Below are 55,533 nucleotides of genomic sequence, written 5' to 3'. Positions count from 1 at the left end.
GGGTGCTCCATAGTAGACTCCTGCAAGGACATCCGCTTTATTAGCTTTTCCCCTAATCTTTACGCAGAGGCTCTCAACCACGTTGTCCCCAGCTGCAAGCGCTGTACGGTCCAACCCCTCCTTTACATACAGCACTGCCCCTCCGCCTCGCCTGCCCTGCCTCTCTCTCCTGAAGAGCCTGGAAGGGTCCGTCACTGCACTCCGGCCACAGGACTCTTCCCAACAAGTGTCCCTTAGGCCAGTGATGTCGTTGCTCTGGGACCGAGCCAAGGCCTCTAGCACCTCCTGTCTCTTCCTCGCACTGCGCGCTTGAGCCTACAAACGTTTCAAATGCGCTCCAGTGTCCTTGGCACATTGTGAAGCAGAGCAAAAGCTCCATGCACCGTTCCTCCAACATTGTCAGGCCATCGTTAGCTTATCAGTAGTAAGCCTGATTTTACCCCTTCCCCGCTTCAAACCTAGTTTAAAGCTCCTTCAGTCAGCCCCGCTCGGTCGTGAGCAAAAATACTTTTCCCCCACTGAGAACGGGGGATCTCGTCAGGCCCCAGCAGGCCTGGTGTCGCGTAGAGCATCCCATGGTTGAAGAACCCCCAATTCTGGCAGTGACGCTAGCCTCGGAGCCAGGTGCCGATACGCTGCGTCCGCCTGTGTGTTTCGATGTCATTCCCTACAGCTGGGAGGACAGAGGAGAATACTACCTGTGCTCCTGATCCCTCTACCAATCTCCCCGAGGCCCTGAAGTCTCTTTTGACTTTGTTGGTACCCACATGAAAAAGCAAGAGCGGCTAATAATGAGGGCCGTACAAGGCTCGGAAGTTTCCTGGTAACACCTTCAACCCGAGCCCCAGGGAGGCAGAAGCCTTCCCAAAAAGGCAGGTCTGGTCGGCAGACCAGGGCAGGAGTGAATGAATTCTTTACATTGCTTTGCCTGGGCGTGTAGCTCGTGCTTTACTTACTGAACTGTCCTCTCTCAACCCGCAAGCTTTCCCACTTTTACCCTCCAGATTCTCTCCACCGTGCCACTGCGGGCAAGGCATTGAGTAGCTGCGTGATGATGCCAAGCTGCCTGCTGGCATTACCCCACAGCACCTGGGAAGCCAAAGCCCAGTGAATCACTGAGACCAGAGCCCACTGCACCAGCTCTTCTGCAAGACGCTCCCCGACGCCGTGGCAGCTGAGCTGTCAGCACCCTATGCCCGCATTCCCCGACCCAGAGATGCACGGACACTCACGGACACAGCCTTTGTCCAAACAAGAGATTTATTGACATCTTTGCGCACGGTGGATCTCCCGGAGGGAATGGACTCTCTCAGAGAGGGAGGGCGGTCGCTGTCCGCGTGGTCACAGGCATCTCTGTCGCAAGGCTCCTTGCAATGGCCCCTTCGGCTGCATCGGGTCCCACTCCGCAGCGTGTGCTTTTGCTGTGGTGGAATCCTGCGGCAGCGATTCCCACTGCCAGTTGAGGAGCGTGTTCTCCATGTCCAGCATGCTCAGTTCTGCAGCACCAGCTCCTCAGGAAGTGTCTGGCATGGGTGCTATCTCCATCCGGACTGCAGTGAACACACAGAGGCACATCAGCGCTGCCTTGCGCTTGGTCCCTGCACAGCTGGAGCTGCCAGGAAGAATTTCTGCGCCCATGTGAAATCGCCACCATGGCCGCGACTGTGAGGGGAAAGGAGGATGGACGTCGGCTTTGTAGCCGCCATAGTCACCACTAGCTGCCGCGCTGGGGAGGCTGCCTAGAGGAGCACGCTGACACTCTTGACAGAGGGCTGCTGTACAGGGTTTTCCCTTTACTTTCTGTGTCCCGCATTCTTCCCTCTTTTTCCCTGTGGTATGAGGTGGTAGTCTGGTATGATGAGGTGGTAGTCTGCCATCAGCTGTGAGTCCCGCAAACACAGCTCTGTGCGTGAAGATCTCTTTCAGCGGCCGGAGCTCAGCAGTCTCGTAAACCGTTGTTGCAGATGCCTATACTCACGCATTGCCTCGGCGTGGGTGTCCGGATCGTGCACCAGGTGGTGGAAGAGGTTGAGTGGTTCAGCCATTTGGAAGTCTGGGGGCAAGATTATCTCCTCAGGCACCCTCTCGTTGCCTAAGAAGAAGTGGTCGAGGCGTCTCTCCTCCAGGCAGCGGAGCAGGTATTGCATAATATCATCCATCCGCAGCACGAAATGCCTCCTGCGCCAGCCTGACAGGGGTATGGTGTTCAGGAGGTGCATCACAACTGTCTTCAAGGTATAGGTGGAAAAGCCTGTGCCCACCAGGATGCGGGCGTAGGCCTGCAGGCATCTGAGGTGGAAGCTGTCATGCGGGACCTGCCCGGCCATATGCCTGAAGAACTTCGCCTCTGCCACAGTGTAGCTCTCTGGCCACGTCGTGCTTGGGGTGAAGAGGGCCTCTGTATTCTGGCTGCTCACAAAGATGTCCGAATTGCCTTGCTGCACTCCAAACATCATCTCAATAATGTGGGTTTTGTTGTTGCCTTCTGTCACCCGGAATTTGCAGAAGTGGATAGAGGGCAGCATGGTTAGACGCCATGTGGATGACTGAGGCAAAACCACCCAGGCTTCTTGCACCAGTTGATAGAACCAGCGGGCAGTTTTCTGCACATCTAGGTAGGAGCCAGTGCACAGGGTACGTAGGAGGCTGGGACCCTGATTCCTCCTAAGCTCCTCCACAGGGTGGTGCAGGAAGCACAGCATCTCTTGTGCCAGCTGCTCCCTCATGCAGGTGCACACCAGCTCCACGCGGACGTAGGAGTACCATGCTGGCGTGTCCCCCCTGTTGCCCAACTCCAGGTGGAAGGCGTGCCCACGGGGGGGCTTCAGGGGCACGAGCAGGCGGTAGATGATGTCTTCCTCGCGGGGACTCCAACCTTCGAAGGCGCTGCCCACCCCAATGGCGGGTTCCAGCACTGGGAAGAAACTATTTGACAAGATCTCTTGGAAGACAAGGATGAAGTTGTCAATGAGGTCCTTTACCACCTGACAGTCCCTGGCTAGGTTCTGAACTGGCCACTGTATGTGCTCCGCAAATAACCTTCCCAGATCATTGTCACTGTCACTGTCGTCGTCTTCTTCCACCTGCTCCCTGTCACTGCTAGAGCTCTCCTCGTCACTGCTGCTGTCCACCTCATGGCTCCTTTTCCTGAGCCGACAGCAGAGCCCGAAGAGCAGGAGCAGGACTCCAGCAACGGCCCAGAACTGCCACTGCCGCAAGGCAGCAAAGAGCAGGGCTCCCCAGGCAAAGCCGCTCTGCTCCTGGGTCCTCTGCACCAGCTCCTGCGTCCCCTGCTCCAGCTCCTGCAGCAGCCGAGTCATCACCCGGCTCAGATACTCCTTGCGCTGCTGCATGCGCTCGCGTGTGGCCTCATCCAGCTCATCACCGACGATCTGAGCGTTCCAGAGGATGCTTTGCACAAGCAGGGTGAAGAATTGTATGACAGCCATGGCCTGCAGGAGGAGGGAGAGAAGGGGTTCAGTGGGGCTGGGAGGGAGGGAGCTGGCGCCGGGGGGAGCAGGGGCGGGAGCCGCAGGGAGCTGGGGGCAGGTAGGAGAGGGGGCGAGGCAGCCGGGAGGCAGCAAGGCCTGCGCCCAGCCCCGGTGGCGGCGGCACCGTGCCCTGCCCAAGGTGTTCCCGCGAGCAGCTGGGCCCTCGATGCAGGCTGAGAACCCACCCCCCCGGGGGCCCTCGTCCAGCCCAGCCTCCCCCCGCCTGCGCACTCACCGCTCGCCCAGGCTGTACTGGGGCAGCGCTGCCACCTGGTGCCTTTTATACCCACCCCCCCCGCATTGTGACTCATCCCCTCTGATGTCACAGGTGCCAGAGCGCATCACAGGCACGCCCGCCGGCCAGCCCTGGCCTTCGGCCTCACCCCGGCTCAGCCACTCACAGCTGCCCTGCTGTACCGGTGAAGGCTGGGCTAGAGTTGGTTTTCTTCACGGGAGCTTGCGTGCCGCTTTACGTTGGATTTCTTGCCATCTGCCTGCCAACGGCAATCTCACAATCACGGAACATCCTGAGTTGGAAGGGACCCCCGAGGGTCGTCGAGTCCAACCCCTGACTCTGCACGAGGCAACCTCAAATAGGTATCATAGAATGAGACTATGTGCAAATGCTTCTTGAATACCAACAGGCTTGGGGCCGTGACCCTTTCTGGGGAGGGGCTTGTTCCGCTGCTTGACCACCCTCTCGCTGAAGAACTTTTTCCTAATATCCAATCGGAACTGCCCTTGACGCAGCTTTAAGCCATTCCTTCACGTCTTATGTCACTGAGGCTCAGACAATGTAATTAAACATTTTAAAATCAACGTGTTTGTTCTTCAATCAAGATTGTCTAGAACTCCAAGAGCATTAGTAAACCAGCGGTTCAATGATGTTAGGGGAAATCAATACTACACAACCAACATTAGTGTAAAAGGAACTAGGCCTTAAGCCTCATTGTTTTACAACTATTCATATTGGACATATAACTAATGATTAGAAATTGGTTTAGATATGATTAATAGAATGCGGGTGCTTATAAAACAATATCTATGAGCTGCTTAATTGTTGTATGGGACTCCCTCTTCATGGCTGGCTTAAAATCCAGTCAAGCTGAATCAACAGAGGAAGGATCATACACATCTCAGACCGAAGACATGGGAGTAAGTGATTAACTTCAGAACAAGATAAATTAATGAAATAACCTGAGTGGTTTCTTTGGAAATTCATAGGCACCTTTGAAGTGTAAGAAGATAAGTGATGATGGTGACCGGAGACCTTCTGCCTATGACCACCAGTCTCAGAAGAACATGAGAATGGAGAATGGGGAATGGATGAGATAAGACGATGAATGATAACGATAGGAGAACAGAAAATCGGCTGGAAAATTACAGAGACTTCGGCTGGAAAATTACAGAGACTTTGGATTGGGACAATGGGTGGCCAAAGGGTATGTGAGGTTTGGAAACTTTTGGAAGTGCGCCATTCACTGCGGTGGTGGCCCAACTCGGAGTTGTTAATAAAGCAAACCTAGAGAAACCCGTGACTGAAAATCCTTTCACAATTAGAATGCTTAAGCTTTAGAAATAGTAACCCAACATGCTCATGTCACGGACGCTCACGGACGCAGCTCTTGTTCAAAGAAGTGGTTTATTGACATCTTGGCTGCTGCGGCTACGCCCACCCTCATAAAGAGTGTGGGGAGTTTCGTTAACGGGGGTACATTAGATGCTCTTCAGTGGTGATGCAGCTAGGGGTTTCTGGGGATCGGGAGTGTTTCTGACGGAGGGACCTGGGGACGATCAACCGATAACGTCCCGAGTAGCCTATCGGGCTGGGGGTGCGGAGCCCAAGGAGAGAGGAGAATCCGTTCCTGTTCGGGTAAAGGCATTGTCGGGGTTAACGGAGGGGGTGCAAAAGGCCTCCTGTGTTGGGGTGATGTATGTTTGCGGGGGCCGGTCTCTTCTGTCAGGTGGCTGGAGGCAGGGCGAGAGGAAATGGCCTCACGTTGCGGCAGGGGAGATGGAGGTTAGATATTAGGAAACATTTCTTTACTGAGAGGGTTGTCAGACATTGGAATAGGCTGCCCAGGGAAGCGGCTGAGTCACCATCCCTGGAGGTGTTCAAAAAGCGAGTGGACGGGGTACTTCAGGACGTGGTTTAGTGGGCATGGCTGGTGGTCGGACTCGATGATCTGGAAGGTCTCTTCCAACCTAAATGGCTCTAAGATTCGATGACAGGGGGCAGGCAGCGAGGGATGGCGCCGCCCACAGAGGTGGACCCCCGCCACCTTAGACCTCTTCTCAGAGGGCTACGGACGCTTTGAAGAGCCTCCGAGAACGTCCCTCAGAGAAAGGGCTGAGCGCAACCCGCCAAAAACCGCCACGAACCGCCCGGCCCGCGCAGGCGTCGAACTGGGCGGAAGCGTCCCACAGCACCGCGGCTCCCGGGCGCGAGGGCGGGTGGGCGGAGCCGGAGGGCGGCGCGGCGGGCGGCGGGCAGGTCCGGCAAGGCAGTCGCAAGCCCCGCCCCGAACGCCGCCCCGCCCCTGGCGCGGGCCTGACCCCCGTCCCCGGGGCGGGCCGGGTCGGCGGGCCGATCCCGGAGGGGATGAGCGGCGGAGAAAAGCCGGCAGCCGGTGGAATCGCCAGAGGGCAAAACTGGAGACCGAAGGGAGACGCCGGCACCCGCACCCCCCCCTCGCGCGGCACTGCGAGGGGGACGGGAAGAGTGAAGAAACGCGGAGCTGCGGCGTGGGGTTCAGGCCGCCCCGTCCGCGCGGTGAGTTCTTCCCAGTGGTCTGCTGATGAGGAGCCTCCTACACTCTTGGTTCCTGTGGGTCCAAGACGGGTAAGTTCAGAATTCCTGCCTGATACAGGGGCCCGGAGTAGTGGCTTACAGAAACAACTAGCTGATGAGCTAGGAGTCAAACCCTCAGGAAAGTGCCAGGAGCGGCAGAAAAACGTCCCGTAGCTCAAACTGAACTCGGGCTGCCTGGGGAAAAGAGAGGGACGGCTGTGGAAGTGGCTGTGAGCTCTTACAAGGGAAATGTACTGGGATTCGATGTGCTGGCAGGCAAATGATGGTATCTACGCAGTGGCAGGGTGTGGAGCTGTGGAGGCAGAGGGGCAGAGGCTACCCACGTGAAAACTTTGTAGGTTGCTCCTGCGCTACCGCCACCTCAAGTAACCCATGTCTCTCGATACCCGCTACCAAATGGGGGATTTCAGAAGTAATTGGCGACCTCGAGAAAAGACACATCATAAGTCGCACACATTCCCCGTATAATTCTCCAGCTTGGCCAGTCCGTAAACCGGGTGGGAGGTGGCAATTAACAATTAACAATTGATGGCTGAAGCCATCTGGAATCTGTTGACCAAGAATGGGCTAGACATGCCGCTTTCTAAATGTCAAGGTCCCGGACAAGAAATTAAATTCCTAGGAGCTTGGTGGAGAGCTGGAGCAGTCACGGTACCTGGTGACACTCTGTCAGCTATTGAGAAGGGACAGACTCCAGGCAATAAGATGGAATTACAGCAGCTGCTAGGTGCCTTGGGCTACTGGAGAAAACATATACCCGGGTTCTCAGTGATTGCCCGCCCTCTGTGTGACTTGCTTTGAAAGAAAAGGAAATGGGATTGGAGTCCGCAACATACAGAAGCTCTCAATATCCTGAAAGATGAGCTCAAGGCTTACCAGAGGCTAGGCCCGTTGCACCCGCGAGATCCTTTAAGGGTGGAGTGGGGATTTGCTGCGCATGCTTTGTGCTGTGGCATGTTCCAAAAGGGACCATGAACACCAGCTAGACCTTTTTTGTTCTCTTCCGCTTCATTTAAGGAGGCTGAGCAACGGTACTTGGACTGGGAAAAAGGGGTCCTTTCCCTCATTAGAGCGGTTAAGGAGGCTGAAAAGCTGCGCACGGTACAAGATGTTACAGTAGAGGGCCCTCTTCCTCTCCTAAACTCAGTCCTCAATGGATCGCCTCCTCCCAAGGGAGAAGCCCAAAAGGCCACAGTTAGGAAATGGTATGCATACTTAGAAGGGATTAGCCAGTTGCCTCCACTAAAAGAGGGTCCGCTTAAGGCCTCCAGGCTACAACAGCCTGTAAAGCCCAATCTGACCTTCTTGGGTCGACCCTACAAACCTTCTCCGACTGAAGAGGCACCTGAATTTGCGGCAGGCTCCGATATGCAGGGACTATGGTTCACTGATGCATCTGCCCATCCAGTGGGATGAAGGTGGCAATATAAAGCAGTAGCATTAGAAATTGGTACCGGGAAGACAGTCAAAGAAGAGGGCGAAGGTAGTGCACAAGTAGGAGAATGACGGGCTCTATTACTGGCCACAGAGAATGGTGCTACTGTCGTTTATACCGACTCCTATGCAGCCATTAAGGGCGTTAGAGAATGGATATGTCAGTGGGAATCCAGTAAATGGGAAATAGGTCGTACAAAGGTATGGAGGACAGAGGACTGGCAATGTCTCCTGGCAATAGGGAGGTCCCGGCCTTTAAAGGTGGGATGGGTCAAGGGCCACGCACGGGAGGGACCCCCCCCTGCAAAATGGAACCACCAGGTGGACCACCTGGCCCAAATCAGGACGGTCACCAGTGAGAAGGAAGATGGGGATGGATTAGCTGAATGGTTGCATATCAAGCGAAGCCAACAACTTGGGGCCGTGACCCTTTCCGGGCAGGGGCTTGTTCCGCCGCTTGACCACCCTCTCGCTGAAGAACTTTTTCCTGCTATCCAGTCGGAACTTCCCTTGACTCAGCTTTAAGCCATTCCTTCGTGTCCTATCACCGGACCCCAGGGAGAAGAGATCGGCCCTCCCTCTCCGCTCCCCGTCCTGAGGAAGTTGTAGGCAGCGATGAGGCCAGCCCTCGGTCTCCTCTCCTCTAAGCTGAACAAACCCAGTGTCCTCAGCTGCGCCTCATCAGGACACGTCCGCTAGTCCTTTCACCGTCTTCGCTGCCCTCCTTTGGACGCGTTCCAATACCTTTACATCCTGCTTACACTGTGGAGCCCAAAGCTGCACGCAGTACGCGAGGTGAGGCCGCAGCCCTCCTGAGCGTGGTGGGTCAATCCCTTCTTTCCACCGGCTACCTCTGCTGTGCCTAACGCGCCCCAGGAGATGGCTGGCCCATTGGGATGGCCAGGCAGGGCTGTGGGGATGGGGCCAGGCCGAGGACTGGCTGGGATGTTGGCCCGCTGGTGGGCCTGGCTCGTCGGGGCCCGCGGGCAGGCTGGGCAAGGCTGGGGGAAGCTGGAAACTAACAACCTGCAGCGTCACTGGGCCAGGGACTGACAGCCCTGGTTTGAGCTGGAGGGGGATCCTGGGCCATGGACAGGGTGGAGTGAAGCCCTGGGGGGCTGGTCAGGGCCCAGGCAATCATGGAGGCAGTGTTGATAGCATATTTCCATGCATTCTGTATGGTATATCTAAACACTGTGATTGAAACAACAGGCAAAAGTATAGCCAAGCAATTAGCTAGCAGAGGTGGTTACTCGTAAGTTTTGCATTTCTTTGCTCTTACGGCTAGATGTTCCTGTACGCTAGACGAGAACAATGTTGAAACTGACCACGTGTGATTGAAACTGCCTTAACCTTCAAGGTCAAAGAACAAGGGCAAGAATAAAGACTTCAAGGAGAGCCAACGAGAACTTCAAACGGGTCGGTGGTCGTAAAAGCAGCCCTTCGACTCAAATGGATCCTTCATTGCGCATGATCGGATGTAGGCAGTACTATGATAATCGGTTGCAATTATTTTTATGTATATGTATACTAATCTGATTAATGTGCAATTAATAGTTATTCTATGTGCAATATAGTTATTCTGTAGAACCTCTTTGTGCTAAAGCTGTGGTATGCACGCTAGGTGGAACTATCCCCCATGCATCCAGCGCTGCAATAAAGGAACGCTTGCTTTCTAAAACTCCAAAACGAGTCTTGGAGAGTTTCTTCGACCGGCTTTTCGGTACCATTTTGGCGACCCAGATGGGACAAGGCTTCTGAGGCTCGACAGACGTGGGATCGCAGGACCTCCAGCCGGCACCGAGATTTCTCGGAGAGACCCTTGATCCCTGTTCCCCGGGCTCACAAGCCAAGGCCACTGGTAAGGTTTTATTTAAAGGCATTCTTTCGATTAACCTGGTTCTGGTATTCTGGTCTGGTACTCTTACCTGTAAGCCTGACTAAGAGAAGTCAGCAAGGAAGAAATCTAAAAGGACCCTTAAAAATCTGGTATTCTGGTAGAAGTACTTCTCTGGTAAAGGGTATCCGTCTCGCTGGTTGAAGGCGGAGATACTGTCATGACCCAGACTGGACAGCCCAGGGAGTTGCGTTTAATTCGAAATTCCCTCGGGCTAAATTCAGGTGAAACGACACCAAAGGATCAGTTAAAGATTTTATTCATGACAGAAGCAAACTGAACTGGGGAGGCGTGGTAGTAGGTGGCAGGGTTTCTCCCAACAGGAATTGGCATAAGACTACTTCTGTAAACTGTGTAACCATATACATCGATTCAGGGAATAAGGAGATCCCTCCCGTTGAGTCACGAGGTTCAGAGCAGACCCCCTTGCTTTCCAGACTCCTCCTCAGAGAAGGGTCTAGGGGCGGCTGGATCCACTCTTAGTCTCAGACTTGGTCAACGGTTTATTTCTTGAAACGGATGAGGTGTAGGGATTGTGGAAAAGGAAAAGGAAAGAGAGAAGACAGAGGGAGAAAAAGGAAGAGAGAAAGATTTCACCGGTCCTGGGTCCAGCGTTGGTTCAGTCAGCCAAGGGGTCCAGTCAGCCGATGGGTCCAGTCCCGGTGGGCTTGCGCACCTGGGGCTTCAGTTGGTGTCCTTTTATCATCCTTGCCCCTCCTTCGGGTGGGCACCTGAACTCGTCGGGTTAACGAACAGTTTGTGAGCCTTTGGGCTTGGGGGTCTTTGTGGAGTAACTTCTCCTTCCCTGCAGACACTGCCATTGTTTGATCTTTGTATCAGAACAGCTTATCAGAACAGGGAGCTGCGCACCCTCCAGCACGCCCTCCCCCTCCTGTTGCTGATGTCTGAGCTGATGGGCTTTTCACCTTAGCTCCTTGCTGTGCAGGGTTTGTCTTTAAGCAGAACTTGCCCCACCACAATGTTTGAGACATTAACTCTTTCAGTCTCTCACAGATAGCCCTTTGGTTTGGTCTTGGTACTTTGATTAAGGCTTTGGGATTTGACTATTGATTTTGGATATGACCTTAGATCTCTGATTGATTCTGTTTGGTATTTTGACTTAGGCTTTGATATTTAATTTTCCGATTTTGATTTTTGTATATTGAAGGTATTGATAATGGGAACAGGACAGTCAAGTGAACTCCCTAAAAAATCACCTCTGGGGTGTGTTTTAAAGCACTGGAAACAGCTGGAGGGTGTCCCGGGTGGCAACCTGCGGAGAGAAGACTTTATTAAATATTGTAATCATTGGTGGCCTCTGTATAAGCTTGACGAATGGGAAAAGTGGCCTGTGAATGGGACGCTGCATTATAACACCATGTTACAACTGATGTTATTTTTGAGAGGTGAGCAGAAATGGGATGAAGTTATGTATTGTGATTTGTTCTTTACCTTAAAGAATCATCCTGAGTGGCAAAAGGATTGTGGAATTAACATGCCACCCAGCGATCCTTTTGGGCTATCTTTAGAAAAAGAGGGAAACAAAAAGGTGACAATAAGCTCAGAAGGTGTTGTTCTGCCTGTAGTATTGGGCAAAGATGTTTAAAGCTATGCAAGCAAGAACGAGAGGATGATACTGAAATTGTAATTGGATCTCAAAGGGCCCCACCTAGAACTGCTCCCAGAAATAGTGATGAAAGAGAGCCCATGCATAGTCCTGTCGCAGGGCAAACAAGAGCTAAACAGAGCGAAGTTATTCAAGCTCCTCTCCGTCAGGCGCCTGGGACTGAGGGTGTGGCAACTATTAAAGTACCCTTTTCTATTGTGGATTTAAATAATTGGGAAGTACCAGCTGGGAGCTATCAAGAAAACCCTGATCAAACAGCCCAGGCTTTTGAAACAATGATTCAGACTCAGGATCCTGACTGGAAAGATGCTAGGAAATATACTATAATATGGATCCTGAGTCTGAAGACGGAAAAGCTCAGTTGGCTCCTTTATTTATAGGACAATCCTCTGATGATATCAGAAGGAAATTACAAAACTTACAAGGAGCAGATTCTCGAGATTGGGGAAAATTATTAGAAGTTGCTTGGGTGGCATATAGAAAGAGAGATGAATTACAGAGTAAAATGAGTGCAAGGTTAGTAGCTGCTCTGGAAGTAGGAGCTGGCATGGGACAAAGGAGAGGAACTGGACTGGGGCCACCAGTGGGATTAAACCAGCCCCTGGGACCGAATCAGTGTGCGTACTGTAAACAAGAAGGACACTGGAAAGGAGAATCTCCCCTGAGACCTACAAGGTCACAAGTGATCCCAATTTCGACCGCACAATCTCAGCAAGTTCCCCCTTTCTTAGGAAAGTTGAGTGAAAGTATCTGACGGGGACCGGAGGGGAGTCTCCCAGCAGAACCTCTGGTGACAGCTAACCTGGGAGAACAGAAAATTGAATTTTTAGTTGACACTGGAGCCACCTTTTCAGTTTTAAACACCTTAGAGGGGGAGTTAAGTTCTGAAGAAAGCAGTGTTGTTGGTGCGACAGGTGAATGAGAGGCTAGACCTTTCTTTAAGCCTTTGACAATGAAATTAGGAAAGCAGTGGGTCACTCATCAGTTTCTGTGTTTGCCAAATTCTCCTCAAACCCCGGTTAGGGAGAGACCTACTTGAGAAACTGGAAGCAGAAGTTAAATTTAAAGATGGTGAGATTAAAATTTAAATTTAAAAATGGTGAGATTAAAATTTTAATTCCAGAAACTAAACATATCGAAGCAGTGGCTTTGTTGTTACAGGACGGCTACCGAAAGCAGAGGATCATACCAGTCGAAGTAAATAATGCTGTAATTCCCATCGTCTGGGCTGAGGAAGTTCCTGGTAAATCCAAAAGAGCAGAGCCTGTGAGAATTGATTTAAAGCCAGGATCGAGTCTGGTAAGAATTAAACAATGCCCCCTAAAACTGGAAAGTCGGAAGGAGTTAGTACCGATAATACAAAAATTTCTAAAGTACAAATTGTTAATAGAATGTGTATCCAAATATAACACCCCAACCTTGCCTGTTAAAAACGCTAATGGAAAAGATTACAGGCTAGTTCAAGACCTCAGAGTGATAAATCGAATAGTACAAGATATTCACCCGGTAGTAGCAAATCCTTATACTTTGTTAACAACCCTAACAGAGAGACAAGAATGGTTCACAGTGTTAGACTTGAAAGACGCCTTTTTCTGTATTCCCTTGGATCCCAATAGTCAAGAGCTTTTTGCTTTTGACTGGGAAGATCCTGAGACTGGGAGAAAAACACAATATACGTAGACAGTCTTGCCTCAAGGCTTTAAGAACAGCCCTGCCATTTTTGGAAGTCAATTGGCACGAGAATTAGAGATTTGGAAGAAAGAAAATAATCAAGGAATCTTGTTGCAATATGTGGATGACCTGTTAATTGCAGCTGAGACAGAAGATGGTTTACCCTGCTGTGTTTTTAACAACTGATCAACTTGAAGGAGAACTGGAACATGGCTGCCTGCAGACAATTGAAGAAGTCTGCTCCAGCCAACCGGATCTCCGAGGTGCGCCACTGGAAGAAAAAGATTGGGAGCTATATACCGACGGAAGCAGTTTCATCCGTGAAGGAAAACGTTTATCAGGATATGCGGTAACCACTACTGAGAAGGTAACTGAATCACGAGCTTTGCCTTCAGATGTATCTGCCCAAAAGGCTGAATTGGTAGCTCTTACTCGAGCACTGGAACTACGTCAAGGAAAACGAATCAGCATTTGGAGAGACTCAAAGTATGCTTTTGGGGTAGTACATGCACATGGAGCAATATGGAAAGAAAGAGGACTGTTACCTGCACGAGGAACCACCATTCAGCATGCAGAACAAATACTGAAATTGTTAGAAGCCATTCAAAAGCCAACAGCAGTCGCGATAATGCACTGTAAAGCACATCAGTCAGGTAGGACTGTCCTTGAAACAGGTAACGGATTGGCTGATAGAGCTGCTAAAGAGGCTGCAGAAAAAGGCATCCTAGCACTAGTTCCAGAGAAAAGTGTAAATTTACCGAAAGATGCTCCAAATTATAATGAAAAAGATGAAGAATTAATTATTAAACTGCAGGCTAGTAAAAATGAAACCGGGTGGGCTGTAACACCAACAGGTCAAATAATAGTCCCACCCGCAATAATGAGAGAAATTGCCCGGGCTGAAAATAACAAAGTACGTTAGGGAACAGAAAACCTTGTTAAACATTTACAAAAGTGTATTTTGAATAGAGATATGACAAAAATTATTCGAATAATTACAATTGGGTGTGAAATTTGTATACGCAATAATCCCCAAACCAATAATAAAATCACTTTTGGAGTTACGAAACAAGGAGATTCTCCAGGAAAGTATCGGCAAATTGATTTTACAGAATTGCTTCAATAAGAGGGATATTGATATATCCTAGTTCTAGTTGATACCGTTACTGGGTAGCCTGAAGCTTTCCCTTGTCGCACCAACAAAACAAGAGAAGTATTTATCATCATTGTTACAATCCGCATCGCTTTCAGCTGTCTTAAAACGAGCCGTGACACAATCTATGTTCAAGTGAGACTACTAAAAGAATTAGTAGCCTCAAACAGAAAGGGGGGGAATTGATAGCATATTTCCATACATTCTGTATGGTATATCTAAATATTTTGATGGTTTTAATATTTTGTAACAGCCGTGGAAACTGGTTTGCTGCTAGGTGACTGTAAAAGTGAGATTTGGTATATCATTATTAGCAATCTTATACTAACACTATGATTGAAACAACAGACAAAAGTATAGCCCAGGAATTAACTAGCAGAGGTGGTGTGTACGGAAGGGTTAAAAGATGGAATTTTGGTCCATGGATGGACACTGAGTAAGAAGTAGATAACTAAAAAACGCAGTCAGCACAGGGAACAGATAGTTTATTGTCTGTTGTTTGAAAAGCTGACCATGGGGATAAGAAAGTAGAGCAGTGTTAGGGGAGGTAGTACGTGCAATAATGGAGGAATACAAGGCACCACACATAATTTTGCTTACCTTGCAAAAGTCCTGCTGTTGGTTAGAGCATCGTGACTGATGGATTATGGTAATTTGCCGTGTGCCCGTGAACCAATAGAAGGGATGGCTATGGCACGTGCAGCGCGCCTGGCCAGCGGGCGCGTGTGCCATAGGCTCCCTATGTTGCAATCGAGGTGTGTTTCGGCGCTCATTGGCCGTGAGTGTCGACACCCGTTCCTCCACAAATGTCTAAAATACTGGGGTTTTCCGAAGAGCAGTGGGCCGGTGTTCGGCAAGGTCACCGTTGCCTCCGTGGGGACGCCCACGTAAAGCTGGCACCTACCGACTGCTGGGCTGAGCTTGCGGCGCAAGACGACACAAGAATGTACAGAATGTACAGAAGGTTCGTCTTCTTCTTCACAGTCCTTGGGTCGGTATGTTAATAGTGGGGTTTTTTTGCTTTGTAAGATACCCTTAGCGTAACGCATGTGTGTAGTTAATAAAATGCTTGCTTTTTCCCCTATAGTCAGTGTGTGTGTGTTTACCTTCTCGGGAATCCTCGAAACCACCCTAGAACAGGTGGTTACTCGTAAGTTTTGCAGTTCTTTGCTCTTACGGCTAGATGTTCCTGTACGCTAGACGAGAACAATGTTGAAACTGACCACGTGTGATTGAAACTGCCTTAACCTTCAAGGTCAAAGAACAAGGACAAGAATAAAGACTTCAAGGACAGCCAACGAGAACTTCAAATGGGTCGGTGGTCGTAAAAGCAGCCCTTCGACTCAAATGGATCCTTCATTGCGCATGATCGGATGTAGGCAGTACTATGATAATCGGTTGCAATTATTTTTATGTATATGTATACTAATCTGATTAATGTGCAATTAGTTATTCTACAGAACCTGTTTGTGCTAAAGCTGTGGTATGCACGCTAGGTGGAACTATCCCCCATGCATCCAGCGCTGCAATAAAGGAACGCCTGCTTTCTAAAACTCCAAAATGAGTCTTGGAGAGTTTCTTCGACCGGCTTTTCGGTATCAGTGTGTCTGGTAAGGCAGTCGTTAATGAATACTTTTTGTTCCTAAGCTAGGACAGACCCATGACGCAATTATGGAACCAGGGAAAGAGAAGCAATGCAGACTTCCTGCACCTGCATTATTTACCCAGTCCTTTGCAGGGAAACCCACGTAGTGAGATCCGGTGGTAATGGAGGGCAGGGAGCATTTCCTGCCCATGACACGACGTGTTGGGACAGGGTTTTCTTATGCCGAGTCCTGCTCTTGCTCCTTCCCACTCCCATCGTACCCACAGTTCAGCCTGTTTCTTTTTCTACGTATGGTGTTAGCTATCTTGCTGCATCCTTATGCGTTCTGTGTCCTTAGGCAGATTATAGCCTGAAGTTAATTCCAGCTTAATGGAAAATGTTGTCAGTTGCCATGGAAATGCCTTACCATGTGATTGTGGTTGTACTTCCTGTTGTGCTTAGGGCTAAAACTGTTAGATGACCCTCATTTTTACACTGCCTTCCACTCCTCCTGTAAATATCTGTTACTCGTAACTGTGGTCAGAACATTCAGTCTTCTAACACCGGTCATTTTTTTTTTATGCTGTGATCTTATTGCCGGTTATTAAACACTTATGCTAAAGCTTTCTTCAGCAGAGATCCTCAGACTTGCTGGTTTTGTATTTAAGATCTGCAAGCCAAATTCCTGCGGACAGCTGTCAAGGAAAGGGGCGGGTTTCCATGAGTGAAGAAAATGCTGAAGCTGGTCACTTGCCTTTGCTAGCTGGCTGATACTGAGATGAGAGCTCTAGTATGCAGGAGGTAAGGGCTGCTGTGCCAGGCAGCCCAGCATGGAAAACTGCCCAAGTGCTGAGTGACTCCCGGCCACAGTGCTGGCAACTGTAAACAGCAGCTGCTTTTGCTCAGTGATATATCTATCTGCCATCACTAACAGCTCATTTGGAGACCTGTGCTGGCTCTTTCTTTGTTCATCATATACATTAGGTCTTCAAGTAATGCGGTTTTGTACAAGCTTATCTATGCTGTTGTCATCGTCAATGAAAAGACTCCCCCCACCATCAACAGTGTCCCCTCCAACAATCTTTGGACAATGCTTTCATTACTGGTAGCTCCACCTGAAGGCCTCCGGAGCAATGGAAACAGCTGCACTATAAGGTCTTTCACCCGCACAGCAAGGTCACCGAGGCCATTTGATCCTCACTCTCACAGAGTAACATAGGGAATTTGGGTTGGAAGAGACCTCTGGAGGTCTTTAGTCTTACCCCCTAATTAAAGCAGGGCTAACACCAAAGTTAGGACATGTCCCTCAGGGTCTTGTCCAGCTGAACTTCTAATGTTGCCAGAGAAGGAGATTCCCCACCCTCTCTGGCTGCTTCTTCCAGGGCTTATCTGCTCTCATGGCATGCTTCCCTTGGTGCAACGCGTGACACGTTCTTTCATTGTGCACCTCTGAGGAAAGACAGGCTCCGGGTAGTGGAAGACAGCAATTAGATCTCCCTCAGCCTTCCTTCTTGGAGAGATGTGGTGCTGGACATTCGTGGTGTGGTGCGGTGTATGGGTGTCATCCTGCTACCTGTTGACAGAGCTGCAGCATCAGCCTGTTGCCGAGCCAGGGCACCCACCTCTTGAAACGAACGGTCCCCAGAGCAGCTTCTCCACACAGACAGGACAGTATAACCTATGGGATCCTCTCTAGACATCGTGCTGTCCTCAACCACCCCTGCACCTAGGCACACCTCTTGGGATGCTTACTCAGGGCCACTGGCATGGCCTGCAGGCTCATGTGCAACTGCGACCTGGCTGTTACTCAATGAACAGCGCCAGGCACGGATGAATCTATGTCCTGTCTGAAGCACTTCTTTTACTGCGAGCTTTTCTTACAGTAGTGAGCTTGCAACATGAGCATCCCTCGTGCCTACAGGCTCTTTTAAGGTCCTTTAAAGGTCCTCAGAGTTGCACAGAAAACCACCGGACAACCACCTTCCTTCTTATGCAGCCTGCTCCTGACTGCCCTCCTTCCTTGGCATCTTGGGACTCCCAGGAACTAGCCCTGCACTGTACTAATTCCCTTCCTCAGAGGAATTGTGTCTCTGTAGCATGAGAGCCAAGGGGCTCAGGGAAAGGTGACAACTGGCAGCAAGCTTCCAGTGCTGCCAGGCAGGTCCTAGAGCATGCTCCTGGGCAAGAGACAGCTGCTGGCTGGGGCACTGCTGGGACCCAGGGGCTGTACAGTGGATCTTCAGTTGTGCCTGAACACAACTGGGATGGGGATCCTGCAGCATCTGGCTATCTGTGCCAGTTATCCTCTGGGAGTCAGAAAACAAACTGCTCAAGAACAGTTTTTAATAATGCAGGTGTGGCCAGAGTTGTCAGTGGCTCAGGATTTGTACAGAATACAAAAAAGAGAAAGTTCAACCCAGGATACCCCTCTCCAAGAAGAGCCTTCATAAGGGTGAGCAACCCTGAGGCAGTGACAGGAAGTTGCCAAAGAGCCTGGAAAACCTGGAGCCGCTTGGAATGGAAACCAGTTAATATGATGAAAACGCTTTAGCCTGGGTCACTGGCAAACCTGACTTTGTGGTAACAATCCGTTGGGATGCAGAGGGCTAAGCAGATTGCATTGTCTTCATGGCCTCAGTCAGTGCTTGTAATTCTCCTTTGTCCCCCACATTCTGAGCCTTGTCCTTGATCAAACGAACTTTGCGAGATGAACCTGCTTTCATTGCTTCAAAAGCTCAAAGGTACACAAGAGGAAAAAAAAGGAGCAAGAAACAAGCAACATGTTCGAGAGGAGAGATCAGCAAACTGTCTTTAACTGTAGCTCAGAACTTGCTCTTTGAAGCTGGGGGGATGCAAAGCACTAAACTGGAATACCATGGATGTATTCAAATGAAAAAATTCACGTGGAAGGTCTTACTCAAATAACGTGTTTCTCTTCTTGCCTTCATATACCAAAACCATAACGTACTTTACCTCTTTGAACCAGCAAAGATGCAACGTAAACACAGTGTCATGGCTATTTTTCAGTGAAACAAACTTTTTTGGGGGAAAGGTCAGGTCACAGAGACAAAACCACCGGTGCAAAAGATGCAGAGATAGCATCTCATCTCAGCGTTAACTTCACTTTCCAAAGATCCATCATTAGGCAAGTGTCCTAGTTTCAGCTGGGATAGAGTTAACTGTCTTCCTAGTAGCTGGTACGGTGCTATGTTTTGACTTCAGTATGTGAAGAATGTAGATAACACTGATGTTTTCAGTTGTTGCTCAGTCGTGTTTAGACTAATGTCAAGGATTTTTCAGCTTCTCATGCCCAGCCAGCGAGAAAGCTGGAGGGGCGCAAGAAGTTGGCACAGGACACAGCCAGGGCACCTGACCCAAACTGGCCAACAGGGTATTCCATACCATGGGACGTCCCATCTAGTATAGGAACTGGGAAGTGGGGCGGGGAATCGCCGCTCGGGGACTAGCGGGGTGCCGGTCGGCGGGTGGTGAGCAATTGCACTGCGCATCATTTGTACATTCCAATCCTTTCATTATTGCTGTTGTCATTTTATTAGTGTTATCATTATCATTATTAGTTTCTTCTTTTCTGTTCTATTAAACCGTTCTTATCTCAACCCATGGGTTTTGCTTCTTTTTCCCGATTTTCTCCCCCATCCCACTGGGTGGGGGGGGGGGGGGGGCGGTGAGTGAGCGGCTTCGTGGTGCTTAGGTGCTGGCTGGGGTTAAACCACGACAGCAAGGAAGGTTCTTGTAGCTTTGCGCATCATGGAAAAACTGGCCATGTTCTGCACAGTCTAACTGAAAACGGGGAGAAGCCTGAGCTTCTCTAGCACTTCGGCATAGTTAGACAGCTCTTTTGATGTGACAATTATTAAAAAGCTCTCAAATCTTCGCCCGTACACCATCATTGAATTCCCACTGAAGGTGTACCAAATACAGCTATGAGTGAACCTCTTCTGCCACACGGCGGCCGTCAGCCACTACTTCTTATAGCGCCAGGGTCTACAGCCAAACCACCCTTCTGCCCCTCTTGCTTGACTTGCGACACATTGCAATTGCCCGCTCCTGTGCCCTTAAGAAACGGCTCTTCAAAATTGACCGGCATTTACGGGCAACGATACCCTCAAAAGCAGATTCCCAGGGGACCTTGCTAACTAGCTCCTTGAGCAGCCTGAAGTCTGCTCTCCCAGAATCCAGGGGAGTAGCTCTGCGGACAGGGTTTCCCATATCACCAAAGATTGTAAACTCGACCATTTTCTGATCACTATGGCCAAGACAGCCACCAATCATCACTTCACCCACAAGACCCTCTCCGTGTACGAACAACAGGTCTAGGAGGGCACCCTTCCTAATCGGCTCCCGTAGTACCCGTATCAAAGAGTTGTCTTCAACGTGGGCTTCAGGAATTTCCTGGGCCTGTTCATGTCTGCTCTGTGACAGCCCCAGTTCGCAGCTGGGAAGCTGAAGCCGCCCATAAGGACGACACAGGGCGACTGATCCAGAGATTTCCAGTGATTCCTTATAGATTCATACATTGGCGTCCTCGTCCTGGCTGGGTGCTCCATAGTAGACTCCGGCAAGGACATCCGCTTTATTAGCTTTTCCCCTAATCTTTACGCAGAGGCTCTCAACCGCGTCGTCCCCAGCTGCAAGCGCTGTACGGTCCAACCCCTCCTTTACATACAGCACTGCCCCTCCGCCTCGCCTGCCCTGCCTCTCTCTCCTGAAGAGCCTGGAAGGGTCCGTCACTGCACTCCGGCCACAGGACTCTTCCCAACAAGTGTCCCTTAGGCCAGTGATGTCGTTGCTCTGGGACCGAGCCAAGGCCTCTAGCTCCTCCTGTCTCTTCCTCGCACCGCGCGCTTGAGCCTACAAACATTTCAAACGCGCTCCAGTGTCCTCGGCACATCGTGGAGCAGAGCGAAAGCTCCACGCACCGTTCCTCCAACATTGTCGCGCCATCCCTAGCTTATCACTAGTAGGACTGATTTTACCCCTTCCCCGCTTCAAACCTAGTTTAAAGCTCTTTCAGTCAGCCCCGCTCGGTCGTGAGCAAAAATACTTTTCCCCCATTGAGAACGGGGGATCTCGTCAGGCCCTAGCAGGCCTGGTGTCGCGTAGACCGTCCCATGGTTGAAAAACCCCCAATTCTGGCAGTGACGCTAGCCTCGGAGCCAGGTGCCGATACGCTGCGTCCGCCTGTGTGTTTCAATGTCATTCCCTACAGCTGGGAGGACAGAGGAGAATACTACCTGTGCTCCTGATCCCTCTACCAATCTCCCCGAGGCCCTGAAGTCTCTTTTGTTCGCCCTTGGACTTCTTGTCACGACTTCCTTGGTACCCACAAGAAAAAGCAAGAGTGGCTAATAATGAGGGCCGTACAAGGCTCGGAAGTTTCCTGGTAACGCCTTCAACCCGAGCCCCAGGGAGGCAGAAGCCTTCCCAAAAAGGCGGGTCTGGTCGGCAGACCAGGGCAGGAGTGAATGAATTCTTTACCTTGCTTTGCCTGGGCGTGTAGCTCGTGCTTTACTTACTGAACTGTCCTCTCTCAACCCGCAAGCTTTCCCACTTTTACCCTCCAGATTCTCTCCACCGTGCCACTGCGGGCAAGGCATTGAGTAGCTGCGTGATGATGCCAAGCTGCCTGCTGGCATTACCCCACAGCACCTGGGAAGCCAAAGCCCAGTGAATCACTGAGACCAGAGCCCACTGCACCAGCTCTTCTGCAAGACGCTCCCCGACGCCGTGGCAGCTGAGCTGTCAGCACCCTATGCCCGCATTCCCTGACCCAGAGATGCACGGACACTCACGGACACAGCCTTTGTCCAAACAAGAGATTTATTGACATCTTTGCGCACGGTGGATCTCCCGGAGGGAATGGACTCTCTCAGAGAGGGAGGGCGGTCGCTGTCCGCGTGGTCACAGGCATCTCTGTCGCAAGGCTCCTTGCAATGGCCCCTTCGGCTGCATCGGGTCCCACTCTGCAGCGTGTGCTTTTGCTGTGGCGGAATCCTGTGGCAGCGATTCCCACTGCCAATTGAGGAGCGTGTTCTCCGTGTCCGGCGTGCTCAGTTCTGCAGCAGCAGCTCCCCGGGGAGTGACTTCAGGCGTGGCCCTGTGCCTGAAGATTTGCACCTCTGCCATAGCACAGCTCTCTGGCCACGTCCTGCTGCTGGTAACACTGGCCTCTGCCTACTCGATGCTCAGGAAGGTGTCCAAGCCATCTTGCTGCACCCCAAATATCATCTCGATCAGCAGGGGACTATCGGAAGCGTTTGTCAGCCGGAGCTTGCAGGAGCGCCTGGAGGGCAGCACGGTTAAACGGTAGTGTCTCGACTGAGGCAAAACCACCCAGGCTGCTTTTACCAGGATCTGGAACCAGCGGGTGGTTTTCTCCATGTCTAGGTAGGGGCCGGTGCAGAGGGTACGTAGGAGGCTGGGACCCTGATTTTTCCTCAGCTCCTCCTCGGGGTGGTGCAGGAAGCACAGCACGTCCTCCACCAGCCGCTCCCTCATGCAGGTGCACTCCAGCTCCACGCGGAGCCTGGAGTTCCTCGCTGGCATCTCCCCCGTGGTGCCCAGCTGCAGGTGGAAGGCGTGCCCACGGGGGGGCTTCAGGGGCACGAGCAGGTGGTAGACAGCATCATCCTCACAGAGACTCCAACCTTCTAAGGCGCTTCTCACACCGACAGCTGGCTTCAGTCGCGGCATAAAACTATTCCTGGAAAGTTTTCGGCAGATACGAAGAAGTTCATCCACCATCTCATCCACCATCATGAACGATTCTGGCAGGTCCAGGAGGCGCTTGACCGAAATTCTGCCCACATCCACTGCAACACTGGATTTTACTTTTTGCTCCTCCTTATCTGCCTTCTTCCTGCAGCTGGCCTCCTTGCTGCTGCTGGCTGGCTGATGGCTCCTTTTCCTGAGCCGACAGCAGAGCGCGAAGAGCAGGAGCAGGACTCCAGCAACGGCCCAGAACTGCCACTGCCACAAGGCAGCAAAGAGCAGGGCTCCCCAGGCAAAGCCGCTCTGCTCCTGGGTCCTCTGCGCCAGCTCCTGCGTCCCCTGCTCCAGCTCCTGCAGCAGCCGAGTCATCTCCCAGCTAAGGTACTCCTCGCGCTGCTGCATGCGCTCGCGTGTGGCCTCATCCAGCTCATCACCGACCATCTGAGCGTTCCAGAGGATGCTTTGCACAAGCAGGGTGAAGAATTGTATGACAGCCATGGCCTGCAGGAGGAGGGAGAGAAGGGGTTCAGTGGGGCTGGGAGGGAGGGAGCTGGCGCCGGGGGGAGCAGGGGCCGGAGCCGCAGGGAGCTGGGGGCAGGTAGGAGAGGGGGCGAGGCAGCCGGGAGGCAGCAAGGCCTGCGCCCAGCCCCGGTGGCGGCGGCACCGTGCCCTGCCCAAGGTGTTCCCGCGAGCAGCTGGGCCCTCGATGCAGGCTGAGAACCCACCCCCCCGGGGGCCCTCGTCCAGCCCAGCCTCCCCCCGCCTGCGCACTCACCGCTCGCCCAGGCTGTACTGGGGCAGCGCTGCCAGCTGGTGCCTTTTATACCCACCCCCCCCCCGCATTGTGACTCGTCCCCTCTGATGTCACAGGTGCCAGAGCGCATCACAGGCACGCCCGCCGGCCAGTCCCGGCCTTCGGCCTCACCCCGGCTCAGCCACTCACAGCTGCCCTGCTGTACCGGTGAAGGCTGGGCTAGAGTTGGTTTTCTTCACGGGAGCTTGCGTGCTGCTTTATGTTGGATTTCTTGCCGTCTGCCTGCCAACGGCAATCTCACAATCACGGAACAGTCCTGAGTTGGAAGGGACCCCCGAGGGTCGTCGAGTCCGACCCCTGACTCCGCACCAGGCAACCTCAAATAGGTATCATAGAATGAGACTATGTGCAAATGCTTCTTGAATACCAACAGGCTTGGGGCCGTGACCCTTTCCGGGGAGGGGCTTGTTCCGCTGCTTGACCACCCTCTCGCTGAAGAACTTTTTCCTAATATCCAATCGGAACTGCCCTTGACGCAGCTTTAAGCCATTCCTTCACGTCTTATGTCACTGAGGCTCAGACAATCTAATTAAACATTTTAAAATCAACGTGTTTGTTCTTCAATCAAGATTGTCTAGAACTCCAAGAGCATTAGTAAACCAGCCATTCAATGATGTTAGGGGAAATTAATACTACACAACCAACATTAGTGTAAAAGGAACTAGGCCTTAAGCCTCATTGTTTTACAACTATTCATATTGGACATATAACTAATGATTAGAAATTGGTTTAGATATGATTAATAGAATGCGGGTGCTTATAAAACAATATCTATGAGCTGCTTAATTGTTGTATGGGACTCCCTCTTCATGGCTGGCTTAAAATCCAGTCAAGCTGAATCAACAGAGGAAGGATCATATACATCTCAGACCGAAGACATGGGAGTAAGTGATTAACTTCAGAACAAGATAAATTAATGAAATAACCTGAGTGGTTTCTTTGGAAATTCATAGGCACCTTTGAAGTGTAAGAAGATAAGTGATGATGGTGACCGGAGACCTTCTGCCTATGACCACCAGTCTCAGAAGAACATGAGAATGGAGAATGGGGAATGGATGAGATAAGACGATGAATGATAACGATAGGAGAACAGAAAATCGGCTGGAAAATTACAGAGACTTCGGCTGGAAAATTACAGAGACTTTGGATTGGGACAATGGGTGGCCAAAGGGTATGTGAGGTTTGGAAACTTTTGGAAGTGCGCCATTCACTGCGGTGGTGGCCCAACTCGGAGTTGTTAATAAAGCAAACCTAGAGAAACCCGTGACTGAAAATCCTTTCACAATTAGAATGCTTAAGCTTTAGAAATAGTAACCCAACATGCTCATGTCACGGACGCTCACGGACGCAGCTCTTGTTCAAAGAAGTGGTTTATTGACATCTTGGCTGCTGCGGCTACGCCCACCCTCATAAAGAGTGTGGGGAGTTTCGTTAACGGGGGTACATTAGATGCTCTTCAGTGGTGATGCAGCTAGGGGTTTCTGGGGATCGGGAGTGTTTCTGACGGAGGGACCTGGGGACGATCAACCGATAACGTCCCGAGTAGCCTATCGGGCTGGGGGTGCGGAGCCCAAGGAGAGAGGAGAATCCGTTCCTGTTCGGGTAAAGGCATTGTCGGGGTTAACGGAGGGGGTGCAAAAGGCCTCCTGTGTTGGGGTGATGTATGTTTGCGGGGGCCGGTCTCTTCTGTCAGGTGGCTGGAGGCAGGGCGAGAGGAAATGGCCTCACGTTGCGGCAGGGGAGATGGAGGTTAGATATTAGGAAACATTTCTTTACTGAGAGGGTTGTCAGACATTGGAATAGGCTGCCCAGGGAAGCGGCTGAGTCACCATCCCTGGAGGTGTTCAAAAAGCGAGTGGACGGGGGTACTTCAGGACGTGGTTTAGTGGGCATGGCTGGTGGTCGGACTCGATGATCTGGAAGGTCTCTTCCAACCTAAATGGCTCTAAGATTCGATGACAGGGGGCAGGCAGCGAGGGATGGCGCCGCCCACAGAGGTGGACCCCCGCCACCTTAGACCTCTTCTCAGAGGGCTACGGACGCTTTGAAGAGCCTCCGAGAACGTCCCTCAGAGAAAGGGCTGAGCGCAACCCGCCAAAACCGCCACGAACCGCCCGGCCCGCGCAGGCGTCGAACTGGGCGGAAGCGTCCCACAGCACCGCGGCTCCCGGGCGCGAGGGCGGGTGGGCGGAGCCGGAGGGCGGCGCGGCGGGCGGCGGGCAGGTCCGGCAAGGCAGTCGCAAGCCCCGCCCCGAACGCCGCCCCGCCCCTGGCGCGGGCCTGACCCCCGTCCCCGGGGCGGGCCGGGTCGGCGGGCCGATCCCGGAGGGGATGAGCGGCGGAGAAAAGCCGGCAGCCGGTGGAATCGCCAGAGGGCAAAACTGGAGACCGAAGGGAGACGCCGGCACCCGCACCCCCCCCTCGCGCGGCACTGCGAGGGGGACGGGAAGAGTGAAGAAACGCGGAGCTGCGGCGTGGGGTTCAGGCCGCCCCGTCCGCGCGGTGAGTTCTTCCCAGTGGTCTGCTGATGAGGAGCCTCCTACACTCTTGGTTCCTGTGGGTCCAAGACGGGTAAGTTCAGAATTCCTGCCTGATACAGGGGCCCGGAGTAGTGGCTTACAGAAACAACTAGCTGATGAGCTAGGAGTCAAACCCTCAGGAAAGTGCCAGGAGCGGCAGAAAAACGTCCCGTAGCTCAAACTGAACTCGGGCTGCCTGGGGAAAAGAGAGGGACGGCTGTGGAAGTGGCTGTGAGCTCTTACAAGGGAAATGTACTGGGATTCGATGTGCTGGCAGGCAAATGATGGTATCTACGCAGTGGCAGGGTGTGGAGCTGTGGAGGCAGAGGGGCAGAGGCTACCCACGTGAAAACTTTGTAGGTTGCTCCTGCGCTACCGCCACCTCAAGTAACCCATGTCTCTCGATACCCGCTACCAAATGGGGGATTTCAGAAGTAATTGGCGACCTCGAGAAAAGACACATCATAAGTCGCACACATTCCCCTTATAATTCTCCAGCTTGGCCAGTCCGTAAACCGGGTGGGAGGTGGCAATTAACAATTAACAATTGATGGCTGAAGCCATCTGGAATCTGTTGACCAAGAATGGGCTAGACATGCCGCTTTCTAAATGTCAAGGTCCCGGACAAGAAATTAAATTCCTAGGAGCTTGGTGGAGAGCTGGAGCAGTCACGGTACCTGGTGACACTCTGTCAGCTATTGAGAAGGGACAGACTCCAGGCAATAAGATGGAATTACAGCAGCTGCTAGGTGCCTTGGGCTACTGGAGAAAACATATACCCGGGTTCTCAGTGATTGCCCGCCCTCTGTGTGACTTGCTTTGAAAGAAAAGGAAATGGGATTGGAGTCCGCAACATACAGAAGCTCTCAATATCCTGAAAGATGAGCTCAAGGCTTACCAGAGGCTAGGCCCGTTGCACCCGCAAGATCCTTTAAGGGTGGAGTGGGGATTTGCTGCGCATGCTTTGTGCTGTGGCATGTTCCAAAAGGGCCATGAACACCAGCTAGACCTTTTTTGTTCTCTTCCGCTTCATTTAAGGAGGCTGAGCAACGGTACTTGGAGTGGGAAAAAGGGGTCCTTTCCCTCATTAGAGCGGTTAAGGAGGCTGAAAAGCTGCGCACGGTACAAGATGTTACAGTAGAGGGCCCTCTTGCTCTCCTAAACTCAGTCCTCAATGGATCGCCTCCTCCCAAGGGAGAAGCCCAAAAGGCCACAGTTAGGAAATGGTATGCATACTTAGAAGGGATTAGCCAGTTGCCTCCACTAAAAGAGGGTCCGCTTAAGGCCTCCAGACTACAACAGCCTGTAAAGCCCAATCTGACCTTGTTGGGTCGACCCTACAAACCTTCTCCGACTGAAGAGGCACCTGAATTTGCGGCAGGCTCCGATATGCAGGGACTATGGTTCACTGATGCATCTGCCCATCCAGTGGGATGAAGGTGGCAATATAAAGCGGTAGCATTAGAAATTGGTACCGGGAAGACAGTCAAAGAAGAGGGCGAAGGTAGTGCACAAGTAGGAGAATGACGGGCTCTATTACTGGCCACAGAGAACGGTGCTACTGTCATTTATACCGACTCCTATGCAACCATTAAGGGCGTTAGAGAATGGATATGTCAGTGGGAATCCAGTAAATGGGAAATAGGTCGTACAAAGGTATGGAGGACAGAGGACTGGCAATGTCTCCTGGCAATAGGGAGGTCCCGGCCTTTAAAGGTGGGATGGGTCAAGGGCCACGCACGGGAGGGACCCCCCCCTGCAAAATGGAACCACCAGGTGGACCACCTGGCCCAAATCAGGACGGTCACCAGTGAGAAGGAAGATGGGGATGGATTAGCTGAATGGTTGCATATCAAGCGAAGCCAACAACTTGGGGCCGTGACCCTTTCCGGGCAGGGGCTTGTTCCGCCGCTTGACCACCCTCTCGCTGAAGAACTTTTTCCTGCTATCCAGTCGGAACTTCCCTTGACGCAGCTTTAAGCCATTCCTTCGTGTCCTATCACCGGACCCCAGGGAGAAGAGATCGGCACCTCCCTCTCCGCTCCCCGTCCTGAGGAAGTTGTAGGCAGCGATGAGGCCAGCCCTCGGTCTCCTCTCCTCTAAGCTGAACAAACCCAGTGTCCTCAGCTGCGCCTCATCAGGACACGTCCGCTAGTCCTTTCACCGTCTTCGCTGCCCTCCTTTGGACGCGTTCTAATACCTTTACATCCCGCTTACACTGTGGAGCCCAAAGCTGCACGCAGTACACGAGGCGAGGCCGCAGCCCTCCTGAGCGTGGTGGGTCAATCCCTTCTTTCCACCGGCTAGCTCTGCTGTGCCTAACGCGCCCCAGGAGATGGCTGGCCCGTTGGGCCGCCGGGGCACGTTGTTGACTCCTACTGAGCTTACCACCAACCAAGACCCCCCAGATCCCTCTCCAGAGCCCACACGCTCCCGTCGGCCACCTAAGTTCCCAGAGGAGACTCCTGCTCAGCCACGCCAGCCTTCTGCCCCCTTGCTTGACTTGCAAGGCCAGCTCCTTGCAAGGGCCCGCTCCTGCGCCCTCCCGCTCTGCCCCTGCATCCCTTTCTCGCTCGGTGCCTCTGCCCGCCCCTCGCCAGTGTTCCGCCTTTGGACACCCCGCGCCCCTCTGCTCTGCTGCCGTCCGTCCCTCTGTTTAGCTCCCGTCCCTCTCCTGCCGCCCCACCGCCCTGTCCCCCTCTCCTCCTCCTCCCTGCCCCAGCGGGGCTCTGGGACCGGGGCCGGGGCAGCCCCGCGGAGGCGGCCATGCGGCCTGCAAGGGGCCGGGGCCGGGCCGGGCATGGTGTGCCGGCAGGGGAACGCAGCGGGAAGGAGCGCCCCGGGGCATGCTGGGAGCTGTAGTCCTGGGGCGCGGGGCTGCCGGGCGGCCATGTTGTTTAGCAGAAGCGCAGCCTCCGCTCCAGTTGCGGAGGGGAGGGCCGGGGCCGCCCGTGAGGAGCGAGGCCCTTGGGCGGGCGCGGGGGTGCCTCGTGCCCGCTGGCCGCTCGGGGGTGGCGAGGGGGAGCTCCAAAGCGCCCGGCGCGACGGGCTCGCGGTCAGCTGGAGCTGGGCCCGGCCGGGCAGATCATCGCGCAGGTTGCCGGCGACGAGGCAGGCTGATTTCAAGCCAGGAAGGCAGTCTGCAGCTCAGAGTCATGTCCAGGGATGGCCAGGCAGGGCTGTGGGGATGGGGCCAGGCCGAGGACTGGCTGGGATGTTGGCCCGCTGGTGGGCCTGGCTCGTCGGGGCCCGCGGGCAGGCTGGGCAAGGCTGGGGGAAGCTGGAAACTAACAACCTGCAGCGTCACTGGGCCAGGGACTGACAGCCCTGGTTTGAGCTGGAGGGGGATCCTGGGCCATGGACAGGGTGGAGTGAAGCCCTGGGGGGCTGGTCAGGGCCCAGGCAATCATGGAGGCACTGTTGATAGCATATTTCCATGCATTCTGTATGGTATATCTAAACACTGTGATTGAAACAACAGGCAAAAGTATAGCCAAGCAATTAGCTAGCAGAGGTGGTTACTCGTAAGTTTTGCATTTCTTTGCTCTTACGGCTAGATGTTCCTGTACGCTAGATGAGAACAATGTTGAAACTGACCACGTGTGATTGAAACTGCCTTAACCTTCAAGGTCAAAGAACAAGGGCAAGAATAAAGACTTCAAGGACAGCCAACGAGAACTTCAAACGGGTCGGTGGTCGTAAAAGCAGCCCTTCGACTCAAATGGATCCTTCATTGCGCATGATCGAATGTAGGCAGTACTATGATAATCGGTTGCAATTATTTTTATGTATATGTATACTAATCTGATTAATGTGCAATTAATAGTTATTCTATGTGCAATATAGTTATTCTGTAGAACCTCTTTGTGCTAAAGCTGTGGTATGCACGCTAGGTGGAACTATCCCCCCTGCATCCAGCGCTGCAATAAAGGAACGCCTGCTTTCTAAAACTCCAAAACGAGTCTTGGAGAGTTTCTTCGACCGGCTTTTCGGTACCATTTTGGCGACCCAGATGGGACAAGGCTTCTGAGGCTCGACAGACGTGGGATCGCAGGACCTCCAGCCGGCACCGAGATTTCTCGGAGAGACCCTTGATCCCTGTTCCCCGGGCTCACAAGCCAAGGCCACTGGTAAGGTTTTATTTAAAGGCATTCTTTTGATTAACCTGTTTCTGGTATTCTGGTCTGGTACTCTTACCTGTAAGCCTGACTAAGAGAAGTCAGCAAGGAAGAAATCTAAAAGGACCCTTAAAAATCTGGTATTCTGGTAGAAGTACTTCTCTGGTAAAGGGTATTCGTCTCGCTGGTTGAAGGCGGAGATACTGTCATGACCCAGACTGGACAGCCCAGGGAGTTGCGTTTAATTCGAAATTCCCTCGGGCTAAATTCAGGTGAAACGACACCAAAGGATCAGTTAAAGATTTTATTCATGACAGAAGCAAACTGAACTGGGGAGGCGTGGTAGTAGGTGGCAGGGTTTCTCCCAACAGGAACTGGCATAAGACTACTTCTGTAAACTGTGTAACCATATACATCGATTCAGGGAATAAGGAGATCCCTCCCGTTGAGTCACGAGGTTCAGAGCAGACCCCCTTGCTTTCCAGACTCCTCCTCAGAGAAGGATCTAGGGGCGGCTGGATCCACTCTTAGTCTCAGACTTGGTCAACGGTTTATATCTTGAAACGGATGAGGTGTAGGGATTGTGGAAAAGGAAAAGGAAAGAGAGAAGACAGAGGGAGAAAAAGGAAGAGAGAAAGATTTCACCGGTCCTGGGTCCAGCGTTGGTTCAGTCAGCCAAGGGGTCCAGTCAGCCGATGGGTCCAGTCCCGGTGGGCTTGCGCACCCGGGGCTTCAGTTGGTGTCCTTTTATCATCCTTGCCCCTCCTTCGGGTGGGCACCTGAACTCGTCGGGTTAACGAACAGTTTGTGAGCCTTTGGGCTTGGGGGTCTTTGTGGAGTAACTTCTCCTTCCCTGCAGACACTGCCATTGTTTGATCTTTGTATCAGAACAGCTTATCAGAACAGGGAGCTGCGCACCCTCCAGCACGCCCTCCCCCTCCTGTTGCTGATGTCTGAGCTGATGGGCTTTTCACCTTAGCTCCTTGCTGTGCAGGGTTTGTCTTTAAGCAGAACTTGCCCCACCACAATGTTTGAGACATTAACTCTTTCAGTCTCTCACAGATAGCCCTTTGGTTTGGTCTTGGTACTTTGATTAAGGCTTTGGGATTTGACTATTGATTTTGGATATGACCTTAGATCTCTGATTGATTCTGTTTGGTATTTTGACTTAGGCTTTGATATTTAATTTTCTGATTTTGATTTTTGTATATTGAAGGTATTGATAATGGGAACAGGACAGTCAAGTGAACTCCCTAAAAAATCACCTCTGGGGTGTGTTTTAAAGCACTGGAAACAGCTGGAGGGTGTCCCGGGTGGCAACCTGCGGAGAGAAGACTTTATTAAATACTGTAATCATTGGTGGCCTCTGTATAAGCTTGACGAATGGGAAAAGTGGCCTGTGAATGGGACGCTGCATTATAACACCATGTTACAACTGATGTTATTTTTGAGAGGTGAGCAGAAATGGGATGAAGTTATGTATTGTGATTTGTTCTTTACCTTAAAGAATCATCCTGAGTGGCAAAAGGATTGTGGAATTAACATGCCACCCAGCGATCCTTTTGGGCTATCTTTAGAAAAAGAGGGAAACAAAAAGGTGACAATAAGCTCAGAAGGTGTTGTTCTGCCTGTAGTATTGGGCAAAGATGTTTAAAGCTATGCAAGCAAGAACGAGAGGATGATACTGAAATTGTAATTGGATCTCAAAGGGCCCCACCTAGAACTGCTCCCAGAAATAGTGATGAAAGAGAGCCCATGCATAGTCCTGTCGCAGGGCAAACAAGAGCTAAACAGAGCGAAGTTATTCAAGCTCCTCTCCGTCAGGCGCCTGGGACTGAGGGTGTGGCAACTATTAAAGTACCCTTTTCTATTGTGGATTTAAATAATTGGGAAGTACCAGCTGGGAGCTATCAAGAAAACCCTGATCAAACAGCCCAGGCTTTTGAAACAATGATTCAGACTCAGGATCCTGACTGGAAAGATGCTAGGAAATATACTATAATATGGATCCTGAGTCTGAAGACGGAAAAGCTCAGTTGGCTCCTTTATTTATAGGACAATCCTCTGATGATATCAGAAGGAAATTACAAAACTTACAAGGAGCAGATTCTCGAGATTGGGGAAAATTATTAGAAGTTGCTTGGGTGGCATATAGAAAGAGAGATGAATTACAGAGTAAAATGAGTGCAAGGTTAGTAGCTGCTCTGGAAGTAGGAGCTGGCATGGGACAAAGGAGAGGAACTGGACTGGGGCCACCAGTGGGATTAAACCAGCCCCTGGGACCGAATCAGTGTGCGTACTGTAAACAAGAAGGACACTGGAAAGGAGAATCTCCCCTGAGACCTACAAGGTCACAAGTGATCCCAATTTCGACCGCACAATCTCAGCAAGTTCCCCCTTTCTTAGGAAAGTTGAGTGAAAGTATCTGACGGGGACCGGAGGGGAGTCTCCCAGCAGAACCTCTGGTGACAGCTAACCTGGGAGAACAGAAAATTGAATTTTTAGTTGACACTGGAGCCACCTTTTCAGTTTTAAACACCTTAGAGGGGGAGTTAAGTTCTGAAGAAAGCAGTGTTGTTGGTGCGACAGGTGAATGAGAGGCTAGACCTTTCTTTAAGCCTTTGACAATGAAATTAGGAAAGCAGTGGGTCACTCATCAGTTTCTGTGTTTGCCAAATTCTCCTCAAACCCCGGTTAGGGAGAGACCTACTTGAGAAACTGGAAGCAGAAGTTAAATTTAAAGATGGTGAGATTAAAATTTAAATTTAAAAATGGTGAGATTAAAATTTTAATTCCAGAAACTAAACATATCGAAGCAGTGGCTTTGTTGTTACAGGACGGCTACCGAAAGCAGAGGATCATACCAGTCGAAGTAAATAATGCTGTAATTCCCATCGTCTGGGCTGAGGAAGTTCCTGGTAAATCCAAAAGAGCAGAGCCTGTGAGAATTGATTTAAAGCCAGGATCGAGTCTGGTAAGAATTAAACAATGCCCCCTAAAACTGGAAAGTCGGAAGGAGTTAGTACCGATAATACAAAAATTTCTAAAGTACAAATTGTTAATAGAATGTGTATCCAAATATAACACCCCAACCTTGCCTGTTAAAAACGCTAATGGAAAAGATTACAGGCTAGTTCAAGACCTCAGAGTGATAAATCGAATAGTACAAGATATTCACCCGGTAGTAGCAAATCCTTATACTTTGTTAACAACCCTAACAGAGAGACAAGAATGGTTCACAGTGTTAGACTTGAAAGACGCCTTTTTCTGTATTCCCTTGGATCCCAATAGTCAAGAGCTTTTTGCTTTTGACTGGGAAGATCCTGAGACTGGGAGAAAAACACAATATACGTAGACAGTCTTGCCTCAAGGCTTTAAGAACAGCCCTGCCATTTTTGGAAGTCAATTGGCACGAGAATTAGAGATTTGGAAGAAAGAAAATAATCAAGGAATCTTGTTGCAATATGTGGATGACCTGTTAATTGCAGCTGAGACAGAAGATGGTTTACCCTGCTGTGTTTTTAACAACTGATCAACTTGAAGGAGAACTGGAACATGGCTGCCTGCAGACAATTGAAGAAGTCTGCTCCAGCCAACCGGATCTCCGAGGTGCGCCACCGGAAGAAAAAGATTGGGAGCTATATACCGACGGAAGCAGTTTCATCCGTGAAGGAAAACGTTTATCAGGATATGCGGTAACCACTACTGAGAAGGTAACTGAATCACGAGCTTTGCCTTCAGATGTATCTGCCCAAAAGGCTGAATTGATAGCTCTTACTCGAGCACTGGAACTACGTCAAGGAAAACGAATCAGCATTTGGAGAGACTCAAAGTATGCTTTTGGGGTAGTACATGCACATGGAGCAATATGGAAAGAAAGAGGACTGTTATCTGCACGAGGAACCACCATTCAGCATGCAGAACAAATACTGAAATTGTTAGAAGCCATTCAAAAGCCAACAGGAGTCGCGATAATGCACTGTAAAGCACATCAGTCAGGTAGGACTGTCCTTGAAACAGGTAACGGATTGGCTGATAGAGCTGCTAAAGAGGCTGCAGAAAAAGGCATCCTAGCACTAGTTCCAGAGAAAAGTGTAAATTTACCGAAAGATGCTCCAAATTATAATGAAAAAGATGAAGAATTAACTATTAAACTGCAGGCTAATCGAAATGAAACAGGATGGGCTGTAACACCAACAGGTCAAATAATAGTCCCACCTGCAATAATGAGAGAAATTGCCCGGGCTGAAAATAACAAAGTACGTTAGGGAACAGAAAACCTTGTTAAACATTTACAAAAGTGTATTTTGAATAGAGATATGACAAAAATTATTCGAATAATTACAATTGGGTGTGAAATTTGTATACGCAATAATCCCCAAACCAATAATAAAATCACTTTTGGAGTTACGAAACAAGGAGATTCTCCAGGAAAGTATCGGCAAATTGATTTTACAGAATTGCTTCAATAAGAGGGATATTGATATATCCTAGTTCTAGTTGATACCGTTACTGGGTAGCCTGAAGCTTTCCCTTGTCGCACCAACAAAACAAGAGAAGTATTTATCATCATTGTTATAATCCGCATCACTTTTAGCTGTCTTAAAACGAGCTGTGACACAATCTATGTTCAAGTGAGACTACTAAAAGAATTAGTAGCCTCAAACAGAAAGGGGGGGAATTGATAGCATATTTCCATACATTCTGTATGGTATATCTAAATATTTTGATGGTTTTAATATTTTGTAACAGCCGTGGAAACTGGTTTGCTGCTAGGTGACTGTAAAAGTGAGATTTGGTATATCATTATTAGCAATCTTATACTAACACTATGATTGAAACAACAGACAAAAGTATAGCCCAGGAATTAACTAGCAGAGGTGGTGTGTACGGAAGGGTTAAAAGATGGAATTTTGGTCCATGGATGGACACTGAGTAAGAAGTAGATAACTAAAAAACGCAGTCAGCACAGGGAACAGATAGTTTATTGTCTGTTGTTTGAAAAGCTGACCATGGGGATAAGAAAGTAGAGCAGTGTTAGGGGAGGTAGTACGTGCAATAATGGAGGAATACAAGGCACCACACATAATTTTGCTTACCTTGCAAAAGTCCTGCTGTTGGTTAGAGCATCGTGACTGATGGATTATGGTAATTTGCCGTGTGCCCGTGAACCAATAGAAGGGATGGCTATGGCACGTGCAGCGCGCCTGGCCAGCGGGCGCGTGTGCCATAGGCTCCCTATGTTGCAATCGAGGTGTGTTTCGGCGCTCATTGGCCGTGAGTGTCGACACCCGTTCCTCCACAAATGTCTAAAATACTGGGGTTTTCCGAAGAGCAGTGGGCCGGTGTTCGGCAAGGTCACCGTTGCCTCCGTGGGGACGCCCACGTAAAGCTGGCACCTACCGACTGCTGGGCTGAGCTTGCGGCGCAAGACGACACAAGAATGTACAGAATGTACAGAAGGTTCGTCTTCTTCTTCACAGTCCTTGGGTCGGTATGTTAATAGTGGGGTTTTTTTGCTTTGTAAGATACCCTTAGCGTAACGCATGTGTGTAGTTAATAAAATGCTTGCTTTTTCCCCTATAGTCAGTGTGTGTGTGTTTACCTTCTCGGGAATCCTCGAAACCACCCTAGAACAGGTGGTTACTCGTAAGTTTTGCAGTTCTTTGCTCTTACGACTAGATGTTCCTGTATGCTAGATGAGAACAATGTTGAAACTGACCACGTGTGATTGAAACTGCCTTAACCTTCAAGGTCAAAGAACAAGGACAAGAATAAAGACTTCAAGGACAGCCAACGAGAACTTCAAACGGGTCGGTGGCCGTAAAAGCAGCCCTTCGACTCAAATGAATCCTTCATTGCGCATGATCGGATGTAGGCAGTACTATGATAATCGGTTACAGTCATTTTTATGTATATGTATACTAATCTGATTAATGTGCAATTAGTTATTCTACAGAACCTGTTTGTGCTAAAGCTGTGGTATGCACGCTAGGTGGAACTATCCCCCATGCATCCAGCGCTGCAATAAAGAACGCCTGCTTTCTAAAACTCCAAAATGAGTCTTGGAGAGTTTCTTCGACCGGCTTTTCGGTATCAGTGTGTCTGGTAAGGCAGTCGTTAATGAATACTTTTTGTTCCTAAGCTAGGACAGACCCATGACGCAATTATGGAACCAGGGAAAGAGAAGCAATGCAGACTTCCTGCACCTGCATTATTTACCCAGTCCTTTGCAGGGAAACCCACGTAGTGAGATCCGGTGGTAATGGAGGGCAGGGAGCATTTCCTGCCCATGACACGACGTGTTGGGACAGGGTTTTCTTATGCCGAGTCCTGCTCTTGCTCCTTCCCACTCCCATCGTACCCACAGTTCAGCCTGTTTCTTTTTCTACGTATGGTGTTAGCTATCTTGCTGCATCCTTATGCGTTCTGTGTCCTTAGGCAGATTATAGCCTGAAGTTAATTCCAGCTTAATGGAAAATGTTGTCAGTTGCCATGGAAATGCCTTACCATGTGATTGTGGTTGTACTTCCTGTTGTGCTTAGGGCTAAAACTGTTAGATGACCCTCATTTTTACACTGCCTTCCACTCCTCCTGTAAATATCTGTTACTCGTAACTGTGGTCAGAACATTCAGTCTTCTAACACCGGTCATTTTTTTTTTATGCTGTGATCTTATTGCCGGTTATTAAACACTTATGCTAAAGCTTTCTTCAGCAGAGATCCTCAGACTTGCTGGTTTTGTATTTAAGATCTGCAAGCCAAATTCCTGCGGACAGCTGTCAAGGAAAGGGGCGGGTTTCCATGAGTGAAGAAAATGCTGAAGCTGGTCACTTGCCTTTGCTAGCTGGCTGATACTGAGATGAGAGCTCTAGTATGCAGGAGGTAAGGGCTGCTGTGCCAGGCAGCCCAGCATGGAAAACTGCCCAAGTGCTGAGTGACTCCTGGCCACAGTGCTGGCAACTGTAAACAGCAGCTGCTTTTGCTCAGTGATATATCTATCTGCCATCACTAACAGCTCATTTGGAGACCTGTGCTGGCTCTTTCTTTGTTCATCATATACATTAGGTCTTCAAGTAATGCGGTTTTGTACAAGCTTATCTATGCTGTTGTCATCGTCAATGAAAAGACTCCCCCCACCATCAACAGTGTCCCCTCCAACAATCTTTGGACAATGCTTTCATTACTGGTAGCTCCACCTGAAGGCCTCCAGAGCAATGGAAACAGCTGCACTATAAGGTCTTTCACCCGCACAGCAAGGTCACCGAGGCCATTTGATCCTCACTCTCACAGAGTAACATAGGGAATTTGGGTTGGAAGAGACCTCTGGAGGTCTTTAGTCTCACCCCCTAATTAAAGCAGGGCTAACACCAAAGTTAGGACATGTCCCTCAGGGTCTTGTCCAGCTGAACTTCTAATGTTGCCAGAGAAGGAGATTCCCCACCCTCTCTGGCTGCTTCTTCCAGGGCTTATCTGCTCTCATGGCATGCTTCCCTTGGTGCAACGCGTGACACGTTCTTTCATTGTGCACCTCTGAGGAAAGACAGGCTCCGGGTAGTGGAAGACAGCAATTAGATCTCCCTCAGCCTTCCTTCTTGGAGAGATGTGGTGCTGGACATTCGTGGTGTGGTGCGGTGTATGGGTGTCATCCTGCTACCTGTTGACAGAGCTGCAGCATCAGCCTGTTGCCGAGCCAGGGCACCCACCTCTTGAAACGAACGGTCCCCAGAGCAGCTTCTCCACACAGACAGGACAGTATAACCTATGGGATCCTCTCTAGACATCGTGCTGTCCTCAACCACCCCTGCACCTAGGCACACCTCTTGGGATGCTTACTCAGGGCCACTGGCATGGCCTGCAGGCTCATGTGCAACTGCGACCTGGCTGTTACTCAATGAACAGCGCCAGGCACGGATGAATCTATGTCCTGTCTGAAGCACTTCTTTTACTGCGAGCTTTTCTTACAGTAGTGAGCTTGCAACATGAGCATCCCTCGTGCCTACAGGCTCTTTTAAGGTCCTTTAAAGGTCCTCAGAGTTGCACAGAAAACCACCGGACAACCACCTTCCTTCTTATGCAGCCTGCTCCTGACTGCCCTCCTTCCTTGGCATCTTGGGACTCCCAGGAACTAGCCCTGCACTGTACTAATTCCCTTCCTCAGAGGAATTGTGTCTCTGTAGCATGAGAGCCAAGGGGCTCAGGGAAAGGTGACAACTGGCAGCAAGCTTCCAGTGCTGCCAGGCAGGTCCTAGAGCATGCTCCTGGGCAAGAGACAGCTGCTGGCTGGGGCACTGCTGGGACCCAGGGGCTGTACAGTGGATCTTCAGTTGTGCCTGAACACAACTGGGATGGGGATCCTGCAGCATCTGGCTATCTGTGCCAGTTATCCTCTGGGAGTCAGAAAACAAACTGCTCAAGAACAGTTTTTAATAATGCAGGTGTGGCCAGAGTTGTCAGTGGCTCGGGATTTGTACAGAATACAAAAAAGAGAAGGTTCAACCCAGGATACCCCTCTCCAAGAAGAGCCTTCATAAGGGTGAGCAACCCTGAGGCAGTGACAGGAAGTTGCCAAAGAGCCTGGAAAACCTGGAGCCGCTTGGAATAGAAACCAGTTAATATGATGAAAACGCTTTAGCCTAGGTCACTGGCAAACCTGTCTTTGTGGTAGCAATCCGTTGGGATGCAGAGAGCTAAGCAGATTGCATTGTCTTCATGGCCTCAGTCAGTGCTTGTAATTCTCCTTTGTCCCCCACATTCTGAGCCTTGTCCTTGATCAAAAGAACTTTGCGAGATGAACCTGCTTTCATTGGTTCAAAAGCTCAAAGGTACACAAGAGGAAAAAAAAGGAGCAAGAAACAAGCAACATGTTCGAGAGGAGAGATCAGCAAACTGTCTTTAACTGTAGCTCAGAGCTTGCTCTTTGAAGCTGGGGGGATGCAAAGCACTAAACTGGAATACCATGGATGTATTCAAATGAAAAAATTCACGTGGAAGGTCTTACTCAAATAACATGTTTCTCTTCTTGCCTTCATATACCAAAACCATAACGTACTTTACCTCTTTGAACCAGCAAAGATGCAACGTAAACACAGTGTCATGGCTATTTTTCAGTGAAACAAACTTTTTGGGGGGAAAGGTCAGGTCACAGAGACAAAACCACCGGTGCAAAAGATGCAGAGATAGCATCTCATCTCAGCATTAACTTCACTTTCCAAAGATCCATCATTAGGCAAGTGTCCTAGTTTCAGCTGGGATAGAGTTAACTGTCTTCCTAGTAGCTGGTACGGTGCTATGTTTTGACTTCAGTATGTGAAGAATGTAGATAACACTGATGTTTTCAGTTGTTGCTCAGTCGTGTTTAGACTAATGTCAAGGATTTTTCAGCTTCTCATGCCCTGCCAGCGAGAAAGCTGGAGGGGCGCAAGAAGTTGGCACAGGACACAGCCAGGACACCTGACCCAAACTGGCCAACAGGGTATTCCATACCATGGGACGTCCCATCTAGTATAGGAACTGGGAAGTGGGGCGGGGAATCGCCGCTCGGGGACTAGCGGGGTGCCGGTCGGCGGGTGGTGAGCAATTGCACTGCGCATCATTTGTACATTCCAATCCTTTCATTATTGCTGTTGTCATTTTATTAGTGTTATCATTATCATTATTAGTTTCTTCTTTTCTGTTCTATTAAACCGTTCTTATCTCAACCCATGGGTTTTGCTTCTTTTTCCCGATTTTCTCCCCCATCCCACTGGGTGGGGGGGGGGGGCGGTGAGTGAGCGGCTTCGTGGTGCTTAGGTGCTGGCTGGGGTTAAACCACGACAGCAAGGAAGGTTCTTGTAGCTTTGCGCATCATGGAAAAACTGGCCATGTTCTGCACAGTCTAACTGAAAACGGGGAGAAGCCTGAGCTTCTCTAGCACTTCGGCATAGTTAGACAGCTCTTTTGATGTGACAATTATTAAAAAGCTCTCAAATCTTCGCCCGTACACCATCATTGAATTCCCACTGAAGGTGTACCAAATACAGCTATGAGTGAACCTCTTCTGCCACACGGCGGCCGTCAGCCACTACTTCTTATAGCGCCAGGGTCTACAGCCAAACCACCCTTCTGCCCCTCTTGCTTGACTTGCGACACATTGCAATTGCCCGCTCCTGTGCCCTTAAGAAACGGCTCTTCAAAATTGACCGGCATTTACGGGCAACGATACCCTCAAAAGCAGATTCCCAGGGGACCTTGCTAACTAGCTCCTTGAGCAGCCTGAAGTCTGCTCTCCCAGAATCCAGGGGAGTAGCTCTGCGGACAGGGTTTCCCATATCACCAAAGATTGTAAACTCGACCATTTTCTGATCACTATGGCCAAGACAGCCACCAATCATCACTTCACCCACAAGACCCTCTCCGTGTACAAACAACAGGTCTAGGAGGGCACCCTTCCTAATCGGCTCCCGTAGTACCCGTATCAAAGAGTTGTCTTCAACGTGGGCTTCAGGAATTTCCTGGGCCTGTTCATGTCTGCTCTGTGACAGCCCCAGTTCGCAGCTGGGAAGCTGAAGCCGCCCATAAGGACGACACAGGGCGACTGATCCAGAGATTTCCCGAGATTCCTTATAGATTCATACATTGGCGTCCTCATCCTGGCTGGGTGCTCCATAGTAGACTCCGGCAAGGACATCCCTTTATTAGCTTTTCCCCTAATCTTTACGCAGAGGCTCTCAACCGCGTCATCCCCAGCTGCAAGCGCTGTACGGTCCAACCCCTCCTTTACATACAGCACTGCCCCTCTGCCTCGCCTGCCCTGCCTCTCTCTCCTGAAGAGCCTGGAAGGGTCCGTCACTGCACTCCGGCCACAGGACTCTTCCCAACAAGTGTCCCTTAGGCCAGTGATGTCGTTGCTCTGGGACCGAGCCAAGGCCTCTAGCTCCTCCTGTCTCTTCCTCGCACCGCACGCTTGAGCCTACAAACATTTCAAACGCGCTCCAGTGTCCTCGGCACATCGTGGAGCAGAGCGAAAGCTCCACGCACCGTTCCTCCAACATTGTCGCGCCATCCCTAGCTTATCACTAGTAGGACTGATTTTACCCCTTCCCCGCTTCAAACCTAGTTTAAAGCTCTTTCAGTCAGCCCCGCTCGGTCGTGAGCAAAAATACTTTTCCCCCATTGAGAACGGGGGATCTCGTCAGGCCCTAGCAGGCCTGGTGTCGCGTAGACCGTCCCGTGGTTGAAAAACCCCCAATTCTGGCAGTGACGCTAGCCTCGGAGCCAGGTGCCGATACGCTGCGTCCGCCTGTGTGTTTCAATGTCATTCCCTACAGCTGGGAGGACAGAGGAGAATACTACCTGTGCTCCTGATCCCTCTACCAATCTCCCCGAGGCCCTGAAGTCTCTTTTGTTCGCCCTTGGACTTCTTGTCACGACTTCCTTGGTACCCACAAGAAAAAGTAAGAGTGGCTAATAATGAGGGCCGTACAAGGCTCGGAAGTTTCCTGGTAACGCCTTCAACCCGAGCCCCAGGGAGGCAGAAGCCTTCCCAAAAAGGCGGGTCTGGTCGGCAGACCAGGGCAGGAGTGAATGAATTCTTTACGTTGCTTTGCCTGGGCGTGTAGCTTGTGCTTTACTTACTGAACTGTCCTCTCTCAACCCGCAAGCTTTCCCACTTTTACCCTCCAGATTCTCTCCACCGTGCCACTGCGGGCAAGGCATTGAGTAGCTGCGTGATGATGCCAAGCTGCCTGCTGGCATTACCCCACAGCACCTGGGAAGCCAAAGCCCAGTGAATCACTGAGACCAGAGCCCACTGCACCAGCTCTTCTGCAAGACGCTCCCCGACGCCGTGGCAGCTGAGCTGTCAGCACCCTATGCCCGCATTCCCTGACCCAGAGATGCACGGACACTCACGGACACAGCCTTTGTCCAAACAAGAGATTTATTGACATCTTTGCGCACGGTGGATCTCCCGGAGGGAATGGACTCTCTCAGAGAGGGAGGGCGGTCGCTGTCCGCGTGGTCACAGGCATCTCTGTCGCAAGGCTCCTTGCAATGGCCCCTTCGGCTGCATCGGGTCCCACTCTGCAGCGTGTGCTTTTGCTGTGGCGGAATCCTGTGGCAGCGATTCCCACTGCCAGTTGAGGAGCGTGTTCTCCGTGTCCAGTGTGCTCCGTTCTGCAGCAGCAGCTCCCCGGGGAGTGACTTCAGGCGTGGCCCTGTGCCTGAAGATTTGCACCTCTGCCATAGCACAGCTCTCTGGCCACGTCCTGCTGCTGGTAACACTGGCCTCTGCCTACTCGATGCTCAGGAAGGTGTCCAAGCCATCTTGCTGCACCCCAAATATCATCTCGATCAGCAGGGGACTATCGGAAGCGTTTGTCAGCCGGAGCTTGCAGGAGCGCCTGGAGGGCAGCACGGTTAAACGGTAGTGTCTCGACTGAGGCAAAACCACCCAGGCTGCTTTTACCAGGATCTGGAACCAGCGGGTGGTTTTCTCCATGTCTAGGTAGGGGCCGGTGCAGAGGGTACGTAGGAGGCTGGGACCCTGATTTTTCCTCAGCTCCTCCTCGGGGTGGTGCAGGAAGCACAGCACGTCCTCCACCAGCCGCTCCCTCATGCAGGTGCACTCCAGCTCCACGCGGAGCCTGGAGTTCCTCGCTGGCATCTCCCCCGTGGTGCCCAGCTGCAGGTGGAAGGCGTGCCCACGGGGGGGCTTCAGGGGCACGAGCAGGTGGTAGACAGCATCATCCTCACAGAGACTCCAACCTTCTAAGGCGCTTCTCACACCGACAGCTGGCTTCAGTCGCGGCATAAAACTATTCCTGGAAAGTTATCGGCAGATATGAAGAAGTTCATCCACCATCTCATCCACCATCATGAACGATTCTGGCAGGTCCAGGAGGCGCTTCACCGAAATTCTGCCCACATCCACTGCAACACTGGATTTTACTTTTTGCTCCTCCTTATCCGCCTTCTTCCTGCAGCTGGCCTCCTTGCTGCTGCTGGCTGGCTGATGGCTCCTTTTCCTGAGCCGACAGCAGAGCGCGAAGAGCAGGAGCAGGACTCCAGCAACGGCCCAGAACTGCCACTGCCACAAGGCAGCAAAGAGCAGGGCTCCCCAGGCAAAGCCGCTCTGCTCCTGGGTCCTCTGCGCCAGCTCCTGCGTCCCCTGCTCCAGCTCCTGCAGCAGCCGAGTCATCTCCCACCTAAGGTACTCCTTGCGCTGCTGCATGCGCTCGCGTGTGGCCTCATCCAGCTCATCACCGACCATCTGAGCGTTCCAGAGGATGCTTTGCACAAGCAGGGTGAAGAATTGTATGACAGCCATGGCCTGCAGGAGGAGGGAGAGAAGGGGTTCAGTGGGGCTGGGAGGGAGGGAGCTGGCGCCGGGGGGAGCAGGGGCCGGAGCCGCAGGGAGCTGGGGGCAGGTAGGAGAGGGGGCGAGGCAGCCGGGAGGCAGCAAGGCCTGCGCCCAGCCCCGGTGGCGGCGGCACCGTGCCCTGCCCAAGGTGTTCCCGCGAGCAGCTGGGCCCTCGATGCAGGCTGAGAACCCCCCCCCCCGGGGGCCCTCGTCCAGCCCAGCCTCCCCCCGCCTGCGCACTCACCGCTCGCCCAGGCTGTACTGGGGCAGCGCTGCCAGCTGGTGCCTTTTATACCCCCCCCCCCCCCCGCATTGTGACTCGTCCCCTCTGATGTCACAGGTGCCAGAGCGCATCACAGGCACGCCCGCCGGCCAGTCCCGGCCTTCGGCCTCACCCCGGCTCAGCCACTCACAGCTGCCCTGCTGTACCGGTGAAGGCTGGGCTAGAGTTGGTTTTCTTCACGGGAGCTTGCGTGCTGCTTTATGTTGGATTTCTTGCCGTCTGCCTGCCAACGGCAATCTCACAATCACGGAACGTCCTGAGTTGGAAGGGACCCCCGAGGGTCGTCGAGTCCGACCCCTGACTCCGCACCAGGCAACCTCAAATAGGTATCATAGAATGAGACTATGTGCAAATGCTTCTTGAATACCAACAGGCTTGGGGCCGTGACCCTTTCCGGGGAGGGGCTTGTTCCGCTGCTTGACCACCCTCTCGCTGAAGAACTTTTTCCTAATATCCAATCGGAACTGCCCTTGACGCAGCTTTAAGCCATTCCTTCACGTCTTATGTCACTGAGGCTCAGACAATCTAATTAAACATTTTAAAATCAACGTGTTTGTTCTTCAATCAAGATTGTCTAGAACTCCAAGAGCATTAGTAAACCAGCCATTCAATGATGTTAGGGGAAATTAATACTACACAACCAACATTAGTGTAAAAGGAACTAGGCCTTAAGCCTCATTGTTTTACAACTATTCATATTGGACATATAACTAATGATTAGAAATTGGTTTAGATATGATTAATAGAATGCGGGTGCTTATAAAACAATATCTATGAGCTGCTTAATTGTTGTATGGGACTCCCTCTTCATGGCTGGCTTAAAATCCAGTCAAGCTGAATCAACAGAGGAAGGATCATATACATCTCAGACCGAAGACATGGGAGTAAGTGATTAACTTCAGAACAAGATAAATTAATGAAATAACCTGAGTGGTTTCTTTGGAAATTCATAGGCACCTTTGAAGTGTAAGAAGATAAGTGATGATGGTGACCGGAGACCTTCTGCCTATGACCACCAGTCTCAGAAGAACATGAGAATGGAGAATGGGGAATGGATGAGATAAGACGATGAATGATAACGATAGGAGAACAGAAAATCGGCTGGAAAATTACAGAGACTTCGGCTGGAAAATTACAGAGACTTTGGATTGGGACAATGGGTGGCCAAAGGGTATGTGAGGTTTGGAAACTTTTGGAAGTGCGCCATTCACTGCGGTGGTGGCCCAACTCGGAGTTGTTAATAAAGCAAACCTAGAGAAACCCGTGACTGAAAATCCTTTCACAATTAGAATGCTTAAGCTTTAGAAATAGTAACCCAACATGCTCATGTCACGGACGCTCACGGACGCAGCTCTTGTTCAAAGAAGTGGTTTATTGACATCTTGGCTGCTGCGGCTACGCCCACCCTCATAAAGAGTGTGGGGAGTTTCGTTAACGGGGGTACATTAGATGCTCTTCAGTGGTGATGCAGCTAGGGGTTTCTGGGGATCGGGAGTGTTTCTGACGGAGGGACCTGGGGACGATCAACCGATAACGTCCCGAGTAGCCTATCGGGCTGGGGGTGCGGAGCCCAAGGAGAGAGGAGAATCCGTTCCTGTTCGGGTAAAGGCATTGTCGGGGTTAACGGAGGGGGTGCAAAAGGCCTCCTGTGTTGGGGTGATGTATGTTTGCGGGTGCCGGTCTCTTCTGTCAGGTGGCTGGAGGCAGGGCGAGAGGAAATGGCCTCACGTTGCGGCAGGGGAGATGGAGGTTAGATATTAGGAAACATTTCTTTACTGAGAGGGTTGTCAGACATTGGAATAGGCTGCCCAGGGAAGCGGCTGAGTCACCATCCCTGGAGGTGTTCAAAAAGCGAGTGGACGGGGTACTTCAGGACGTGGTTTAGTGGGCATGGCTGGTGGTCGGACTCGATGATCTGGAAGGTCTCTTCCAACCTAAATGGCTCTAAGATTCGATGACAGGGGGCAGGCAGCGAGGGATGGCGCCGCCCACAGAGGTGGACCCCCGCCACCTTAGACCTCTTCTCAGAGGGCTACGGACGCTTTGAAGAGCCTCCGAGAACGTCCCTCAGAGAAAGGGCTGAGCGCAACCCGCCAAAACCGCCACGAACCGCCCGGCCCGCGCAGGCGTCGAACTGGGCGGAAGCGTCCCACAGCACCGCGGCTCCCGGGCGCGAGGGCGGGTGGGCGGAGCCGGAGGGCGGCGCGGCGGGCGGCGGGCAGGTCCGGCAAGGCAGTCGCAAGCCCCGCCCCGAACGCCGCCCCGCCCCTGGCGCGGGCCTGACCCCCGTCCCCGGGGCGGGCCGGGTCGGCGGGCCGATCCCGGAGGGGATGAGCGGCGGAGAAAAGCCGGCAGCCGGTGGAATCGCCAGAGGGCAAAACTGGAGACCGAAGGGAGACGCCGGCACCCGCACCCCCCCCTCGCGCGGCACTGCGAGGGGGACGGGAAGAGTGAAGAAACGCGGAGCTGCGGCGTGGGGTTCAGGCCGCCCCGTCCGCGCGGTGAGTTCTTCCCAGTGGTCTGCTGATGAGGAGCCTCCTACACTCTTGGTTCCTGTGGGTCCAAGACGGGTAAGTTCAGAATTCCTGACTGATACAGGGGCCCGGAGTAGTGGCTTACAGAAACAACTAGCTGATGAGCTAGGAGTCAAACCCTCAGGAAAGTGCCAGGAGCGGCAGAAAAACGTCCCGTAGCTCAAACTGAACTCGGGCTGCCTGGGGAAAAGAGAGGGACGGCTGTGGAAGTGGCTGTGAGCTCTTACAAGGGAAATGTACTGGGATTCGATGTGCTGGCAGGCAAATGATGGTATCTACGCAGTGGCAGGGTGTGGAGCTGTGGAGGCAGAGGGGCAGAGGCTACCCACTGTGAAAACTTTGTAGGTTGCTCCTGCGCTACCGCCACCTCAAGTAACCCATGTCTCTCGATACCCGCTACCAAATGGGGGATTTCAGAAGTAATTGGCGACCTCGAGAAAAGACACATCATAAGTCGCACACATTCCCCTTATAATTCTCCAGCTTGGCCAGTCCGTAAACCGGGTGGGAGGTGGCAATTAACAATTAACAATTGATGGCTGAAGCCATCTGGAATCTGTTGACCAAGAATGGGCTAGACATGCCGCTTTCTAAATGTCAAGGTCCCGGACAAGAAATTAAATTCCTAGGAGCTTGGTGGAGAGCTGGAGCAGTCACGGTACCTGGTGACACTCTGTCAGCTATTGAGAAGGGACAGACTCCAGGCAATAAGATGGAATTACAGCAGCTGCTAGGTACCTTGGGCTACTGGAGAAAACATATACCCGGGTTCTCAGTGATTGCCCGCCCTCTGTGTGACTTGCTTTGAAAGAAAAGGAAATGGGATTGGAGTCCGCAACATACAGAAGCTCTCAATATCCTGAAAGATGAGCTCAAGGCTTACCAGAGGCTAGGCCCGTTGCACCCGCGAGATCCTTTAAGGGTGGAGTGGGGATTTGCTGCGCATGCTTTGTGCTGTGGCATGTTCCAAAAGGGACCATGAACACCAGCTAGACCTTTTTTGTTCTCTTCCGCTTCATTTAAGGAGGCTGAGCAACGGTACTTGGACTGGGAAAAAGGGGTCCTTTCCCTCATTAGAGCGGTTAAGGAGGCTGAAAAGCTGCGCACGGTACAAGATGTTACAGTAGAGGGCCCTCTTGCTCTCCTAAACTCAGTCCTCAATGGATCGCCTCCTCCCAAGGGAGAAGCCCAAAAGGCCACAGTTAGGAAATGGTATGCATACTTAGAAGGGATTAGCCAGTTGCCTCCACTAAAAGAGGGTCCGCTTAAGGCCTCCAGGCTACAACAGCCTGTAAAGCCCAATCTGACCTTCTTGGGTCGACCCTACAAACCTTCTCCGACTGAAGAGGCACCTGAATTTGCGGCAGGCTCCGATATGCAGGGACTATGGTTCACTGATGCATCTGCCCATCCAGTGGGATGAAGGTGGCAATATAAAGCGGTAGCATTAGAAATTGGTACCGGGAAGACAGTCAAAGAAGAGGGCGAAGGTAGTGCACAAGTAGGAGAATGACGGGCTCTATTACTGGCCACAGAGAACGGTGCTACTGTCGTTTATACTGACTCCTATGCAACCATTAAGGGCGTTAGAGAATGGATATGTCAGTGGGAATCCAGTAAATGGGAAATAGGTCGTACAAAGGTATGGAGGACAGAGGACTGGCAACGTCTCCTGGCAATAGGGAGGTCCCGGCCTTTAAAGGTGGGATGGGTCAAGGGCCACGCACGGGAGGGACCCCCCCCTGCAAAATGGAACCACCAGGTGGACCACCTGGCCCAAATCAGGACGGTCACCAGTGAGAAGGAAGATGGGGATGGATTAGCTGAATGGTTGCATATCAAGCGAAGCCAACATCTTTGGGGCCGTGACCCTTTCTGGGGAGGGGCTTGTTCCGCCGCTTGACCACCCTCTCGCTGAAGAACTTTTTCCTGCTATCCAGTCGGAACTTCCCTTGACGCAGCTTTAAGCCATTCCTTCGTGTCCTATCACCAGACCCCAGGGAGAAGAGATCGGCACCTCCCTCTCCGCTCCCCGTCCTGAGGAAGTTGTAGGCAGCGATGAGGCCAGCCCTCGGTCTCCTCTCCTCTAAGCTGAACAAACCCAGTGTCCTCAGCTGCGCCTCATCAGGACACGTCCGCTAGTCCTTTCACCGTCTTCGCTGCCCTCCTTTGGACGCGTTCTAATACCTTTACATCCTGCTTACACTGTGGAGCCCAAAGCTGCACGCAGTACGCGAGGTGAGGCCGCAGCCCTCCTGAGCGTGGTGGGTCAATCCCTTCTTTCCACCGGCTACCTCTGCTGTGCCTAACGCGCCCCAGGAGATGGCTGGCCCGTTGGGCCGCCGGGGCACGTTGTTGACTCCTACTGAGCTTACCACCAACCAAGACCCCCCAGATCGCTCTCCAGAGCCCACACGCTCCCGTCGGCCACCTAAGTTCCCAGAGGAGACTCCTGCTCAGCCACGCCAGCCTTCTGCCCCCTTGCTTGACTTGCAAGGCCAGCTCCTTGCAAGGGCCCGCTCCTGCGCCCTCCCGCCCTGCCCCTGCATCCCTTTCCCGCTCGGTGCCTCTGCCCGCCCCTCGCCAGTGTTCCGCCTTCGGACACCCCGCGCCCCTCTGCTCTGCTGCCGTCCGTCCCTCTGTTTAGCTCCCGTCCCTCTCCTGCCGCCCCACCGCCCTGTCCCCCTCTCCTCCTCCTCCCTGCCCCAGCGGGGCTCTGGGACCGGGGCCGGGGCAGCCCCGCGGAGGCGGCCATGCGGCCTGCGAGGGGCCGGGGCCGGGCCGGGCATGGTGTGCCGGCAGGGGAACGCAGCGGGAAGGAGCGCCCCGGGGCATGCTGGGAGCTGTAGTCCTGGGGCGCGGGGCTGCCGGGCGGCCATGTTGTTTAGCAGAGGCGCAGCCTCCGCTCCAGTTGCGGAGGGGAGGGCCGGGGCCGCCCGTGAGGAGCGAGGCCCTTGGGCGGGCGCGGGGGTGCCTCGTGCCCGCTGGCCGCTCGGGGGTGGCGAGGGGGAGCTCCAAAGCGCCCGGCGCGACGGGCTCGCGGTCAGCTGGAGCTGGGCCCGGCCGGGCAGATCATCGCGCAGGTTGCCGGCGACGAGGCAGGCTGATTTCAAGCCAGGAAGGCAGTCTGCAGCTCAGAGTCATGTCCAGGGATGGCCAGGCAGGGCTGTGGGGATGGGGCCAGGCCGAGGACTGGCTGGGATGTTGGCCCGCTGGTGGGCCTGGCTCGTCGGGGCCCGCGGGCAGGCTGGGCAAGGCTGGGGGAAGCTGGAAACTAACAACCTGCAGCGTCACTGGGCCAGGGACTGACAGCCCTGGTTTGAGCTGGAGGGGGATCCTGGGCCATGGACAGGGTGGAGTGAAGCCCTGGGGGGCTGGTCAGGGCCCAGGCAATCATGGAGGCACTGTTGATAGCATATTTCCATGCATTCTGTATGGTATATCTAAACACTGTGATTGAAACAACAGGCAAAAGTATAGCCAAGCAATTAGCTAGCAGAGGTGGTTACTCGTAAGTTTTGCATTTCTTTGCTCTTACGGCTAGATGTTCCTGTACGCTAGATGAGAACAATGTTGAAACTGACCACGTGTGATTGAAACTGCCTTAACCTTCAAGGTCAAAGAACAAGGGCAAGAATAAAGACTTCAAGGACAGCCAACGAGAACTTCAAACGGGTCGGTGGTCGTAAAAGCAGCCCTTCGACTCAAATGGATCCTTCATTGCGCATGATCGAATGTAGGCAGTACTATGATAATCGGTTGCAATTATTTTTATGTATATGTATACTAATCTGATTAATGTGCAATTAATAGTTATTCTATGTGCAATATAGTTATTCTGTAGAACCTCTTTGTGCTAAAGCTGTGGTATGCACGCTAGGTGGAACTATCCCCCCTGCATCCAGCGCTGCAATAAAGGAACGCCTGCTTTCTAAAACTCCAAAACGAGTCTTGGAGAGTTTCTTCGACCGGCTTTTCGGTACCATTTTGGCGACCCAGATGGGACAAGGCTTCTGAGGCTCGACAGACGTGGGATCGCAGGACCTCCAGCCGGCACCGAGATTTCTCGGAGAGACCCTTGATCCCTGTTCCCCGGGCTCACAAGCCAAGGCCACTGGTAAGGTTTTATTTAAAGGCATTCTTTTGATTAACCTGTTTCTGGTATTCTGGTCTGGTACTCTTACCTGTAAGCCTGACTAAGAGAAGTCAGCAAGGAAGAAATCTAAAAGGACCCTTAAAAATCTGGTATTCTGGTAGAAGTACTTCTCTGGTAAAGGGTATTCGTCTCGCTGGTTGAAGGCGGAGATACTGTCATGACCCAGACTGGACAGCCCAGGGAGTTGCGTTTAATTCGAAATTCCCTCGGGCTAAATTCAGGTGAAACGACACCAAAGGATCAGTTAAAGATTTTATTCATGACAGAAGCAAACTGAACTGGGGAGGCGTGGTAGTAGGTGGCAGGGTTTCTCCCAACAGGAACTGGCATAAGACTACTTCTGTAAACTGTGTAACCATATACATCGATTCAGGGAATAAGGAGATCCCTCCCGTTGAGTCACGAGGTTCAGAGCAGACCCCCTTGCTTTCCAGACTCCTCCTCAGAGAAGGATCTAGGGGCGGCTGGATCCACTCTTAGTCTCAGACTTGGTCAACGGTTTATATCTTGAAACGGATGAGGTGTAGGGATTGTGGAAAAGGAAAAGGAAAGAGAGAAGACAGAGGGAGAAAAAGGAAGAGAGAAAGATTTCACCGGTCCTGGGTCCAGCGTTGGTTCAGTCAGCCAAGGGGTCCAGTCAGCCGATGGGTCCAGTCCCGGTGGGCTTGCGCACCCGGGGCTTCAGTTGGTGTCCTTTTATCATCCTTGCCCCTCCTTCGGGTGGGCACCTGAACTCGTCGGGTTAACGAACAGTTTGTGAGCCTTTGGGCTTGGGGGTCTTTGTGGAGTAACTTCTCCTTCCCTGCAGACACTGCCATTGTTTGATCTTTGTATCAGAACAGCTTATCAGAACAGGGAGCTGCGCACCCTCCAGCACGCCCTCCCCCTCCTGTTGCTGATGTCTGAGCTGATGGGCTTTTCACCTTAGCTCCTTGCTGTGCAGGGTTTGTCTTTAAGCAGAACTTGCCCCACCACAATGTTTGAGACATTAACTCTTTCAGTCTCTCACAGATAGCCCTTTGGTTTGGTCTTGGTACTTTGATTAAGGCTTTGGGATTTGACTATTGATTTTGGATATGACCTTAGATCTCTGATTGATTCTGTTTGGTATTTTGACTTAGGCTTTGATATTTAATTTTCCGATTTTGATTTTTGTATATTGAAGGTATTGATAATGGGAACAGGACAGTCAAGTGAACTCCCTAAAAAAATCACCTTTGGGGTGTGTTTTAAAGCACTGGAAACAGCTGGAGGGTGTCCCGGGTGGCAACCTGCGGAGAGAAGACTTTATTAAATATTGTAATCATTGGTGGCCTCTGTATAAGCTTGACGAATGGGAAAAGTGGCCTGTGAATGGGACGCTGCATTATAACACCATGTTACAACTGATGTTATTTTTGAGAGGTGAGCAGAAATGGGATGAAGTTATGTATTGTGATTTGTTCTTTACCTTAAAGAATCATCCTGAGTGGCAAAAGGATTGTGGAATTAACATGCCACCCAGCGATCCTTTTGGGCTATCTTTAGAAAAAGAGGGAAACAAAAAGGTGACAATAAGCTCAGAAGGTGTTGTTCTGCCTGTAGTATTGGGCAAAGATGTTTAAAGCTATGCAAGCAAGAACGAGAGGATGATACTGAAATTGTAATTGGATCTCAAAGGGCCCCACCTAGAACTGCTCCCAGAAATAGTGATGAAAGAGAGCCCATGCATAGTCCTGTCGCAGGGCAAACAAGAGCTAAACAGAGCGAAGTTATTCAAGCTCCTCTCCGTCAGGCGCCTGGGACTGAGGGTGTGGCAACTATTAAAGTACCCTTTTCTATTGTGGATTTAAATAATTGGGAAGTACCAGCTGGGAGCTATCAAGAAAACCCTGATCAAACAGCCCAGGCTTTTGAAACAATGATTCAGACTCAGGATCCTGACTGGAAAGATGCTAGGAAATATACTATAATATGGATCCTGAGTCTGAAGACGGAAAAGCTCAGTTGGCTCCTTTATTTATAGGACAATCCTCTGATGATATCAGAAGGAAATTACAAAACTTACAAGGAGCAGATTCTCGAGATTGGGGAAAATTATTAGAAGTTGCTTGGGTGGCATATAGAAAGAGAGATGAATTACAGAGTAAAATGAGTGCAAGGTTAGTAGCTGCTCTGGAAGTAGGAGCTGGCATGGGACAAAGGAGAGGAACTGGACTGGGGCCACCAGTGGGATTAAACCAGCCCCTGGGACCGAATCAGTGTGCGTACTGTAAACAAGAAGGACACTGGAAAGGAGAATCTCCCCTGAGACCTACAAGGTCACAAGTGATCCCAATTTCGACCGCACAATCTCAGCAAGTTCCCCCTTTCTTAGGAAAGTTGAGTGAAAGTATCTGACGGGGACCGGAGGGGAGTCTCCCAGCAGAACCTCTGGTGACAGCTAACCTGGGAGAACAGAAAATTGAATTTTTAGTTGACACTGGAGCCACCTTTTCAGTTTTAAACACCTTAGAGGGGGAGTTAAGTTCTGAAGAAAGCAGTGTTGTTGGTGCGACAGGTGAATGAGAGGCTAGACCTTTCTTTAAGCCTTTGACAATGAAATTAGGAAAGCAGTGGGTCACTCATCAGTTTCTGTGTTTGCCAAATTCTCCTCAAACCCCGGTTAGGGAGAGACCTACTTGAGAAACTGGAAGCAGAAGTTAAATTTAAAGATGGTGAGATTAAAATTTAAATTTAAAAATGGTGAGATTAAAATTTTAATTCCAGAAACTAAACATATCGAAGCAGTGGCTTTGTTGTTACAGGACGGCTACCGAAAGCAGAGGATCATACCAGTCGAAGTAAATAATGCTGTAATTCCCATCGTCTGGGCTGAGGAAGTTCCTGGTAAATCCAAAAGAGCAGAGCCTGTGAGAATTGATTTAAAGCCAGGATCGAGTCTGGTAAGAATTAAACAATGCCCCCTAAAACTGGAAAGTCGGAAGGAGTTAGTACCGATAATACAAAAATTTCTAAAGTACAAATTGTTAATAGAATGTGTATCCAAATATAACACCCCAACCTTGCCTGTTAAAAACGCTAATGGAAAAGATTACAGGCTAGTTCAAGACCTCAGAGTGATAAATCGAATAGTACAAGATATTCACCCGGTAGTAGCAAATCCTTATACTTTGTTAACAACCCTAACAGAGAGACAAGAATGGTTCACAGTGTTAGACTTGAAAGACGCCTTTTTCTGTATTCCCTTGGATCCCAATAGTCAAGAGCTTTTTGCTTTTGACTGGGAAGATCCTGAGACTGGGAGAAAAACACAATATACGTAGACAGTCTTGCCTCAAGGCTTTAAGGACAGCCCTGCCATTTTTGGAAGTCAATTGGCACGAGAATTAGAGATTTGGAAGAAAGAAAATAATCAAGGAATCTTGTTGCAATATGTGGATGACCTGTTAATTGCAGCTGAGACAGAAGATGGTTTACCCTGCTGTGTTTTTAACAACTGATCAACTTGAAGGAGAACTGGAACATGGCTGCCTGCAGACAATTGAAGAAGTCTGCTCCAGCCAACCGGATCTCCGAGGTGCGCCACCGGAAGAAAAAGATTGGGAGCTATATACCGACGGAAGCAGTTTCATCCGTGAAGGAAAACGTTTATCAGGATATGCGGTAACCACTACTGAGAAGGTAACTGAATCACGAGCTTTGCCTTCAGATGTATCTGCCCAAAAGGCTGAATTGGTAGCTCTTACTCGAGCACTGGAACTACGTCAAGGAAAACGAATCAGCATTTGGAGAGACTCAAAGTATGCTTTTGGGGTAGTACATGCACATGGAGCAATATGGAAAGAAAGAGGACTGTTACCTGCACGAGGAACCACCATTCAGCATGCAGAACAAATACTGAAATTGTTAGAAGCCATTCAAAAGCCAACAGCAGTCGTGATAATGCACTGTAAAGCACATCAGTCAGGTAGGACTGTCCTTGAAACAGGTAACGGATTGGCTGATAGAGCTGCTAAAGAGGCTGCAGAAAAAGGCATCCTAGCACTAGTTCCAGAGAAAAGTGTAAATTTACCGAAAGATGCTCCAAATTATAATGAAAAAGATGAAGAATTAATTATTAAACTGCAGGCTAGTAAAAATGAAACCGGGTGGGCTGTAACACCAACAGGTCAAATAATAGTCCCACCCGCAATAATGAGAGAAATTGCCCGGGCTGAAAATAACAAAGTACGTTAGGGAACAGAAAACCTTGTTAAACATTTACAAAAGTGTATTTTGAATAGAGATATGACAAAAATTATTCGAATAATTACAATTGGGTGTGAAATTTGTATACGCAATAATCCCCAAACCAATAATAAAATCACTTTTGGAGTTACGAAACAAGGAGATTCTCCAGGAAAGTATCGGCAAATTGATTTTACAGAATTGCTTCAATAAGAGGGATATTGATATATCCTAGTTCTAGTTGATACCGTTACTGGGTAGCCTGAAGCTTTCCCTTGTCGCACCAACAAAACAAGAGAAGTATTTATCATCATTGTTACAATCCGCATCGCTTTCAGCTGTCTTAAAACGAGCCGTGACACAATCTATGTTCAAGTGAGACTACTAAAAGAATTAGTAGCCTCAAACAGAAAGGGGGGGAATTGATAGCATATTTCCATACATTCTGTATGGTATATCTAAATATTTTGATGGTTTTAATATTTTGTAACAGCCGTGGAAACTGGTTTGCTGCTAGGTGACTGTAAAAGTGAGATTTGGTATATCATTATTAGCAATCTTATACTAACACTATGATTGAAACAACAGACAAAAGTATAGCCCAGGAATTAACTAGCAGAGGTGGTGTGTACGGAAGGGTTAAAAGATGGAATTTTGGTCCATGGATGGACACTGAGTAAGAAGTAGATAACTAAAAAACGCAGTCAGCACAGGGAACAGATAGTTTATTGTCTGTTGTTTGAAATGCTGACCATGGGGATAAGAAAGTAGAGCAGTGTTAGGGGAGGTAGTACGTGCAATAATGGAGGAATACAAGGCACCACACATAATTTTGCTTACCTTGCAAAAGTCCTGCTGTTGGTTAGAGCATCGTGACTGATGGATTATGGTAATTTGCCGTGTGCCCGTGAACCAATAGAAGGGATGGCTATGGCACGTGCAGCGCGCCTGGCCAGCGGGCGCGTGTGCCATAGGCTCCCTGTGTTGCAATCGAGGCGTGTTTCGGCGCTCATTGGCCGTGAGTGTCGACACCCGTTCCTCCACAAATGTCTAAAATACTGGGGTTTTCCGAAGAGCAGTGGGCCGGTGTTCGGCAAGGTCACCGTTGCCTCTGTGGGGACACCCACGTAAAGCTGGCACCTACCGACTGCTGGGCT

General features: G+C 51.0%; 4 protein-coding genes and 1 pseudogene across 6 annotated transcripts; 2 read left to right on the top strand and 3 right to left on the bottom strand.

Annotated features, from left to right (window-relative positions):
* Positions 1-1,922: 1,922 nt before the first annotated feature.
* Positions 1,923-21,845, bottom strand: LOC115337858 (inositol 1,4,5-trisphosphate receptor-interacting protein-like 1). Its single transcript, XM_030006268.1, has 5 exons — positions 21,831-21,845; positions 21,484-21,561; positions 3,396-3,452; positions 3,297-3,308; positions 1,923-3,260 (listed from the first exon to the last, which is right to left on the bottom strand). The coding sequence occupies exons 3-5, from the start codon at positions 3,447-3,449 to the stop codon at positions 1,923-1,925; spliced, it is 1,404 nt and encodes a 467-aa protein (XP_029862128.1). The 5' UTR covers positions 3,450-3,452; positions 21,484-21,561; positions 21,831-21,845.
* LOC115337892 lies at positions 10,957-14,320 on the top strand. Of its 3 annotated transcripts, XM_041122035.1 has the most exons (3): positions 10,957-11,040; positions 12,406-12,560; positions 13,075-14,320. In XM_041122035.1, exons 1-3 carry the CDS (start codon positions 11,013-11,015, stop codon positions 13,852-13,854), a joined length of 963 nt encoding a protein of 320 aa, XP_040977969.1. In that variant the 5' UTR covers positions 10,957-11,012; the 3' UTR covers positions 13,855-14,320. The 3 variants fall into 3 exon arrangements, 2 of the variants coding, with proteins under 2 accessions (XP_040977969.1, XP_040977968.1); XR_005931970.1 differs by having other exon boundaries at positions 12,423-14,320; XM_041122034.1 differs by having other exon boundaries at positions 10,957-12,560.
* Positions 21,493-42,181, bottom strand: LOC115337960 (inositol 1,4,5-trisphosphate receptor-interacting protein-like 1). The gene is made up of 4 exons (XM_030006366.2): positions 42,086-42,181; positions 41,745-41,816; positions 21,825-22,903; positions 21,493-21,555 (listed from the first exon to the last, which is right to left on the bottom strand). The coding sequence occupies exon 3, from the start codon at positions 22,898-22,900 to the stop codon at positions 21,866-21,868; it is 1,035 nt and encodes a 344-aa protein (XP_029862226.1). The 5' UTR covers positions 22,901-22,903; positions 41,745-41,816; positions 42,086-42,181; the 3' UTR covers positions 21,493-21,555; positions 21,825-21,865.
* On the top strand, positions 29,706-34,587 carry LOC115337873. The gene is made up of 4 exons (XM_030006304.2): positions 29,706-29,865; positions 31,070-31,307; positions 32,673-32,827; positions 33,342-34,587. The coding sequence occupies exons 2-4, from the start codon at positions 31,079-31,081 to the stop codon at positions 34,119-34,121; spliced, it is 1,164 nt and encodes a 387-aa protein (XP_029862164.1). The 5' UTR covers positions 29,706-29,865; positions 31,070-31,078; the 3' UTR covers positions 34,122-34,587.
* LOC115337946 lies at positions 41,731-43,161 on the bottom strand (annotated as a pseudogene).
* Between the last annotated feature and the right edge of the window lie 12,372 nt (positions 43,162-55,533).

This window comes from Aquila chrysaetos, chromosome 2 (genome assembly GCF_900496995.4).
Source record: "Aquila chrysaetos chrysaetos chromosome 2, bAquChr1.4, whole genome shotgun sequence".
Lineage (NCBI taxonomy): Eukaryota > Metazoa > Chordata > Aves > Accipitriformes > Accipitridae > Aquila > Aquila chrysaetos.
Note: the sequence above shows the minus strand (reverse complement) of the source record. Positions and strands in the feature narration are given on the sequence as shown.

Bases quoted from the DNA above. Each gene is read 5' to 3' on its own strand.
- LOC115337858 (XM_030006268.1), bottom strand. From the start codon at position 3,449: ATGGCTGTCATACAATTCTTCACCCTGCTTGTGCAAAGCATCCTCTGG.
- LOC115337892 (XM_041122034.1), top strand. From the start codon at position 12,330: ATGGTGAGATTAAAATTTAAATTTAAAAATGGTGAGATTAAAATTTTA. The intron at 12,561-13,074 runs GTAAGAATTAAA...TGTTAATTGCAG, and splicing joins TAAAGCCAGGATCGAGTCTG to CTGAGACAGAAGATGGTTTA.
- LOC115337960 (XM_030006366.2), bottom strand. From the start codon at position 22,900: ATGGCTGTCATACAATTCTTCACCCTGCTTGTGCAAAGCATCCTCTGG.
- LOC115337873 (XM_030006304.2), top strand. From the start codon at position 31,079: ATGGGAACAGGACAGTCAAGTGAACTCCCTAAAAAATCACCTCTGGGG. The intron at 31,308-32,672 runs GTGAGCAGAAAT...ATATCGAAGCAG, and splicing joins ACTGATGTTATTTTTGAGAG to TGGCTTTGTTGTTACAGGAC. The intron at 32,828-33,341 runs GTAAGAATTAAA...TGTTAATTGCAG, and splicing joins TAAAGCCAGGATCGAGTCTG to CTGAGACAGAAGATGGTTTA.